Source organism: Asterias amurensis, chromosome 3 (assembly GCF_032118995.1).
Source record: "Asterias amurensis chromosome 3, ASM3211899v1".
Taxonomy (NCBI): Eukaryota; Metazoa; Echinodermata; class Asteroidea; order Forcipulatida; family Asteriidae; genus Asterias; species Asterias amurensis.
Genome location: NC_092650.1, coordinates 10,703,609 through 10,775,697, shown reverse-complemented (window position 1 = coordinate 10,775,697; position 72,089 = coordinate 10,703,609). Strand labels below are relative to the sequence as shown.

At 37.5% G+C, this 72,089-nt stretch overlaps 2 long non-coding RNA genes across 3 annotated transcripts; one reads left to right on the top strand and one right to left on the bottom strand.

Annotated features, from left to right (window-relative positions):
- Positions 1-41,119: 41,119 nt before the first annotated feature.
- On the top strand, positions 41,120-52,292 carry LOC139935270 (uncharacterized). The gene is made up of 4 exons (XR_011785789.1): positions 41,120-41,190; positions 44,438-44,532; positions 45,436-45,508; positions 52,125-52,292. It is a non-coding gene; the product is annotated as an uncharacterized lncRNA (long non-coding RNA).
- Positions 52,293-63,488: 11,196 nt separating this feature from the next.
- On the bottom strand, positions 63,489-69,011 carry LOC139935024 (uncharacterized). 2 transcript variants are annotated; one of them, XR_011785748.1, is made up of 3 exons: positions 68,864-69,011; positions 66,399-66,523; positions 63,489-65,411 (listed from the first exon to the last, which is right to left on the bottom strand). It is a non-coding gene; the product is annotated as an uncharacterized lncRNA (long non-coding RNA). The 2 variants fall into 2 exon arrangements; XR_011785747.1 differs by having other exon boundaries at positions 66,408-66,523.
- Between the last annotated feature and the right edge of the window lie 3,078 nt (positions 69,012-72,089).

The window sequence follows — 72,089 nt, the reverse complement described above, 5'->3', positions numbered from 1 at the left end:
GGCGCTCTACCAACTGCGTTATCTAGCCCTATGTTGGCAGTCTCCTCTTTTTAAAAATATTTTTGTTTGGGGTGAAAGTCAGAAGCCATACAACCAATAACTGCCATGTACCAAGATATCTCACCCAGTGTGTGATGCCTGGCTACACTGCAGCTGTATGGCTGTGACTGACACTCCCCGGCCGAACAAAGAGGTTGACAAAAAAGGGTGACCGCTAACATAGGGCTTGATAACCGAGTTGTTTTTTTATAATGACCCCAAACTGCAAGCAATTAGCATACCGCAAGCTTCAAAAACATTGAGAGGGAACCAGTAGCTCTATCTTGATGCATCGTTATAAAGGGCGCTCTGCATAGTCTTTAACATAGAATGTGTCACTCACAGGATTAATTTAGATATCCAAATACGATCATTCAAAATCACACCTCAAAGGGTTTGTTTTGGCGACTAAATAATTAAATTGAAACTGTTTGAATTCTGGACGCAAAGCTTCAACACAGGAGTTCAGTAACTGTAAAACCTGTTTGTTAGCAGTACTGGAGTTTAGCAAATTTATTTATAGATAAAATAACAAAAGATTGACAACAACTGACCTGGTATGTTGCAGAACGATGACAAAGATTTCAGTGCAGTAAAGTTTCAATCGTACTTTATGGGCTCGGGTCTCTTACAAGAGGCCTAACTGCTGGGGTGCCTGTCCGCAAATCTTCTCGTACATCTCAGAGTGTCATAGTCTCAACAACTCCTACAAGTAAAATAAAGAATGGGGAATTGAGCAAAGAAAAATTTGCCCAGTCTGTTCCCTTTAGGTTTATTGTTTAAAGACAGTTTGACACTTTTGGTACTTGTCAAAAACTAGCCTTCACAGCTGGTGTATCTCAACATTTGCTTAAAATAACAAACCTGTGAAAATTTGAACTCAATTGGTCATCGAAGTTGCGATATATTAATGAAAGAAAAAAAACACCAAGTTGTCACACGAAGCTGTGTGCTTTCAGATGCTTGATTTCGAGACCTCAAGTTCTAAATCTGAGGTCTTGAAATCAAATGACGGGAAAATTACTATTTTTCTGAAAACTACGTCTCTTCAGATGAAGCTGTTTCTAACAATGTTTTATACTATATACCTCTCCTCATTACTCTTAACCAAGAAAGGTTTTTTAATAATAATTAATTATTTTGAGTAATTACCAATAGTGTCCACTGCCTTTAATAAGTGAAACAAAGAAAGAGTACAATACATGATAAATTAACTTATTAACCCAAATCACCTGATGTCTTTACATGTATTTAGCACATTTTACAGTAACCTTCTCAATGCAATTTAGTGCCCTTGGCAAATAACATTTTTTAATCTTTCTCAGCTAATAGCAAAAATAACACCTGGCACGTGATGATGAATTTAGCTGTAAGAACCTGACTCTCGATCATGAATATGTATGAGGTATAGTAACCTGTAATCTTAAACAAAACCACAAACAAAAACTTTAAAGGCACTGGACACTATTTTATGAAGTTGCAAGTTCTCCGGAGTTGATAGGGATGGTAGTTGAATGTGCGACAGACTCCGCAGTGTCGAGATTTGCTGATGGCCTCTCTTGGTCGGCACGCTGTTCTCTTAGAAGATTGTACACAAATGGAATGCTGACCAGTAGTATGGCATTTGACTATGAACATTTATGTATACCAGTAAAAAAAAAAGATTGAGAAGGGAAAGTAGAAGACGATGGAAAAGGAGTGCAGTGAACCTATTCATTGTGCTTCCATTTGGGCCTAACATTATCTGCAGATTTTGTAGTATTAAATAAATAAAATTATTAACAAAATTTCTTTTAGCGCGCATTTAACAACTACAATCTGAATGAGCTTGCATTGATTTCACAACCCACCAAAATACTGGGTCCTACACACTTCAAGATGAATTTTGCTTGGTTCATGAGTAATGAACTTTTGAATTACGAAACTTCCAATTCCGGTTTGGGCTGGAAGTAAAGGTCTTATGGGATCATACTTAAAGCAAGATTTATAACATAGTTATTTATTTGCAAAAGTGCTTTGACATGCAACTACCTTGTAAGCTAACTATTGGTAATTAAGGTTCTCATGTCAAAATAAATAATAAAGTTAATTAACTAGTTTAAGCTAATTTTTACACTTATCATTTCATGACCTTAGTTTTAACATGATATATAATCAGACTCGGTTGCGTGTCTTAGCAACAGGACTTATTAAAAAAGTCCCTTATAAGTTTGTTGACGTCCATGAGCGGATTGAAATTGTGCATAATATTTAAGTAAGTATCAAGAGTAATATCCAGGACACAGTGTTTTAGAGACTAATTTGCTCCATTTCACAGATAAATGAAGACAATACCGATATCAGAGCAACCTGCAGGCAGTTTCTTGGCACAGTTATTCATCATCAGCGTCAGGTCAAGCGTTTTTTGCCTTCCTTGACATGTTTCTTTAGGCACCTTTGTCTGCCATGGATGAGTTTTCAAAGTAGAAAATGTTCACCTAGTTTTTTGACAAGAGTAGTATGCACAATGTCCTTGGGATTGGCACTGCAGAATTTGTCAGAGCAGTATGCACAATGTCCTTGGGATTGGCACTGGACAATTTGTCAGGATTTGACCCGCCTGTCCACACAAGGGATGGCACAACTCTCCAGTTTGAATCCAGATTCAAATACCTTGAAGTTAACAAGCAGGCAACCAATTAAGTAGGAAAACAGAGAAAACAAAGATATTTGAAGGAGAGCAATAGCGAAAGCTGCCACATTGCGCTGCATGAAACACTATAGGCTAAGACCCAAACTGGTATCTGATCTTGCTTTCAACATCTGGAATGGGGTTTCCTGGTAGGTATCTGTAATTATCAGTTAGTGTCTAGGTGGAGGTTAGTGTCTATAAGGGTTGGTCGTAGGCCTAGTTGTGGGTGTCTGTAAGTGTGGTTATGAGTGAGTGGTTAGGGTTATAGGATTAGTGTTATAGAAATCCCAGGTAGAACTATATAGGATTAGGGTTAGGATGAGGGTTTAGGATGACTGGGTTAGATTTGTGTCATGGACAGACACCTACAAGAAACCCCATCCCTGATATTGAATGCAAGATCACATAGCAGCTCTGGTCTCTCTGTTTGTTTCAAGCCATTCGCACGCCAACTAAGCGTAATTTTAAGACCTTTGCATTTCTCTGAGTCCCCTGCCCTCGTTTCCTCAGTTAGTTCAAGACACACAATTCTGATGTTCCCCTCCAGGACATAGTGGTACACAGGGGTTCAACAACCTACCACACGGCCGGACATCTCACCAAGATCCTCCATACATTAGTCTTGCCTCACATCAGCAACTAAAGTTTGACATTAATGTCAGTTTTGTCAGACAACACTTGATCATCAGTTCCTCCAACACTTTAGCAATTAGGATCCACAGATGACATTGACCATTGAACTAAAGGAGACTGATACCATCCCCCTTCCATGATGATTATGTCACCAAAAAAGCGGATAGCAAAAGGAACACAGAGTGTGACCCTATTTGACCTTTACTTCTAGTATAAACACGGAAGTTAAAGCCAACGTCAGTTTTAAACTACATGTATTTGTAACCTATAGAGAAAAAGTGCTGCAGCTTGCTGTTCCGTTCCATTGATCAACAGGTTCAAAGATAGATTGATAGATAAATAGATATATAGATAAATTATATAGATAGATAGATAGATAGATAGATAGATAGATAGATAGATAGATAGATAGATAGATAACAAACCTGGGAAAATTTGGACTCAATTTTCGTCATTTCAATTGCAAGAGAATAGTGGAGCAGTTTCTCCTAATGTTTTCCACCATCAAATGCTCTCCAGCTGCAGATGCATAACAAAGGCTTCTCAGCTGAAGTATTTGACTATTTGAATGAGAAATTACCCCTTTCTAAAAAAATATGTGTCTTGCAAATTGTTTCACTATCAACAGTTCTCCATAGCACGAGTAAGTTGTTCTATTAATAATTGTGTTGAGTAGGGGCCTAATCATCAAAAGTGTCCAGTGCCTTTATTCACCCATTGATACACTCTCTTTATATTTCAGGAAAATTACAGAGAGACCATGGTCTAATACATGTACACTGTGAAAGCTTTCACACAAGCAGTCAGCTTAACAATTAGCCCACTAATAACCAATTTATCACACTACATGAATACAATCTGTTAAAGACAGTGGACACTATTGGTAATTGTAAAAGACCAGTCTACTCACTTTGTGTATCTCGAAGTTGCAAGATCATAATGAAAGTAAACGTCTTGCCACATGAATTTGTGTGCATTGAGACAGTTGATCTTGGGACCATGAATTCTAAATCTGAGGTCTCACATCAAATTCGTGGAAAATTACTTCTCTCTAAAAACTATGGCACTTCAGAGGGTGCCATTTTTCACAATGTTTTAAACTATAAACCTCTCCCCATTACTCGTTACAAAGTTAAGTTTTATGCTGATAAATTTATTTTGAGTAATTACAAATAGTTTCCACTGCCTTTAAAGTTATGTTTACAGGAACATTACAGAATTGGTTTTGCTTACAAAACAGTTACTGGCAGTGTAGGCACTTTATGTAATCCATCATCTACATAAAAAAAAACAGTATTCATTTGAGAGCGATTGACCTTCTGGGTCACATGAAAATAGTGCGACACCAATGACACCTTTGTCATGACATCAATTTTAAGAATGAAACGCTTACTGAGCAACAAACCGAAAACAGGAAATTAGTTTTATATAAACAAATATGACACTTCAGACAGAGATATTTCAAGGGATTTTTTTCTTGAAATTTTGATATAAATCTGTGATCTTGGACATGTTTTTTTCATACAAACTCTGTAATGTTCTTTTAACAAACAAATCAACAACAACGGAATAAAAGTTACTTTGGAATGTTAATGTCAACAATAATATGAACTAATAGCTGTCAGTGTAAAATTAAACCACCAATAGTCTACCAGCTAGTTATTTAAAAAATAAGTTAACTTAATGCGCGGTTTTTTCCAAACATAAACTTTTGGCTGCCAGGATTTTTCAGCCCTTCGTAAAATTACTGAAAATATGCATGCATGGGTAATCTCAGGAGTCTACACTCATTATTGGGAAATCAAAATCAACTAATTTGTTTCATATCCTTTAACTTTTTGTGGAAATAGTTTAGGTCAGAGAATGCTCTCAAGTGTAGATACATAAACTACAGATTTGCACAATTATCTTCTGCTCAGAACTATAAGGTCATTAATGGAAATTTCATATTTCTAGTAATCAAAGAATCAAAAAGTGAAAAAAGCAAACAAATTTGAAAAAGTAAATTGATGAAAATCACCAAATTAATGTTTTATTTTGAAACAAAGGTTTCTCTTTGCCAAATTCAAATCCCAATAAACCTCATTTACCAGGAGCTCAAAAATATGCAAGCATTTTTATGAGACAAATACAACTTGCAATGAAGACTGCATATAGTTCTGAACACTGTATTGACAACTGTTGCTTTGGTAAAATTCAATACGGAATGCTGTCAAACTACAATTCCTATTTTAAAAGATGTTAAACTTTCATTCAGGATAAAGAATGATAGTTTTGGTTTCACCCCGACATCGATGTGTGTTAATACTCTATACTCTCCTGTGTATTTTCCCATGTCCTGTGAAAAGACCACTCAAGATGAATGCCCTAAGTTTTTCAGTTACAGTTAGTTCATGTCATGTTTTAAGAATGGACAATGCAATTACTACCAATAAAATGTAACAAAAATTATTGAGGTATTTTATTTAAGTGTGTGCAACGAAGACTATATAATGAAACCTACTAGAAAACTGTATATCATAGAACTAGTCCCTCAATCAGAAAATTGATAAAGATAAGCAAGAAATGAGAAGAGGGATGTCTTGTTCAAAGCTTGTTGCTGATCTCTTGTTCGGTGGCCAGGATGGAGTTTCTTGGTAAGAGTATGTTAAGTGTTGGCCGACAGAATTTCAGTTTCCTTGGTCAAGTCAGTTGTGTTGACCACATTCGACCTAAACCACAGACCCTAATCCTAACTCAACCCTAACCCTAAACCCTAAGTCCATATCCAGACCCTGCTCACCTTCAAGAACCCTCAAAAACTACCAGGAACCAACTAAAGTAAGCTAAGGAATGTCTAGCTAAGCCCTACATGTACCTCAAGACCAATTCATCCACTTAATGCCAGCCGAAAAGGGTTACACCACTGTTGCCATATCTACCACAAAGTATGACCACGAAGTGGCTTAAGTTCTGTCCTCAAGAATGCCGTCTACCAAGACCAACCAAAGCCAGCAGTAGAATGCTGCCATCTAAGCCCTACCTCAAGACCAATCAATCCACTTCATGCCAGTCGAAAAAAGTAACACCACTGTGGTCATAGCTACCACAAAGTATGACCACAAGGTGACTAAAATGCTGTCAACTGACACCTACAGACGCCTACCAAGGAACCCTATCCTGGCCAATGAATGCAAGATCAACAACAAGCTAGTGTCTACTTCAGTCTCAAGCTATCAGCACACCCACGTACTGTCTCGAACAGCATCGCATCACCAATTTCAGCCAGTACGTTTGAATCCTAGTAAATGTGTTTATTGATCAAGAGTGTTCTTCAAAATTGTTAGGCAAAAAAAAACCTTTCTATTCAAAGTAAAATATTCATTTGTTGATTTGTATTTACGCTTTCAAATTTTGTATGCATTTTTTCAAAGAATGATCTTTTGACTATTAGAAAAACGAAAGCCATTAATGACCTTATAGTTCCGAGCAGCATAACATTTTGCAACTACTGTAAGGAAAATGGATGAGAATGTGTATAAATTAGTAATTGTTGATAGAATGTACCAGCTGAAGGCAAGTACATCTGTAGTTTAAAATGCATCTATAATTCAGAGTCTTTTCTCTGACCTAAACTATTTCCACAAATGCCATTGTATATTAAATAATAATAGTAAAAAAAGATACATCAAAAAAGTGTGGATTCCTGAAGATTTTTGTTACGTTTTTATATGTAGTATTGCATGGTCCTCGAAAAAACATCATGTGGATTATACGTAAACAATTACACAAGGCAATTCATCCTAAATTGACCTACAAGTTGATGCAGCATGAGTTCTACAGAACCACTTCAAAATTTTAACCCTTATTGTAATAACAAAGGAGTGGTAGTTTTACAACAATCATTACTGATTTTTACCTAAGCAATAGTCGGCACTGTGATTGTTAACTAAAGAGTACATTGGCATAGAATAACAGAATTAATGTTTATTGATACAATGGGATCCATTTCTGGATGCATTCTACACTGACCTGATTCCATTCTTCTTCTTGCAAGCTTGAGTGCAGATCCAACTTTGCGTCTAGACACAACTAAAGTAATGCTTGATTTCCCATCAAACAAGAAGCCCATGATTTGCAAGAAGATGATTTTGGGCATCTGCAAATAACGTAAAGTTCCATTAAAAGGGCTACATGTGAATTGTATCATTTTCTGTAATACATGGGAGGCAGCCGGTCATATATCAACCACAGTAATGGATGTACATGAAGTTTAACAAGGCAAATGATCACGAGTAAGCATTTGATAATTTGTCCCCACCCTTTAATGAGATGGTGTCATCCGTTTCACCGAGGATTGATGCCGGCAGCGGGACACAGTGCATATCTAGTTTAGCACCGGTCGAAAACATGGGGGGGGGGGTCATTGATATTGTGTCCCCCTTCCTCCAAAAGTTGAAGGGACATGTAAGATCTACATGCAGATTTGACATTGAATTGTACTGATGCAACAAACTATGATCAAATGTTTTTATATAACACCATAAAAATACCTTCTGTATAGCATACACAAGTCCCGTTTTATCTGCACTCATGTAGGTCTGGAGAAACATGCTGGTTACAAAGACTATGGCCTCTGTTGCTCCATGTCTTGGCTTTTGTGCCCTTCAAAAGACTCCCTTTGACTTTAAGATTTTCAAATGGAAGTGCTCTTTTCTTTGTCCTTTCAACATGTTCAAACATGAAATTCTAGGCCTGCTCATGAGTCTGTCTACACTGCTCTCCCTTTCAATGTTGGTTTTACATGTATCTTTCACACAATGATTTGTTGTCATGATAATTCTTAGCAGTATTACCTGAGCGTCCCTTTGTTCCTAGGCAACATCTTAGCAGAATATGAACAACTGAAGAGGTTTTTCATGCGTATCTTATTTTCTGTTGTGCTTGCTTGTCTGGTCATATGCCTCTTACAGACCTGTGAAGAAAATGATTTGGGGTTGAAAAACAAAAGTGACTAAATTGGGACTCGAACCAAAGACCTCCAGATCAACGAGCTGGCGCTCTACCAACTGCGTTATCTAGCCCTATGTTGGCAGTCTCCTCTTTTTAAAAATATTTTTGTTTGGGGTGAAAGTCAGAAGCCATACAACCAATAACTGCCATGTACCAAGATATCTCACCCAGTGTGTGATGCCTGGCTACACTGCAGCTGTATGGCTGTGACTGACACTCCCCGGCCGAACAAAGAGGTTGACAAAAAAGGGTGACCGCTAACATAGGGCTTGATAGCCGAGTTGTTTTTTTATAATACCCCAAACTGCAAGCAATTAGCATACCGCAAGCTTCAAAAACATTGAGAGGGAACCAGTAGCTCTATCTTGATGCATCGTTATAAAGGGCGCTCTGCATAGTCTTTAACATAGAATGTGTCACTCACAGGATTAATTTAGATATCCAAATACGATCATTCAAAATCACACCTCAAAGGGTTTGTTTTGGCGACTAAATAATTAAATTGAAACTGTTTGAATTCTGGACGCAAAGCTTCAACACAGGAGTTCAGTAACTGTAAAACCTGTTTGTTAGCAGTACTGGAGTTTAGCAAATTTATTTATAGATAAAATAACAAAAGATTGACAACAACTGACCTGGTATGTTGCAGAACGATGACAAAGATTTCACTGCAGTAAAGTTTCAATCGTACTCTATGGGCTCGGGTCTCTTACAAGAGGCCTAACTGCTGGGGTGCCTGTCCGCAAATCTTCTCGTACATCTCAGAGTGTCATAGTCTCAACAACTCCTACAAGTAAAATAAAGAATGGGGAATTGAGCAAAGAAAAATTTGCCCAGTCTGTTCCCTTTAGGTTTATTGTTTAAAGACAGTTTGACACTTTTGGTACTTGTCAAAAACTAGCCTTCACAGCTGGTGTATCTCAACATTTGCTTAAAATAACAAACCTGTGAAAATTTGAACTCAATTGGTCATCGAAGTTGCGATATATTAATGAAAGAAAAAAACACCAAGTTGTCACACGAAGCTGTGTGCTTTCAGATGCTTGATTTCGAGACCTCAAGTTCTAAATCTGAGGTCTTGAAATCAAATGACGGGAAAATTACTATTTTTCCGAAAACTACGTCTCTTCAGATGAAGCTGTTTCTAACAATGTTTTATACTATATACCTCTCCTCATTACTCTTAACCAAGAAAGGTTTTTTAATAATAATTAATTATTTTGAGTAATTACCAATAGTGTCCACTGCCTTTAATAAGTGAAACAAAGAAAGAGTACAATACATGATAAATTAACTTATTAACCCAAATCACCTGATGTCTTTACATGTATTTAGCACATTTTACAGTAACCTTCTCAATGCAATTTAGTGCCCTTGGCAAATAACATTTTTTAATCTTTCTCAGCTAATAGCAAAAATAACACCTGGCACGTGATGATGAATTTAGCTGTAAGAACCTGACTCTCGATCATGAATATGTATGAGGTATAGTAACCTGTAATCTTAAACAAAACCACAAACAAAAACTTTAAAGGCACTGGACACTATTTTATGAAGTTGCAAGTTCTCCGGAGTTGATAGGGATGGTAGTTGAATGTGCGACAGACTCCGCAGTGTCGAGATTTGCTGATGGCCTCTCTTGGTCGGCACGCTGTTCTCTTAGAAGATTGTACACAAATGGAATGCTGACCAGTAGTATGGCATTTGACTATGAACATTTATGTATACCAGTAAAAAAAAAAGATTGAGAAGGGAAAGTAGAAGACGATGGAAAAGGAGTGCAGTGAACCTATTCATTGTGCTTCCATTTGGGCCTAACATTATCTGCAGATTTTGTAGTATTAAATAAATAAAATTATTAACAAAATTTCTCTTAGCGCGCATTTAACAACTACAATCTGAATGAGCTTGCATTGATTTCACAACCCACCAAAATACTGGGTCCTACACACTTCAAGATGAATTTTGCTTGGTTCATGAGTAATGAACTTTTGAATTACTAAACTTCCAATTCCGGTTTGGGCTGGAAGTAAAGGTCTTATGGGATCATACTTAAAGCAAGATTTATAACATAGTTATTTATTTGCAAAAGTGCTTTGACATGCAACTACCTTGTAAGCTAACTATTGGTAATTAAGGTTCTCGTGTCAAAATAAATAATAAAGTTAATTAACTAGTTTAAGCTAATTTTTACACTTATCATTTCATGACCTTAGTTTTAACATGATATATAATCAGACTCGGTTGCGTGTCTTAGCAACAGGACTTATTAAAAAAGTCCCTTATAAGTTTGTTGACGTCCATGAGCGGATTGAAATTGTGCATAATATTTAAGTAAGTATCAAGAGTAATATCCAGGACACAGTGTTTTAGAGACTAATTTGCTCCATTTCACAGATAAATGAAGACAATACCGATATCAGAGCAACCTGCAGGCAGTTTCTTGGCACAGTTATTCATCATCAGCGTCAGGTCAAGCGTTTTTTGCCTTCCTTGACATGTTTCTTTAGGCACCTTTGTCTGCCATGGATGAGTTTTCAAAGTAGAAAGTGTTCACCTAGTTTTTTGACAAGAGTAGTATGCACAATGTCCTTGGGATTGGCACTGCAGAATTTGTCAGAGCAGTATGCACAATGTCCTTGGGATTGGCACTGGACAGTTTGTCAGGATTTGACCCGCCTGTCCACACAAAGGATGGCACAACTCTCCAGTTTGAATCCAGATTCAAATACCTTGAAGTTAACATGCAGGCAACCAATTAAGTAGGAAAACAGAGAAAACAAAGATATTTGAAGGAGAGCAATAGCGAAAGCTGCCACATTGCGCTGCATGAAACACTATAGGCTAAGACCCAAACTGGTATCTGATCTTGCTTTCAACATCTGGAATGGGGTTTCCTGGTAGGTATCTGTAATTATCAGTTAGTGTCTAGGTGGAGGTTAGTGTCTATAAGGGTTGGTCGTAGGCCTAGTTGTGGGTGTCTGTAAGTGTGGTTATGAGTGAGTGGTTAGGGTTATAGGATTAGTGTTATAGAAATCCCAGGTAGAACTATATAGGATTAGGGTTAGGATGAGGGTTTAGGATGACTGGGTTAGATTTGTGTCATGGACAGACACCTACAAGAAACCCCATCCCTGATATTGAATGCAAGATCACATAGCAGCTCTGGTCTCTCTGTTTGTTTCAAGCCATTCGCACGCCAACTAAGCGTAATTTTAAGACCTTTGCATTTCTCTGAGTCCCCTGCCCTCGTTTCCTCAGTTAGTTCAAGACACACAATTCTGATGTTCCCCTCCAGGACATAGTGGTACACAGGGGTTCAACAACCTACCACACGGCCAGACATCTCACCAAGATCCTCCATACATTAGTCTTGCCTCACATCAGCAACTAAAGTTTGACATTAATGTCAGTTTTGTCAGACAACACTTGATCGTCAGTTCCTCCAACACTTTAGCAATTAGGATCCACAGATGACATTGACCATTGAACTAAAGGAGACTGATACCATCCCCCTTCCATGATGATTATGTCACCAAAAAAGCGGATAGCAAAAGGAACACAGAGTGTGACCCTATTTGACCTTTACTTCTAGTATTCACACGGAAGTTAAAGCCAACGTCAGTTTTAAACTACATGTATTTGTAACCTATAGAGAAAAAGTGCTGCAGCTTGCTGTTCCGTTCCATTGATCAACAGGTTCAAAGATAGATTGATAGATAAATAGATATATAGATAAATTATATAGATAGATAGATAGATAGATAAATAGATAACAAACCGGGGAAATTTTGGACTCAATTTTCGTCATTTCAATTGCAAGAGAATAGTGGAGCAGTTTCTCCTAATGTTTTCCACCATCAAACGCTCTCCAGCTGCAGATGCATAACAAAGGCTTCTCAGCTGAAGTATTTGACTATTTGAATGAGAAATTACCTCTTTCTAAAAAAATATGTGTCTTGCAAATTGTTTCACTATCAACAGTTCTCCATAGCACGAGTAAGTTGTTCTATTAATAATTGTGTTGAGTAGGGGCCTAATCATCAAAAGTGTCCAGTGCCTTTATTCACCCATTGATACACTCTCTTTATATTTCAGGAAAATTACAGAAGGACCATGGTCTAATACATGTACACTGTGAAAGCTTTCACACAAGCAGTCAGCTTAACAATTAGCCCACTAATAACCAATTTATCACACTACATGAATACAATCTGTTAAAGACAGTGGACACTATTGGTAATTGTAAAAGACCAGTCTACTCACTTTGTGTATCTCGAAGTTGCAAGATCATAATGAAAGAAAAAACGTCTTGCCACATGAATTTGTGTGCATTTAGAAGGTTGATCTTGGGACCATGAATTCTAAATCTGAGGTCTCACATCAAATTCGTGGAAAATTACTTCTCTCTAAAAACTATGGCACTTCAGAGGGTGCCATTTTTCAAAATGTTTTAAACTATAAACCTCTCCCCATTACTCGTTACCAAGTTAAGTTTTATGCTGATAATTATTTTGAGTAATTACGAATAGTTTCCACTGCCTTTAAAGTTATGTTTACAGGAACATTACAGAATTGGTTTTGCTTACAAAACAGTTACTGGCAGTGTAGGCACTTTATGTAATCCATCATCTACATAAAAAAAAACAGTATTCATTTGAGAGCGATTGACCTTCTGGGTCACATGAAAATAGTGCGACACCAATGACACATTTGTCATGACATCAATTTTAAGAATGAAACGCTTACTGAGCAACAAACTGAAAACAGGAAATTAGTTTTATATAAACAAATATGACACTTCAGACAGAAATACTTCAAGGGATTTTTTTCTTGAAATTTTGATATAAATCTGTGATCTTGGACATGTTTTTTTCATACAAACTCTGTAATGTTCTTTTAACAAACAAATCAACAACAACGGAATAAAAGTTACTTTGGAATGTTAATGTCAACAATAATATGAACTAATAGCTGTCAGTGTAAAATTAAACCACCAATAGTCTACCAGCTAGTTATTTAAAAAATAAGTTAACTTAATGCGCGGTTTTCTCCAAACATAAACTTTTGGCTGCCAGGATTTTTCAGCCCTTCGTAAAATTACTGAAAATATGCATGCATGGGTAATCTCAGGAGTCTACACTCATTATTGGGAAATCAAAATCAACTAATTTGTTTCATATCCTTTAACTTTTTGTGGAAATAGTTTAGGTCAGAGAATGCTCTGAAGTGTAGATACATAAACTACAGATTTGCACAATTATCTTCTGCTCAGAACTATCAGGTCATTAATGGAAATTTCATATTTCTAGTAATCAAAGAATCAAAAAGTGAAAAAAGCAAACAAATTTGAAAAAGTAAATTGATGAAAATCACCAAATTAATGTTTTATTTTGAAACAAAGGTTTCTCTTTGCCAAATTCAAATCCCAATAAACCTCATTTACCAGGAGCTCAAAAATATGCAAGCATTTTTATGAGACAAATACAACTTGCAATGAAGACTGCATATAGTTCTGAACACTGTATTGACAACTGTTGCTTTGGTAAAATTCAATAAGGAATGCTGTCAAACTACAATTCCTATTTTAAAAGATGTTAAACTTTCATTCAGGATAAAGAATGATAGTTTTGGTTTCACCCTGACATCGATGTGTGTTAATACTCTATACTCTCCTGTGTATTTTCCCATGTCCTGTGAAAAGACCACTCAAGATGAATGCCCTAAGTTTTTCAGTTACAGTTAGTTCATGTCATGTTTTAAGAATGGACAATGCAATTACTACCAATAAAATGTAACAAAAATTATTGAGGTATTTTATTTAAGTGTGTGCAACGAAGACTATATAATGAAACCTACTAGAAAATTGTATATCATAGAACTAGTCCCTCAATCAGAAAATTGATAAAGATAAGCAAGAAATGAGAAGAGGGATGTCTTGTTCAAAGCTTGTTGCTGATCTCTTGTTCGGTGGCCAGGATGGAGTTTCTTGGTAAGAGTATGTTAAGTGTTGGCCGACAGAATTTCAGTTTCCTTGGTCAAGTCAGTTGTGTTGACCACATTCGACCTAAACCACAGACCCTAATCCTAACTCAACCCTAACCCTAAACCCTAAGTCCGTATCCAGACCCTGCTCACCTTCAAGAACCCTCAAAAACTACCAGGAACCAACTAAAGTAAGCTAAGGAATGTCTAGCTAAGCCCTACCTCAAGACCAATTCATCCACTTAATGCCAGCCGAAAAGGGTTACACCACTGTTGCCATATCTACCACAAAGTATGACCACGAAGTGGCTTAAGTTCTGTCCTCAAGAATGCCGTCTACCAAGACCAACCAAAGCCAGCAGTAGAATGCTGCCATCTAAGCCCTACCTCAAGACCAATCAATCCACTTCATGCCAGTCGAAAAAAAGTAACACCACTGTGGTCATAGCTACCACAAAGTATGACCACAAGGTGACTAAAATGCTGTCAACTGACACCTACAGACGCCTACCAAGGAACCCTATCCTGGCCAATGAATGCAAGATCAACAACAAGCTAGTGTCTACTTCAGTCTCAAGCTATCAGCACACCCACGTACTGTCTCAAACAGCATCGCATCACCAATTTCAGCCAGTACGTTTGAATCCTAGTAAATGTGTTTATTGATCAAGAGTGTTGTCCAAAATTGTTAGGCAAAAAAAAACCTTTCTATTCAAAGTAAAATATTCATTTGTTGATTTGTATTTACGTTTTCAAATTTTGTATGCATTTTTTCAAAGAATGATCTTTTGACTATTAGAAAAACGAAAGCGATTAATGACCTTATAGTTCCGAGCAGCATAACATTTTGCAACTACTGTAAGGAAAATGGATGAGAATGTGTATAAATTACTAATTGTTGATAGAATGTACCAGCTGAAGGCAAGTACATCTGTAGTTTAAAATGCATCTATAATTCAGAGTCTTTTCTCTGACCTAAACTATTTCCACAAAAGCCATTGTATATTAAATAATAATAGTAAAAAAAGATAGATCAAAAAAGTGTGGATTCCTGAAGATTTTTGTTACGTTTTTATATGTAGTATTGCATGGTCCTCGAAAAAACATCATGTGGATTATACGTAAACAATTACACAAGGCAATTCATCCTAAATTGACCTACAAGTTGATGCAGCATGAGTTCTACAGAACCACTTCAAAATTTTAACCCTTATTGTAATAACAAAGGAGTGGTAGTTTTACAACAATCATTACTGATTTTTACCTAAGCAATAGTCGGCACTGTGATTGTTAACTAAAGAGTACATTTGCATAGAATAACAGAATTAATGTTTATTGATACAATGGGATCCATTTCTGGATGCATTCTACACTGACCTGATTCCATTCTTCTTCTTGCAAGCTTGAGTGCAGATCCAACTTTGCGTCTAGACACAACTAAAGTAATGCTTGATTTCCCATCAAACAAGAAGCCCATGATTTGCAAGAAGATGATTTTGGGCATCTGCAAATAACGTAAAGTTCCATTAAAAGGGCTACATGTGAATTGTATCATTTTCTGTAATACATGGGAGGCAGCCGGTCATATATCAACCACAGTAATGGATGTACATGAAGTTTAACAAGGCAAATGATCACGAGTAAGCATTTGATAATTTGTCCCCACCCTTTAATGAGATGGTGTCATCCGTTTCACCAAGGATTGATGCCGGCAGCGGGACACAGTGCATATCTAGTTGAGCACCGGTCGAAAACATGGGGGGGGGGGTCATTGATATTGTGTCCCCCTTCCTCCAAAAGTTGAAGGGACATGTAAGATCTACATGCAGATTTGACATTGAATTGTACTGATGCAACAAACTATGATCAAATGTTTTTATATAACACCATAAAAATACCTTCTGTATAGCATACACAAGTCCCGTTTTATCTGCACTCATGTAGGTCTGGAGAAACATGCTGGTTACAAAGACTATGGCCTCTGTTGCTCCATGTCTTGGCTTTTGTGCCCTTCAAAAGACTCCCTTTGACTTTAAGATTTTCAAATGGAAGTGCTCTTTTCTTTGTCCTTTCAACATGTTCAAACATGAAATTCTAGGCCTGCTCATGAGTCTGTCTACACTGCTCTCCCTTTCAATGTTGGTTTTACATGTATCTTTCACACAATGATTTGTTGTCATGATAATTCTTAGCAGTATTACCTGAGCGTCCCTTTGTTCCTAGGCAACATCTTAGCAGAATATGAACAACTGAAGAGGTTTTTCATGCGTATCTTATTTTCTTTTGTGCTTGCTTGTCTGGTCATATGCCTCTTACAGACCTGTGAAGAAAATGATTTGGGGTTGAAAAACAAAAGTGACTAAATTGGGACTCGAACCAAAGACCTCCAGATCAACGAGCTGGCGCTCTACCAACTGCGTTATCTAGCCCTATGTTGGCAGTCTCCTCTTTTTAAAAATATTTTTGTTTGGGGTGAAAGTCAGAAGCCATACAACCAATAACTGCCATGTACCAAGATATCTCACCCAGTGTGTGATGCCTGGCTACACTGCAGCTGTATGGCTGTGACTGACACTCCCCGGCCGAACAAAGAGGTTGACAAAAAAGGGTGACCGCTAACATAGGGCTTGATAGCCGAGTTGTTTTTTTATAATGACCCCAAACTGCAAGCAATTAGCATACCGCAAGCTTCAAAAACATTGAGAGGGAACCAGTAGCTCTATCTTGATGCATCGTTATAAAGGGCGCTCTGCATAGTCTTTAACATAGAATGTGTCACTCACAGGATTAATTTAGATATCCAAATACGATCATTCAAAATCACACCTCAAAGGGTTTGTTTTGGCGACTAAATAATTAAATTGAAACTGTTTGAATTCTGGACGCAAAGCTTCAACACAGGAGTTCAGTAACTGTAAAACCTGTTTGTTAGCAGTACTGGAGTTTAGCAAATTTATTTATAGATAAAATAACAAAAGATTGACAACAACTGACCTGGTATGTTGCAGAACGATGACAAAGATTTCACTGCAGTAAAGTTTCAATCGTACTCTATGGGCTCGGGTCTCTTACAAGAGGCCTAACTGCTGGGGTGCCTGTCCGCAAATCTTCTCGTACATCTCAGAGTGTCATAGTCTCAACAACTCCTACAAGTAAAATAAAGAATGGGGAATTGAGCAAAGAAAAATTTGCCCAGTCTGTTCCCTTTAGGTTTATTGTTTAAAGACAGTTTGACACTTTTGGTACTTGTCAAAAACTAGCCTTCACAGCTGGTGTATCTCAACATTTGCTTAAAATAACAAACCTGTGAAAATTTGAACTCAATTGGTCATCGAAGTTGCGATATATTAATGAAAGAAAAAAACACCAAGTTGTCACACGAAGCTGTGTGCTTTCAGATGCTTGATTTCGAGACCTCAAGTTCTAAATCTGAGGTCTTGAAATCAAATGACGGGAAAATTACTATTTTTCCGAAAACTACGTCTCTTCAGATGAAGCTGTTTCTAACAATGTTTTATACTATATACCTCTCCTCATTACTCTTAACCAAGAAAGGTTTTTTAATAATAATTAATTATTTTGAGTAATTACCAATAGTGTCCACTGCCTTTAATAAGTGAAACAAAGAAAGAGTACAATACATGATAAATTAACTTATTAACCCAAATCACCTGATGTCTTTACATGTATTTAGCACATTTTACAGTAACCTTCTCAATGCAATTTAGTGCCCTTGGCAAATAACATTTTTTAATCTTTCTCAGCTAATAGCAAAAATAACACCTGGCACGTGATGATGAATTTAGCTGTAAGAACCTGACTCTCGATCATGAATATGTATGAGGTATAGTAACCTGTAATCTTAAACAAAACCACAAACAAAAACTTTAAAGGCACTGGACACTATTTTATGAAGTTGCAAGTTCTCCGGAGTTGATAGGGATGGTAGTTGAATGTGCGACAGACTCCGCAGTGTCGAGATTTGCTGATGGCCTCTCTTGGTCGGCACGCTGTTCTCTTAGAAGATTGTACACAAATGGAATGCTGACCAGTAGTATGGCATTTGACTATGAACATTTATGTATACCAGTAAAAAAAAAAGATTGAGAAGGGAAAGTAGAAGACGATGGAAAAGGAGTGCAGTGAACCTATTCATTGTGCTTCCATTTGGGCCTAACATTATCTGCAGATTTTGTAGTATTAAATAAATAAAATTATTAACAAAATTTCTCTTAGCGCGCATTTAACAACTACAATCTGAATGAGCTTGCATTGATTTCACAACCCACCAAAATACTGGGTCCTACACACTTCAAGATGAATTTTGCTTGGTTCATGAGTAATGAACTTTTGAATTACTAAACTTCCAATTCCGGTTTGGGCTGGAAGTAAAGGTCTTATGGGATCATACTTAAAGCAAGATTTATAACATAGTTATTTATTTGCAAAAGTGCTTTGACATGCAACTACCTTGTAAGCTAACTATTGGTAATTAAGGTTCTCGTGTCAAAATAAATAATAAAGTTAATTAACTAGTTTAAGCTAATTTTTACACTTATCATTTCATGACCTTAGTTTTAACATGATATATAATCAGACTCGGTTGCGTGTCTTAGCAACAGGACTTATTAAAAAAGTCCCTTATAAGTTTGTTGACGTCCATGAGCGGATTGAAATTGTGCATAATATTTAAGTAAGTATCAAGAGTAATATCCAGGACACAGTGTTTTAGAGACTAATTTGCTCCATTTCACAGATAAATGAAGACAATACCGATATCAGAGCAACCTGCAGGCAGTTTCTTGGCACAGTTATTCATCATCAGCGTCAGGTCAAGCGTTTTTTGCCTTCCTTGACATGTTTCTTTAGGCACCTTTGTCTGCCATGGATGAGTTTTCAAAGTAGAAAATGTTCACCTAGTTTTTTGACAAGAGTAGTATGCACAATGTCCTTGGGATTGGCACTGCAGAATTTGTCAGAGCAGTATGCACAATGTCCTTGGGATTGGCACTGGACAATTTGTCAGGATTTGACCCGCCTGTCCACACAAGGGATGGCACAACTCTCCAGTTTGAATCCAGATTCAAATACCTTGAAGTTAACAAGCAGGCAACCAATTAAGTAGGAAACAGAGAAAACAAAGATATTTGAAGGAGAGCAATAGCGAAAGCTGCCACATTGCGCTGCATGAAACACTATAGGCTAAGACCCAAACTGGTATCTGATCTTGCTTTCAACATCTGGAATGGGGTTTCCTGGTAGGTATCTGTAATTATCAGTTAGTGTCTAGGTGGAGGTTAGTGTCTATAAGGGTTGGTCGTAGGCCTAGTTGTGGGTGTCTGTAAGTGTGGTTATGAGTGAGTGGTTAGGGTTATAGGATTAGTGTTATAGAAATCCCAGGTAGAACTATATAGGATTAGGGTTAGGATGAGGGTTTAGGATGACTGGGTTAGATTTGTGTCATGGACAGACACCTACAAGAAACCCCATCCCTGATATTGAATGCAAGATCACATAGCAGCTCTGGTCTCTCTGTTTGTTTCAAGCCATTCGCACGCCAACTAAGCGTAATTTTAAGACCTTTGCATTTCTCTGAGTCCCCTGCCCTAGTTTCCTCAGTTAGTTCAAGACACACAATTCTGATGTTCCCCTCCAGGACATAGTGGTACACAGGGGTTCAACAACCTACCACACGGCCAGACATCTCACCAAGATCCTCCATACATTAGTCTGGCCTCACATCAGCAACTAAAGTTTGACATTAATGTCAGTTTTGTCAGACAACACTTGATCATCAGTTCCTCCAACACTTTAGCAATTAGGATCCACAGATGACATTGACCATTGAACTAAAGTAGACTGATACCATCCCCCTTCCATGATGATTATGTCACCAAAAAAGCGGATAGCAAAAGGAACACAGAGTGTGACCCTATTTGACCTTTACTTCTAGTATAAACACGGAAGTTAAAGCCACATCAGTTTTAAACTACATGTATTTGTAACCGATAGAGAAAAAGCGCTGCAACTTGCTGTTCCGTTCCATTGATCAACAGGTTCAAAGATAGATTGATAGATAAATAGATAGATAGATAAATTATATAGACAGACAGACAGACAGACAGACAGACAGACAGACAGACAGACAGACAGACAGACAGACAGACAGACAGACAGACAGACAGACAGACAGACAGACAGACAGACAGACAGACAGACAGACAGACAGACAGACAGACAGACAGACAGACAGACAGACAGACAGACAGACAGACAGACAGACAGACAGACAGACAGACAGACAGACAGACAGACAGACAGACAGACAGACAGACAGACAGACAGACAGACAGACAGACAGACAGACAGACAGACAGACAGACAGACAGACAGACAGACAGACAGACAGACAGACAGACAGACAGACAGACAGACAGACAGACAGACAGACAGACAGACAGACAGACAGACAGACAGACAGACAGACAGACAGACAGACAGACAGACAGACAGACAGACAGACAGACAGACAGACAGACAGACAGACAGACAGACAGACAGACAGACAGACAGACAGACAGACAGACAGACAGACAGACAGACAGACAGACAGACAGACAGACAGACAGACAGACAGACAGACAGACAGACAGACAGACAGACAGACAGACAGACAGACAGACAGACAGACAGACAGACACAGACAGACAGACAGACAGACAGACAGACAGACAGACAGACAGACAGACAGACAGACAGACAGACAGACAGACAGACAGACAGACAGACAGACAGACAGACAGACAGACAGACAGACAGACAGACAGACAGACAGACAGACAGACAGACAGACAGACAGACAGACAGACAGACAGACGGACAGACAGTCAGACAGACAGACAGACAGACAGACAGACAGACAGACAGATAGATAGATAGATATACAGATAAAGTTTTGTTCACAATTGTCATCATAGGTATAAACATCACTAGCAAAAAGGGGGAAAATGTTTATTTATTTTTGTTTGAAAGCAAACTGATTATTGATGTGATTTATAAGAATCAGACATAATGCTTACTTTATAAACCATCACACCAAAATAAATTCCTTTTTTTGTGAGTGATGATAAAAATGCCACTGACAAACAAATTTAGCGACACAACTGTAAAGCAATCAATAGTCACCCATGCTTATGAATATTGTGTCATAAAAAACTCAAAGTTATAAAACAAACTTAAAGAATCATTCACACTGTATGGTTAAAGGCACTGGACATAAATGGTAATGGCCAAAGACCAGTATTCTTACTTAGGCATGCATGAAATAACAAACCTGGGAAAATTTGGACTCAATTTTGGTAATTTCAATTGCAAGAGAGTAGTGGAGCAGTTTCTCCAAATGTTTTCCACCATCAAACGCTCTCCAGCTGCAGATGCATAACAAAGGCTTCTCAGCTGAAGTATTTGACTATTTGAATGAGAAATTACCTCTTTCTAAAAAGAAATATGTGTCTTGCAAATTGTTTCACTATCAACAGTTCACCATAGCACGAGTTAGTTGTTCTAGTAGCTGTCAGTGTAAAATTAAACCACCTATAGTCTACCAGCTAATTATTTAAAAAATAAGTTAAATTTATGGGCGGTTTTCTCCAAACATAAATTTTTGGCTGCCAGGATTTTTCAGCCCTTCGAAAAATTACTGAAAATATGCATGCATGGATAATCTCAGGAGTCTACACTCATTATTGGGAAATCAAAATCAACTAATTTGTTTCTTATCCTTTGGCTTTTTGTGGAAATAGTTTAGGTCAGAGAGTGCTCTCAAGTGTAGATACATAAACTACAGATTTGCACAATTATCTTCTGCTCAGAACTATAAGGTCATTAATGGAAATTTCATATTTCTAGTAATCAAAGAATCAAAAAGTGAAAAAAGCAAACAAATTTGAACAAGTAAATTGATGAAAGTCAACAAAGTAATGTTTTACTTTGAAACAAAGTTTTCTCTTTGCCAAATTCAAATCCCAATAAACCTCACTAACAAGGAGCTCAAAAATATGCAAGCATATTTATGAGACCCATACAACTTGCAATGAAGACTGCATATAGTTCTGAACTCTGTATTGACAACTGTTGCTTTGGTAAAATTCAATAAGGAATGCTGTCAAACTACAATTCCTATTTTAAAAGATGTTAAACTTTCATTTAGGATAAAGAATGATAGTTTTGGTTTCACCCTGACATCGATGTGTGTTAATACTCTATATTCTCCTGTGTATTTTCCCATGTCCTGTGAAAAGACCACTCAAGATGATTGCCCTAAGTTTTTCAGTTACAGTTAGTTCATGTCATGTTTTAAGAATGGACAATGCAATTACTACCAATAAAATGTAACAAAAAATATTGAGGTATTTTATTTAAGTGGGTGCAATGAAGACTATATAATGAAACCTACTAGAAATTTGTATATCATAGAACTAGTCCCTCAATCAGAAAATTGATAAAGATAAGCAAGAAATGAGAAGAGCGATGTCTTGTTGAAAGCTGGTTGCTGATCTCTTGTTCGGTGGCCAGGATGGAGTTTCTTGGTAAAAGTATGTTAAGTGTTGGCCGACAGAATTTCAGTTTCCTTGGTCAAGTCAGTTGTGTTGACCACATTCGACCTAAACCACAGACCCTAATCCTAACTCAACCCTAACCCTAAACCCTAAGTCCGTATCCAGACCCTGCTCACCTTCAAGAACCATCAAAAACTACCAGGAACCAACTAAAGTAAGCTAAAGAATGTCTAGCTAAGCCCTACCTCAAGACCAGATCATCCACTTAATGCCAGCCGAAAAGGGTTACACCTATGTTGCCATATCTACCACAAAGTATGACCACCGAATGGCTTAAGTTCTGTCCTCAAGAATGTCGTCTACCAAGACCAACCAAAGCCAGCAGTAGAATGCTGCCATCTAAGCCCTATCTCAAGACCAATCAATCCCACTGTGGTCATAGCTACCACAAAGTATGACCATAAGGTGACTAAAATGCTGTCAACTGACACCTACAGACGCCTTCCAAGGAACCCTATCCTGGCCAATGAATGCAAGATCAACAACAAGCTACGGTGTCTACTTCAGTCTCAAGCTATCAGCACACCCACGTACTGTCTCAAACAGCACCGCATCACCAATTTCAGCCAGTAGGTTTGAATCCTAGTAAATGGGTTTGTTGATCAAGAGTGTTCTTCAAAATTGTTAGGCAAAAAATACCTTTGTATTCAAAGTAAAATATTCATTTGTTGATTTGTATTTACGTTTTCAAATTTTGTATGCAATTTTTCAAAGAATGATCTTTTGACTATTAGAAAAACGAAAGCCATTAATGACCTTATAGTTCCGAGCAGCATAACATTTTGCAACTACTGTACGGAAAATGGATGAGAATGTGTATAAATTACTAATTGTTGATAGAATGTACCAGCTGAAGGCAAGTACATCTGTAGTTTAAAATGCATCTATAATTCAGAGTCTTTTCTCTGACCTAAACTATTTCCACAAAAGCCATTGTATATTAAATAATAATAGTAAAAAAAGATACATCAAAAAAGTGTGGATTCCTGAAGATTTTTGTTACGTTTTTATATGTAGTATTGCATGGTCCTCGAAAAAACATCATGTGGATTATACGTAAACAATTACACAAGGCAATTCATCCTAAATTGACCTACAAGTTGATGCAGCATGAGTTCTACAGAACCACTTCAAAATTTTAACCCTTATTGTAATAACAAAGCAGTGGTAGTTTTACAACAATCATTACTGATTTTTACCTAAGCAATAGTCGGCACTGTGATTGTTAACTAAAGAGTACATTTGCATAGAATAACAGAATTAATGTTTATTGATACAATGGGATCCATTTCTGGATGCATTCTACACTGACCTGATTCCATTCTTCTTCTTGCAAGCTTGAGTGCAGATCCAACTTTGCGTCTAGACACAACTAAAGTAATGCTTGATTTCCCATCAAACAAGAAGCCCATGATTTGCAAGAAGATGATTTTGGGCATCTGCAAATAACGTAAAGTTCCATTAAAAGGGCTACATGTGAATTGTATCATTTTCTGTAATACATGGGAGGCAGCCGGTCATATATCAACCACAGTAATGGATGTACATAAAGTTTAACAAGGCAAATGATCACGAGTAAGCATTTGATAATTTGTCCCCACCCTTTAATGAGATGGTGTCATCCGTTTCACCAAAGATTGATGCCGGCAGCGGGACACAGTGCATATCTAGTTGAGCACCGGTCGAAAACATGGGGGGGGGGTCATTGATATTTTGTCCCCCTTCCTCCAAAAGTTGAAGGGACATGTAAGATCTACATGCAGATTTGACATTGAATTGTACTGATGCAACGAACTATGATCAAATGTTTTTATATAACACCATAAAAATACCTTCTGTATAGCATACACAAGTCCCGTTTTATCTGCACTCATGTAGGTCTGGAGAAACATGCTGGTTACAAAGACTATGGCCTCTGTTGCTCCATGTCTTGGCTTTTGTGCCCTTCAAAAGACTCCCTTTGACTTTAAGATTTTCAAATGGAAGTGCTCTTTTCTTTGTCCTTTCAACATGTTCAAACATGAAATTCTAGGCCTGCTCATGAGTCTGTCTACACTGCTCTCCCTTTCAATGTTGGTTTTACATGTATCTTTCACACAATGATTTGTTGTCATGATAATTCTTAGCAGTATTACCTGAGCGTCCCTTGTTGTTAGGTAACATCTTAGCAGAATATGAACAACTGAAGAGGTTTTTCATGCGGATCTTATTTTCTTTTGTGCTTGCTTGTGTGGTCATATGCCTCTTACAGACCTGTGAAGAAAATGATTTGGGGTTGAAAAACAAAAGTGACAAAGAGTGGGACTCAAACCAAAGACCTCCAGATCAACGAGCTGGAGCTCTACCAACTGTGTCATTTAACCCTATGTTGGCAGTGTCCCTTTTTAAAAAATATTTTTGTTTTGGGTGAAAGTCAGAAGCCATACAACCATTAACAGCGGTGTAGCAAAAGATCACAACCTGGCTACACAGCAGCTTTATGGCTGTGACTGACACCCCCCGGCCAAACAAAAGGGTAACCGCTAAAAATATGACTTGATAGCTCAGTTTGTTTTTTTATAATGATCCCAAACTTGAAGCAATTAGCATACTGCAAGCTTCAAAAACATTGAGAGGGAAACAGTAGCTCTATCTTGATGCATCGTTTTAAAGTGCGCTCTGCATAGTCTTCAACATAGAATGGGTCACTCACAGGATTAATTTAGATATGCAATATAGGATATTTCAAAATCACACATCAAGGGGCTCGTTTTGGTGACAACATAATTCTGATTTTGGGGTTTTCCCTTGTGGTTTCTATTGATATGTTTTAATTCTGGACGCAAAGCTTAAACACAGGAGTTCAGTAAAACATATTTGTCAGCAGTACTGGAGTTTAGCTTATTTATTTATCGATAAAAAACAACAATTTTACTGCAACTGACCTCCTATGTTCTAGGACAATGGCAAAGATTTCACTACAGTAAAGTTTCAATCGTACTTTATGGGCACAGGTCTCTTGCAAGAGGCCCTACTGCTGGGCTGCCTCCCTGCACATCTTCCGGCAAATTTTCCCGTACATCTTAGACTGTCATACGTGTAGTCTCAACAATTCCTACAAGTAAAATAAAACATTGGGAATTGAGCAAAGAAAAAATGACCCAGTCTGTTCCCTTTAGAGTTAATGTTTAAAGACACTGTGATACTAATGGTAATTGTCAAAAACTAGCCTTTAGTGCAGCTGCTAAGGTGAACAATTGTGCACTTTGTGGTAAAAGCATGAAATTTGCTATGATGGTTGGTATTGGGCTAATTAACAATTTAAGACCGAGACCCACCTTGGGTCTCGCCTATTTAGGGGCGGAGCCTCATTTGCATAAAAAGGGGGGTCTTTGATATAAATATTGGGCAAAATCATACTTAGAAATTTTCTTTTTGTTCTTTTGACCAGAAATATAAACTTGAAAATCATAATTGTAAGTGAGAACATAAAATTAGTGGAAAAAATGCCCTTTTGTGGGCGGAGTTTCAATATTTCTAAAAGTAGGCGTTTTTAAAACAAAGTGTTACCTTCAGTGAACTATTACTGTTTTTTAATTGTTTTTTTTTCAGCTGATTTATGTTATTTGAATAGAAATACTATACAAGAATACATTTTTTCCATTAGTTTAAATAGTTTCTTTATTTCCCCCTCTTTTCTGGGCGGGGCCAGAGTAGTAAACGAGGGTTCGCTAAATTACACACGTGTAATGATCACTAAGCTGTAGCATACTTGTCGGAATACTGAAATAGGTAACATGTACAGGGAAAAGGAAAAGTGGTGAGTTGGTATTTGATAAGGCCATTAGAGAGGCCATTGAAATCTACCAGTACGACCCAAGTTAATGGGGGTTTAGGAAATGTGCTGTGGATAGAGGGTCGATATCCATTGGTCAGGAAGAGTAGGAGCCAAATGTCACTTAGCTGGAGGCTAATGTTCTGAAGAAGGGTGTTGTGCTGGTAACTTCTTCTTATCGTGTCCACACACACTATATATTGTGTTTCAGCCAGAACTGGACACAGTTCCTAGCAAGAGCGTTGTACTCTGCAAGGTCCTCAGTTCTGTATTCCTGCTCCGTAGTTTGTGGCTCTGTCTTACATATGTAGGTAACGTCTTCAGAGTCTTGATATCCCCACTTCTTGAGAGACACGTTGCACCGGCCAGTTGATGTTCTTAGTCTGTTGAGGCACTTCTATTCAGCCCAACCTGAGTCAGCATCAGGGGGGAGTTCTTTCGAAGCACTTATGTCCATGGATGTTCTAGGTGGAAGTTTACCAAGTCTCTCATGTCACATGGCAGTTCGAAGAGCCCCGGCTTCTGCACTTGGTTTGACTTTGTTGAGGAAGCTTTTCCTGGACCGAGTCTATTCTTAGCAGGTGTGTGGCTGAATTGAGGGTTTCGCTCGTGGTATGGCTATACCAGAAAGTTTGTACAGACTATCAGTTGGTGTTGGTCTGAGGCATCCAGTGATGAGTCGGCATGTAGCATTGATGGCTAGATCAATTTTCTTAGCGTGGGTAGATCTTTCCCAGACTGGGCACGCATACTCTGCAGATGAATAACAAAGGGCTAAGGCTGTTGATCGAAGAGTGTCTGGACTGGCGCTCCATCTTGTTCCAGTAAGTTTGTTGACAATGTTGTTTCTTGCACAGACTTTGGCTTTGGTCTTCGCAACATGGGTCTTAAAGGAGAGGCAGCGGTCTAGGGTGACACCTAGATACACTGTCTGGTCACAGTTTTCAAGAAGAGCCCCAGACCAGGATTCTTTCAGTTGTTATTTGGCTTCTCGATTACAGAGATAAAAGGCTGAATGAGAGTGATGACTTCTGCAGCACTATAGTCAATTCGGGGGTCGGTAAAAGAATCCCTCGTTTTATGATGAAGTTTCTTGTGAGCGGAAGGTATATTGGCCTTATGCCTGCTTGATGGAACATACACGGAAGAGTGAGTAGTGGTATGTGGTTGACCTTGGGTATGGGAACATATAGTTAAGTTTGGGGTGGCTTGGTGGTGTTAATCTGGTTGAAACTGTAGCTGTCCATACGATTGCGGTGACCCTACAACTGTCTTTAAAACTCCTCTGCAGAAAGTGACTGTCAAAATTGGGGCCAGAAACAATACGATCCACAATCTCACTGGTAAATTCTTGGTAGCAAATGCCGGAACACTTTGCTCATCGGCGCTAGCTGGGGGCTGAGTATTGTGATCAAGTTTAGAGAACCTCTCAAGCCTACTCGATATTCAACTGAACAGCACCATGAGGACCATCGCTGATGCTGTTAGCTGCACAAAGACTGACTGGCTACCAGTCCTGAGTAAGGCAAATTTCCCTATTCAGATGATCCAAAGAGAGTGTGCCATATCAGTGATGGTTCTCTAAAGCTAAAGCAGAAGAGCGGCGCACGCAGTGGCAAGGTCCAGACGGCACAAGTTCCTGATGAAAAAGAATCGCACCATCCAGTTCCCGGGGATAGACCTTCCCAATGGTAAAGTGTACCTCCTGAACCGGTTCCGCACTAGCTCGTCACTCCAACTAGCCAATTCTCTTCACTCTGACTCAATTAATGAACTGCAGAGACAGCAAGGGTCAGTCGCACTACGATCTCCTGTGTCGACGTCCTATAGAGCTTTGTGGTCGATTTCACTAGGCCAGGCAGTTGTTTACCTCAAGATGATCTTGGACAGCCTCTAGATATTTTCCAGCCAGGAGCTGGTGCTAGGCCTCCCCTGGAGTTACTGGCGATGCGAAGAGCCTTTTTAGCTGGGGTGTTGTCAGCCACGCGAGCGACATGACAAAGGAAAGCAGAACGGCGGCATTGAATTACTCAGACTGGCAAACCCACAACTCCAACAGACCAACTCACAACTCCGACAAAGGCTATCCTGTCCTATATATTGAACACCATAGACACAAGTTGTAGGAACCATGAGCAAGATGGTGTGTTTAGATGCTAGGGTAATGAAAGAAGAACTGGTGTACAACGGTCAATGTTGGTTATTTTTCATTGGAAACTGTGGTGGAGGGTGTTGTCTTGTTTCTTTGTGGTGAGGATCAGGCATAGACAGCTATTGCCAGACTGCCCTTGTCCCATGGTGAACACGGTGAACTTGATGCTTGGGTGTTGCTGGTTGAGGTATCTGTATAACATTTTGGGGGCTGATGGGTAGAGTCGGGCCACATCATCAGTTCCAATGAGCTCTTGTGGGAATTTGGAGAGGCAAAAACTGTGTAAGAATATTCAATATTAAGGCATCACTGCTGGTTTAATTTGTTTAGCACCCAATCGTTTACTCTCAAGAGGGAGCAAAGAAGTGCTGTGAGTAAAATGTAAACACTGTTACTGCAACTTAAATTGTAGAAATATTGTAAATAAATGTCTATACATGTATTTACACGGTTTTGCATGTACAGTACAACAACCAAGGGGCTAGAAATGGTTTTACTTTATCCCCACTTTCAAAAAATGTGACTCCCCCACACAAGGGGGGGGGGGGAAGACAGTAATTAATTTTTAAATAACTATTTTACTGTTATTATGTATTTTAGTATAAAAGCTATGAATGAGCAGAGAAAAGCAAATAATTTAGTCAAAATTAACTTATTACATTTTTTCTGCCCCCCCCCCCACTTTCTTACAAATATGACTCCGCCCACTAAAGGGGCAGAAATCAAGACAGTTATTAATTTTTAAATAGTTATTGAACTGTCATCATGTATTTTAGTCTAAAAGAAAGAGCAGAGAAAAGTAAATTTAGTCAAAATTAACATTACATTTTTACCCCCCTTCTTTCTTAAAAATATGACTCCGCCCACAAAATGGGCAGAATTCTAGACAGTTATTAATTTTAAAATAATTATTGAACTGTTATCATGTATTTTAGTCTAAAAAAATTAGCAGAAATGTTTTTCAAATAGTCAAAACTGACATATTAAATTTGTTACCCCCACTTTCTTAAAACGTAGCCCCACCCCTAAAATGGGTGAGATCCAAGATGGGTCCAAGTCTTAAAATGATCTTTAGGGTGTATATAACAACTGTAGGAAGTTTCATGCTTTTACCACAAAGTGCACAATTTGTCCACATATGGGCCTTAGCAGCTGGACTACTTCACAGTTGGTGTATCTCAACATGTGCTTAAAATATCAAACCTGTGAAATTTGATCTCAATCTCAATGGGTTGGTGAATTTGCGAGATATTAAAAAAAAACAAAAAAAAAACAAGTTGTCGCACGAAGCTGTGTGCTTTCAGATGCTTGATTTTGAGACCTCAAGTTCTTAATTTTAGGTCTAAATATCAAACATGGGAAAATAACTTCTTTTTTCGAAAACTATGTCTCATCAGAGGGAGCTGTTTCTAACACTGTTTTATACTAAAGGCACAGGACACTAATGTTAGTTACTCTAAATAATTTTAAGCATAAAAACTTACTTGGTGATAAGCAATGGAGAGCTGTTGATAGTATAAAACAATGTGAGAAACGGCTCACCATTAAGTATGTTGCTTTTGAGGAAGAAGTAATTTCTCACGAAAATATTTAAATTGAACTTGAGACCTAATCTGAGGTCTCAAACTCAAGCATCTGAACGCACAAAATTTGTGCGCCAGGGTGTCTTTTTTTCTTCCATTATTCTACGACCAATTTAGTTCACAGTTGCAAGGTTTTTTTTATTATATATGCATAATACGTTGAGATACACCAAGTGAGAAGGCTGGTCTTGAACAATTAACGAAGGTGTCCAGTGCCTTTAAGTATTGCCATTTGTGGCGTTAGTCATTATAAAAACAGCAATAATAATAATGCATTTATAATGCTATCTATCTAGTGTAAAATGCCTATTCCAAGGCGCAGCACACACAAATAACAAAGTAACAGAGAGAAATATAGAATACATGGACAAGTATATATTAGTAATCTATAATAATGTTATAAGCTGGAGCTTAATAAATAAGTTTTCAGCAAGTTTGTTTAACAATTACCTGCAAGTAAAATCAAAGTAATGGGGTTTGAACAAAGAAAATTCAACATTCAAGTCCTGGTCTAGTCAGTTTTTCTTTGTTCAGTCAAATCTGAATTATTTAAAATCTACTTAAAATCTAGTTAGCATGGAAGTCAGATTCCCTTGTGGTTTTCTTACTTGATAAGTAAAATAAGGAGTACATGAAGTATACAAAGTATTCAAGGAATAATCTAAGACAAGTTACAAGCTGGAGTTAAATAAATGAGTTTTCAGCAAGTTTTTAAACAAGTGAACAACTACAACATCTAATGTTATCAGGTAAAGCGCTCCAAAGTTCTTACAGCACAAGCGGAATTTTACTCCCAAAATGGTGAACATGGTAATCACTAGTAGCCACATGGCATTGATGCAATTGGTAGATACCTTGAACAAATTTGTTATGAGAATTACTTAATTTTAGGAATTCATAACTTAATTTGAACTATACAGAGTTCCCCTTAAAGGCAGTGGACACTCTTGGTAATTACTCAAAATAATTGTAAGCAATAAAATTTTCTTGGTAACTAGCAGTGGAGTAACACAGTATGAAAAAACGGCTCCATCTAAAGAAACCTAATTTTTGAGAAAGAAGTAATTTTTGCACAAATTTGATTTTGAGACCTCAAAACTAGATTTGGAGGTCCCGGCATCTAAAAGCACCCATTTCGTGTGACAAGGTTGATTTTTCTTCCATATATTTTGCAACTTTGACGACCAATTGAGTTCAAATTTTCACAGGTTTGTTATTTTGTTCATACTTTGAGATACACCAAGTGAAAAGACTGGTCTTTAACAAAAACAAAAGTGTCCAGTGTCATTTTGCTGGAGTTTATTCAGGAAGCCAACTTAAATATTGAACTAACAAGTTTTAAAGGCAGTGGACACTATTGTTAATTACTCAAAATAATTATCATCATAAAGGATGTTACACTAAAGGTACCTGAACTTCTGTCAGTTAACGAAATAATAACCTCCACCTCTGAATAAGGCGGGTGGTGGGCTAAGTCCAGAACAAATTCAAGGACAAGTCGACCCATTTATGCAACGACTGAAGCAAAGAATGCCTTGTTTAGACCTGAGCTTGAAGGCTGAAGTCTGTGTTTGTCCTTGGCTGTAGTGTAGTGTAGAGTAGGATAAGGAGGGACATTGTAAACAACCTCAGCTTGGTTGTGAGTTTCAGGCATTTGTTCCGCTAGATCAGCTTGGTTGTGGGTTTCAGGCATTTGTTCCCTAGATATGATTTAGCTGACCAAAGGTAGATAAAGAAAGCCAAAGACATCGACAGATGTTGGAAAAGGAGTAGCTTCAAGAGTGGATGTTACAGCCAAAGTACTTGAATTGCTGTTAGTTTGTGACAGATTTACCCGCAACGCTGACTGAGGGGGTCAAGTACAACAAGTACAGGACTAACTAAGAGTACAAGAGTCGCTAAATACAGAGAGCTACAGGGCTTATATAGATTTCATCAGAGTAGGCTAGAGTGTTAGACACATGAGGTTTCATGAAATAGAGAAAGAACTGAGGAGTGGTGTTGCTTGGCACTATTGGTTATTACTCAAAATAACTGTGAGCATAAAAACTTACTTGGTAACGAGCATAGAGAGCTGTTAAAAGTTTAAAACATTGTGAGAAACGGCTCCCTCCGAAGTACATAGTTTTTGATCAAGAAGTAATTTCTCAGTTAAATATTTGAACTGATCTGGTAGACTCCCTTGGGCCATATATTGTTCTCTTATACGATCAGACACTGCATAAATGATGAGATAGAAACTTGCTTTTGACTATATGAAAACATGAGTAAACTTTACAAATATACATTTATTATTGAAAAAAACAAATTCCTTGAATCTATTCATTTACTTTTATACTACGCTAAGTCATTATAATTTGTGTATATTCGTAGTCACTGTACAGCCCTTTGTAACTTTTGTAAGGCGCTCTATAACAAATATTTACTGTTATTATTACTATTATTACTTCATAATCGATGGCTTTGGGGAATTTAAGTCAGAGAATAGACTCCGAAGTAAATATTCATCATTACAATGTACTCGCCGTTGGTTCATACATTCTATTAAAAAATCTACAATTTCTCCTCAATTCTCCCTTAAGTATTTTGCAATTATCCTCTTCTCAGAACCATGAAGTCATCAACGGCAATTTCGTACTCGTAATGATCAAAAGGACATTAAACTTAGAATGCACACAAATTTCAAAAATAATATTATGAACAAAATATAGAAATTAATTTTGTACTATCAAAATGGAGGTTTCTTTTTAATTCTTGAAGACCATTCTTGATCAGTAAAACACGTATACAAGGAACTCCAAGGAAATTGTACTTGACCCCACAAACTACAATAAAGCCTAATTACATTTCTGAGAAGCCATCATGATTGCATGTCAATATCATGCCTTTTCCCCATATGGTATTGTCAATTAAAGAATGTCAAATTGATTGACGTGATTGTCATTTTATGGTGTTGACTAACTTGCTTGAGTTGGTGGCGTGGTGCTGTGCGAGGCAGACTTGTGGGTGACTGGTTTTGGTGAGATGTCTGCTGCATTGTATGTTGGTAAACCTCTGGCACGATGGGCAGAGGGGAATATCGGGATTGTGTGACTTGCATTGAACAGGAAGCAAGGTCAGGAGGATGCAGAGGGCTGAGATGACGGTAAGTAGGTGTGTCGATGGCTTGAGACTGATGGAGAAACTGGAGAATGGTTCGTAATCTTGCGCCGTTGCCAAAAATGGGGCCTATTGGTAAACGTTTGTAAGTGTTGGTCGACAGAATCTCAGTTACCTTGAGGTCGTAATCAGAGGTGGACATGATCACAGTCAAAAACAACCTTAACACAACCCCTAACCCTAAACCTAACTCTTAACTACAGTCCGTATCCAGATCCTGCAATCACTCAAAAAGGCCAAACTACCAAGGAACAACCAACAAGCCAAGCAGTGTCATCACCTAAGCTCTACCTCATGAACACTAAACCTACTCAAGTTCAAAGGCAAAACAAAAGAATGTCGCAATATTTGTAGGTAAAAGCCAAGGTTCTTACTTAGTTGTGCAACATGATATTCCATTGACATCCTGGCATCAAACAGAACTCTCTTATTACCTACAGATTTGGTAAGTAAAATAGTTGTGTCTTCATGGGCACGTTCTTTAGGGGTTCTGACGTGCATAGAGTCGCTCTCTTCACCAACATACACACAAAAGAAGATTCCATCATCTCCAAACAACGCCTCTCATGATATCTTTGATATTATGTTTTCTGTGGCGATTGCATGGTCCATTTAACCACATTGTGTAAATTACGCGTAAACAATAAAACGACCCATTCTCATTGATACAATGCACTGACCTGAGTCTAATGTCCTGCTTGCAAGCTTGAGTGCAGAACCGACCTTTACACAAATAGTGATGATCAACCATATCTGCAAATAAAGTTTTTGAACATAGATTTAACTGACCTGGACTTTTAACAGATTTTTGTGAAGAGCAAGGATAACAGCCATCAGAACAGTTTTACAACAGTATGAACTGATGCCCCCATAAATGTGCTCTTCCATGTAGTAGGGTAGTATTCGACTTTGCACACAAAACTTGTTGCTGACAGGAGTGTTGCTTTTGTTCTTTTAAGATCAAACCCCTCTGATTTTCAATAAGAATTTTGTTTTTAAAATGTGGTTTGGTGATAACACAAACTGTGCCATTGTGCTCTCATACCCCCTACTTGTATATCATCTTGAAGCTACCTCTTTTTACATTTACACATACAAAACGCATAGGGTCCCAATAAAAAGCAATCTATAGTTTGTAAACGGTTGTTCGTATATTTGTGGAGTAAAAGAAATGTTGTTTTTCAAAAAAGCAGGAAAAAACACAATTTAGGGCCAAGATAAATCTGTGTGGATCATTCTTTAGTAATGTTAAAATTACGCTTTTTGTACATGGACCAATGGTCATTGTGAACCAGTGTTGTCTGCAGATACCATCGATTACCAACCGTAAGGCAACCATTACTGAAATGCAAGGATTTTAAAAGACAGTGAGAATTTGTGCAATTGTATTTCCTGGACGAGAGAGTAACGCTCAGTGAGAGTACAAAGAACAGTGTAGTCATGTAAATGTGAGGGGCAAAACATTTTGAGTACAGTGTTTTGTATTCGCTGTCACTCTATAAGCATATGATACAATTCATGGAGACAATACAGCAGAACACGCTAACCAACACTTAAGTATGTATTCTCCTGTTGCATCTGTACTCATGTCCGTCTAAACTGATGCCTTTTCATAATTTTGTTCTAATATTTCACTAATGGTTAGTTTTCATGATAATTCAAAGCAGTTTTACCTTAACATCCCTTGTGGCCAGACAACATCTGAGCAGAACTCAAACACTATGAGGTCATTCTATTATGAGCTTTTCAGGTCATGTCTCTCGTAGACCTGCAAAGAAAACACCAACATTTCAGGATGTAAGAAAGTACTCAAACAGTATTCCACGTTTATGGAAATATTTTTTTGAAGTTCAGATTGGCTATAATACCTACCTCATTATGTGCTTCATGTGAAATCAAAGACTGTGAGTAATGAAATGCACTGTAACCTACACTTCAGAATCCAGAATTTCAAATGGGCACATAATGCATGAGGTTTTGGTGTTGACGTTCCCCTTGCACAAAACATGGAGGTACCTTGCACTACAGCTGCAAGTAGTCAACAATGGAAAGCAAAATGACTGAAATCAATGCTGCTAAAAAATTTAACCCTTGCAGACAAATGCTGAATACATTTCAGCGGTTTTTCACTATTTTCTCAGGACCCAGATGACCCATTGAACTCAAACTTACGTATATTTTGGATTACACTGCCAGTATAACTGTTTTGTTAGCAAGAAACTTGGATGGACTCATACGTGGTAAGCAGATAGTAAGTTTAACTTTCTAATTATGCAAAGATTGAAGCCAACAATGCCTCGCTGACTATTGAGGTTGAAAGGTTGGAGCCTGCTAGTCAAAGTGTTTCCGAGTCCAGGCATAAAAACTTTAGTGGGATCTTTGAAACTCTAGAGCAGTGTATTACCAACTCGACTACCAAGATTGCCTGGTAGCTCAAGGTAGTTCTAATCCTAAGTTTAGCAGCAAGGTCTGTGATGCTTCAAGATGTTAAATTGGCATCGCCTTAAAATTACAAATTACAAATTTTCGCTGTACACCGTTTACTCAGCACTGTTTACTCAGTATTTTTTCTACGAGTCCTGTAAAAAAATGCGATTGTTTAATATTGTCGTAACACAGGGGCAAACAGTGAAAACATCAAACTTTAGTCCAATCAAATACGATGTAACTTCACACCGGTGTGATTACACGCACCACGCACAGTACAGACGCCGCTGTAAACCAACCGGTATATATACCGGTTGGTTTACAGCGGCGTCTTTTCGGAGCAAATTATGCGACTGCCTTGAGCAAGGCTACAGTTGAGGTATCATACGCGGTTAGTTGACACTGCAACTTGCGTTGCTCTTTGCATTAGGCATACACAAAATGGACCTGCTCCACTCTTTGTGTGGAGGCATTAATTTGAACTATTATTCTAGAGGGGCGGACATGCATGCATCAATCCACTTCATTATTCTTAATATCATTTATTTGATTAAAAATACATAAATCAACTTTAGAAGCTGGGGTGTTGTACTTTATCAGTCCACATGTTTATTATTTCCGTACAACCTATATCCCTGTGAAGCAATGACTCGTTCCATCATGCAGTGTGTGTGTGCCATGTGTGTCAACGTGCTGTAAAACCAATAATTTAGCAGTTTTTAACAAAAGAAAAACACCAAATTATAAACCTCTATGTCAAAACTACAGTTGTCCACCACCTCATTACAGTGTCTTCCTAGACCTGCATGTATCTTCAAGTTCCTTTAAGTTTAGGAAAATCACTGTTTAAATGCCGATAAATCCCAGAATGATATTTTGATCGAATGGGGTGAGTGTTTCTTGGCATTGAGAAAGCACCGTCTCGAGCACTCGTAAACTTGCACTGGCACACACTGGGTTTTTAATTCTGCCCTCCCATGCTACTAATTACTATTTATAGCAATCGTGCATTACATTATTGCAAAAAAGTTGCGTTGCATAATTGGGAAGCGACTTAGTAAAGTTGAATAGTGACAGTCAATGTGAAACTATAGGAAAGTAAACAATGGTTACTCCCCATGAAGAGTAATACTAATACACCTATCAATTGTAAGACGCACCACTTGACCCCGGGAGGATGCGTCACTGTCCACATGCGAGTCGGATTTGTGTGTCCAAGACCCACACTGATTAAAGAAAATGACACACTTGTTGCAGATTTGGACGGTCCTCCAAACTATTTTTTGACTAACCAACCGCGGAAAACAACGCACATTACCGACGCACATAAAGTCTCGTTGAACTACGCAGGCGCAGTGAATACAAAGTAATTCAACCTTACAGCTACAAGAGCGAGTTTCGCTGTTTTGCAAGTGCATGCACCATTTGAGGTGTTCGAGGTGGTACCGCTCGATTTTCGAGACGAGCGGGACCCAGCGCACTAGCTATTAAAACGCACAGAAAACAGAGTGGGGTCCTAATAACCGCAAGTCAAAGCACATCGTGCACGTGTGTACACGATGGTGCACAATCTTCAAATTGCTCGATACACAATTGGAACTGCCTGTTCTGCATAGCGCAAGTTATAAATTGTGCACAAAATTGTTGCGCAAATTTGTTGATTGCGCTCGACCGATGAGCGACAGCGGATGCGTGTTTTGCTGCAAAATAAACGATCGCAATCACGATAGCGGCTAATTAGATCGAGCAAAACACAGGTTGTGGCTTTGAAAGGTTGGAATGTCTGCAAATACCAACATCATACGAAGGCAGGGAGGGAAAGTTGGCTTCATTATTTGATTCTCCATCAAATAAACAAAAAACATCGAAGGAACATGGCGTACCTCGACGCACATCTTAAAGATTTTTTGACTGACGACTAATGGATTTTGATGTACCCACCATCACTTTATTGAGAGTAAAGACGCAGACTTGACGCAACCTCCCCAGGGCTCAAGTTGTGCGTCTTACAATTGATAGGTGTACAATTTAATACACCCAGGGCCCAGGTCGGAATTCATCAACAAACAATTAGGCCTATGAACTGAGAAAATAATAGTCCTATTTTTATAAGTAATAACTCAAAAAGAATGTTTGGAATAAATGGTTTAGAATGTTCAATTAGGATCGTAATTATTAGATCTCACTTACTCTGAAGTCGATCGTGGCTCGTTTTAGGGACTACTGCTAAAATACCGGTAACATGTACATTGTCCATGTACATACATACATGTATATGTAAACCACAACGTGAGAGGAGACCATGGGAAGCTTCGCTTGACTACATTGTAATACTAATGTCATAGTCTGGCCCGTCAATGTGTCATGACCGTAGTTTGGAGGCAGCTTAAAAAGTATACGTATCATGAAAACAGTTCAAGGAAGTGCCAAATGGTTTTACGGAAGTGTTTTTTGACAGGGATATTAAAAAACCAAAGATATACCTTTTCTCTGTAGAATTTCGAACTGTATCATGCAGACGGTTTTCCTTGCAGCTGACACTTGCGGTTTTACGAAGACGGCTTATTTTTAAATCCCGATTAAGGTTTTCAGCCCAACTGCCGTTACCCAGTGGTGGGAAACATTAGCCAATCACCAAGAGAGGGCGCTCTCCACCACGTAATGTCAGAGCCGTAAAAAATGTCAACAACTTAGGAAAAGAAGAAGCATGAGTGACGGCCACTGACAGCAAATACCTTGTGTTTTGCGTGTTTTTGATTTTGTATTTGATTTAGCCAAATTGTATTTTGTTTCTCATAACACAATTATGTCAGCGATATTTGTTGCCCTAAAAATAATTATCAAAACGTGGGATTAAAACCGGCCCTTGTGATGTTTTAATTGTTTTGTGTTTTATTTGTTTTGTCCCTTATGGATGTACATGCTTTTTACGGTGAATTATGATGGGTTTTTTTTTGTGAATTTCAGCCACCCGCCCTTATGTTTAACCAACTAATTTTATCAAAATGCTGGATGGGATTTTTTCGCCATTAAACACGCTGGACTGTTTTGCGCATTACAGCCTATGATCTAAGTGTTGAAACTCTCCCTAAAACAGGCATACCTGGTCCAAATAGACCCAAAACACAATACTGGGCCCGTTGTTCTTGTTTATGTTAATCTCCTCTTGTTTTCTACTTATGACATCCGACGCATTTTTGGGCCAAAACTAGATCGTACAAAATGTTTAGATGCCGTTGTCGCATGCATTTATATGTCTTCTATGCAATACTATCCGGAGGACATATTGCGTGAAGAGGTTTGTTCCTAGAGCAGCGTGAACATGAACGCGGTCACAAATTGTGTCGTTTGTCGTTAAAATTTCGCGAGATGCAATAAGCCCAAAGTGACAATAAACAAAACACTTTTTTGACGTTCACGTTTAGTGCCCCCGTAGTGCGCAGCCTACTGACCAGAAAGTTTACAAGACCAATTCAGATGAGAATAAGCAAAAAAGAGACCTACGCTCTTACCGCCCCCCCCCCCCCCCCGAAAAAAACCCCAAAACAGTCTTAAGATTTGTGGCACACAGCATGTTCCGAAAACTCGCTTTACTTATAGTGCTGTAGCAATGCTATGTATATCGTGGGACGTGACAATGTCATTTTTGACGATGTTTTTTAAAAAGGAAATGCAAGCATTATGAATGTATATTGAGTGTGTGGGGAAAGTTTTGGTAGTGTAGTACAAAAGAAACTTTAGTTATTGGTGGCTAACGGTCAGTTCCACCTATCAACGCTGATTTGAAAAACGTGTAGCGTTAAGGAGGCCCAAACTGTTAGACCCCTATAAGGCTCACGGGGGAGCCTTGTAGTTTCTAGAAGTATGCATAAGGTACGTCGTCTAACCCAAAACGAGGTGGGCGCAGCCACTGCAAGTAGTGGCGGACGTGCGAAATAGCTCCATTTTGGGTTAGAATTATGACGCCATGCATAAATATTGAGAGAGGCGTATAACACCCTCCCCCACATTACATTTCGAAATATCTGTGTAAAGCGGCATCCCGCTAGTTACCGTTAATTCTGTTCATCTATGCAAAGTTAACAATCACAGTGCCAACTGTTGCTTTGGTAAAAATTGGTAAAGATTGATGTAAAACTACCACTCCTTTGTTATCACAATAAGGGTTAAAATTTGGAAGTGGTTCTGTAGAACTAAGCGCATCAACTTGTCAGTCAATTTAGGATGAATTGCCTATATTCATGTTTTTAGGAAAGGACCATGCAATACTACATTTAAAATAGTAATACAAATCTTCAGGAATCCACACTTTTTGTGTGAGAAAAGACTCTGAATTGTAGATTCATTTTAAACTACAGATGTACTAGTCTTCAGCTCGTACATTCTATTCAATTATTAATAAATACCTTTGACGGTTTCAAGTCTCTGATTGGTCAAAACCCGGTCACGTGTGGGAGTGTTAACGGTGGTATAAAGACCGGCTTTGGAAATAGCAAAATAGTGGCCACTAAATCAGTGGCCACTGTATCGCACGCTTGTTTATATCTCTATAAGTTTCATTGCAACTTTGCGCAATTCACGTTCGCGCGCTAAAAATGTATACATTTTGAGTGCGCGCGTGTAACATGTGCGCGTGTATACACTGACACCCATTGATCTCCATTATACTGACTGGATAGGGCATTGTGTTATGAGAAACAAAATACAATTTGGCTAAATCTAAATACAAAATCAAAAAACACGCAAAACACAAGGTATTTGCTGCCAGTGGCCGTCACTCATGCTTCTCCTTTTCCTAAGTTGTTGACATTTATTTTTACGGCTCTGACATTACGAGGTGGAGAGCGCCCTCTCTTGGTGATTGGCAGATAGTCTAAAGTTTCCCACGTTGAACAACAGTGAAGCTTCGGCGCAGCGGCGGGAAACAAGGTAGTCGGATCCCAGTCTCCATTCATGTATTTACTTCGTGTGCGCATGATGGTTACACCACTGGGTAACGGCAGTTGGGCTGAAAACCTTAATCGGGATTTAAAAATAAGCTGTCTTCGTAAAACCGCAAGTGTCAGCTGCAAGGAAAACCGTCTGCATGATGCAGTTCGAAATTCTACAGAGAAAAGGTATATCTTTGGTTTTTAATATCCCTGTCAAAATACACTTCCGTAAAACCATTTGGCACTTCCTTGAACTGTTTTCATGATACGTGTACTTTTTAAGCTGCCTCCAAACTACGGTCATGACACATTGACGGGCCAGACTATGACATTAGTATTACAATGTAGTCAAGCGAAGCTTCCCACGGTCTCCTCTCACGTTGTGGTTTACATATACATGTATGTATATACATGGACAATGTACATGTTACCGGTATTTTAGCAGTAGTCCCGGATAACTTTCCGTATGGCGCCACCACCTTTTCACTCATTTTTACAAAAAGGGATATATCAATCAGGTAAATTAGATACTATATTATTTTATTTCGAATGAAAAAGTGGTGGCGCCATACGGAAACTTTTCCGTAGTCCCTAAAACGAGCCACGATCGACTTCAGAGTAAGTGAGATCTAATAATTACGATCCTAATTGAACATTCTAAACCATTTATTCCAAACATTCTTTTTGAGTTATTACTTATAAAAATAGGACTATTACTTTCTCAGTTCATAGGCCTAATTGTTTGTTGATGAATTCCGACCTGGGCCCTGGGTGTATCAAAATGTACACCTATCAATTGTAAGACGCACAACTTGACCCCTGGGGAGGGTGCGTCAAGTCTGCGTCTTTACTCTCAATAAAGTGATGGTGGGTACATCAAAATCCAATAGTCGTCAGTCAAACAATTTTTAACATGTGCGTCGAGGTACGCCATGTTCCGTCAATGTTTTTTGTTTATTTGGTGAAGAATCAAATAATGAAGCCAACTTTCCAGCTCCCTGTCTTCTTATGATGTTGGTATTTGCAGACATTCCAACCTTTCAATGCCACAACCTGTATTTTGCTCGATCTAATTAGCCGCTATCGTGATTGCGATCGTTTATTTTGCAGCAAAACACGCATCCGCTGTCGCTCATCGGTCGAGCACAATCAACAAATTTGGGCAACAATTTTTTGCGCAGTTTATAACTTGCGCTATGCAGAACAGGCAGTTCCAATTGTGTATCGAGCAATTTGAAGATTGTGCACCATCGTGTACACATGTGCACGGTGTGCTTTGAATTGCGGTTATTAGGACCCCACTCTGTTTTCTGTGCATTTTAATATCTAGTGCGCTGGGTCCAGTTCGTCTCGAAAATCGAGCGGTACCATCTCGAACACCTCAAATGGTGCATGCACTTGCAAAACGGCGAAAGTCGCTCTCGTAGCTGTAAGGTTGAATTACTTTGTATTCACTGCGCCTGCGTTGGTCATAGAGACTTTATGTGCGTCGGTAATGTGCGTTGTTTTCCGCGGTTGGTTAGTCAAAAAATCGTTCGGAGGACCGTCCAAATCTGCAACAAGTGTGTCATTTTCTTTAATCAGTGTGGGTCTTTGGACTCACAAATCCGACTCGCATGTGGACAGTGACGCATCCTCCCCGGGGTCAAGTGGTGCGTCTTACAATTGATAGGTGTATTAGTATTACTCTTCATGAGGAGTAAACATTGTTTACTTTCTTATAGTTTCACATTGACTGTCACTATTCAACTTTACTCTTCCCAATTATGCAACGCGACTTTTTTGCAATAATGTAATGCACGATTGCTATAAATAGTAATTAGTAGCATGGGAGGGCAGAGTTAAAAACCCAGTGTGTGCCAGTGCAAGTTTACGAGTGCTCGAGACGGTGCTTTCTCAATGCCAAAAAACACTCACCACATTTGATCAAAATATCATCCTGGGATTTATAGGCATTTAAACAGTGATTTTCCTAAAATTAAAGGAACTTGAAGATACATGCAGGTCTAGGACGACAATGTAATGAGGTGGTGGACAACTGTAGTTTTGGTATAGAGGTTTATAACTTGGTGTTTTTCTTTTGTTAAAAACTGCTAAATTGTTGGTTTTACAGCACGTTGACACACACGGTACACACACACTGCATGATGGAACGAGCCATTGCTTCACAGGGATATAGGTTGTACAGAAATAATAAACATGTGGACTGATAAAGTACAACACCTCAGCTTCTAAATTTGATTTATATATTTTTAATCAAAAATTTGATATTAAGAATAATGAAGTGGATTGATGCATGCATGTCCGCCCCTCTAGAATAATATTTCAAATTAATGCCTCCACACGAAGAGTGGAGCAGGTCCATTTTGTGTACGCCTAATGCAAAGCGAAACGCAAGTTGCAGTGTCAACTAACCGCGTATGATACCTCAACTGTAGCCTTGCTCAAGGCAGTCGCATAATTCGCTCCGAAAAGACGCCGCTGTAAACCTACCGGTATATATACCGGTTGGTTTACAGCGGCGTCTGTACTGTGCGTGGTGCGTGTAATCACACCGGTGTGAAGTTACATCGTATTTGATTGGACTAAAGTTTTGAAGTTTTCACTATTTGCCCCTGTGTTACGACAATATTAAACAATTACACTTTTTTACAGGACTCGTAGGGAAAATACTGAGTAAACAGTGCTGAGTAAACGGTGTACAGCTAAAAACGAAAATTTGTAATTTGTAATTTTTAAGGCGATGCAAATTTAAAATCTTAAAGCATCACAGACCTTGCTGCTAAACTTATGATTAGAACTACCTTGAGCTACCAGGCAATCTTGGTAGTCGAGTTGGAGTTTCAAAGGCTCCAACCTTTCAACCTCAATAGTCAGCGAGGCATTGTTGGCTTCAATCTTTGCATAATTAGAAAGTTAAAATTACTAGCTGCTTACCATGTATGACTCCAACCAAACTTCTTGCTAACAAAACAGTTACTGGCAGTGTAATCCACAATTTACGTAAGTTTGAGATCAATGGGTCATCTGGGTCCTGAGAAAATAGTGAAAAACCGATGACACACTTTATAAGCGCTTAAATGTTTTCAGCATTCGTGCCTGCAAGGGTTAAATTTTTTAGCAGCATTGATTTCAGTCATTTTGCTTTCCATTGTTGACTACTTGCAGCTGCAGTGCAAGTTGCCTCCATGTTTTGTGCAAGGGGAACGTCAACACCAAAACCTCATGCAATATGTGCCCATTTGAAATTCTGGATGTAGAGAAGAAGTGTAGGTTACAGTGCATTTCATTACTCACAGTCTTTGATTTCACATGTAGCGCATAATGAGGTAGGTATTATAGCCAATCTGAACTTCAAAAAAATATTTCCATAAATGTGGAATACTGTTTGAGTAATTTCTTACATTCTGAAATGTTCGTGTTTTCTTTGCAGGTCTACGAGAAATATGACCTGAAAAGCTCATAGTAGAATGAGCTCATAGTGTTTGAGTTCTGCTCAGATGTTGTCTGGCCACAAGGGATGTTAAGGTAAAACTGCTTTGAATTATCATGAAAACTAACCATTAGTGAAATATTAGAACAAAATTATGAAAAGGCATCAGTTTAAACGAACATGAGTACAGATGCAACAGGAGAATACATATTTAAGTGTTGGTTAGCTTGTTCTGCTGTATTGTCTCCATGAATTGTATCATATGCTTATAGAGTGACAGCAAAACAAAACACTGTACTCAAAATGTTTTGCCCCTCACGTTTACATGACTACACTGTTCTTTGTACTCTCACTGAGGGTTACCCTATCGTCCAGGAAATACAATTGCACAAATTTATAAGTCTCACTGTCTTTTAGAATCCTTGCATTTCAGTAATGGTTGCCTTACGGTTGGTAATCGATGGTATCTGCAGACAACACTGGTTCACAATGACCATTGGTCCATGTACAAAAAGCGTGGTTTTAACACTACTGAAGAATGATCCACACAGATTTATCTTGGCCCTAAATTGTGTTTTTTCGTGCTTTTTTGAAAACAACATTTTGTTTACTCAACAAATATACGAACAACCGTTTACAAACTATAGATAGCATTTTATTGGGACCCTATGTGTTTTGTATATGTGTAAATGTAAAAAGAGGTAGCTTCAAGATGATATACAAGTAGGGGGTATGAGAGCACAATGGCACAGTTTGTGTTATCACCAAGCCACATTTTAAAAACAAAAATCTTATTGAAAAACAGAGGGGTTTGATCTTAAAAGAACAAAAGCAACACTCCTGTCAACAACAAGTTGTTGTGGAAAGTCAAATACTACCCTACTACATGGAAGAGCACATATATGGGGGCATCAGTTCATGCTGTTATCCTTGCTCTTCACAAAAATCTGTTAAAAATCCAGGTCAGTTAAATCTATGTTCAAAATCTTTGTTTGCAGATATGGTTGATCATCATTATTTGTGTCAAGGTCGGTTCTGCACTCAAGCTTGCAAGAAGAAGATTAGACTCGGGTCAGTGCATTGTATCAATGAGAATATGTGGTTTTATTGTTTACGCGTAATTTACACAATGTGGTTAAATGGACCATGCAATCGCCACAGAAAACATAATATCAAAGATCTCATGAGAGGCGTTGTTTGGAGATGATGGAGTCTTTTGTGTGTATGTTGGTGAAGAGAGCAATTCTATGCACGTCAGCACCCCTAAAGAGCGTGCCTATGAAGACACAACTATTTTACTTGCCAAATCTGTAGGTAATAAGGGAGTTCATGCTTTTGTGGAGAGCTCATTAAGCCGAAAAATGTGCAAGGTTGTTTTGGTGTAATTTTAAGAACAAATTTGAAGCTAGGCTCACTCGATTAACATCGTCGATGATGTTCGCGTCGGTTTGTGTTTTTTTACTGATAGGCATGACCATGAGTCCACAAAATTCATCCATCGAACAACTTTAGTATAAAATCACGATAGGTCAGACAACTCGTCTCTCGGACAACTAGACAGACTGACAACTCGATAGGTAAGACAACCCAACCTCGAACAACTTGACACTCTGACAACTCGCCGCTTGTATTGTACGCACGGTAAATTTTTTGAGCAAAAAGTTATTCAAAATTTCACCAAAACGAGTGGGCAAACTTGTCGTGGTAAGTACTCCCCACAAAAGAGCTACTGTAAGTGACATCGGGGGAAAGTTTTGTCATAAAAATGTGGGTTTTTATTGGGAAAACAGTTTCCACGCCTTGGACTAAAAAAAAGGCTCTACTGGGGCTATTTTGGGTAATTTGAAACAGTGATAATTTCAGAAGGCAAAATGTTTACTGTCTTTGTGATAACAAAAAAATGTGATGTACATGTATGTCTATGTTTTCCCTGCTGCCCGCTCAGCTGTTTTGGCAAGAAAATCTGTAATCCAAGTTACTAAGAAAAGCTGGCCTCACATATAAAAATAAAAATTGTGTTTAGAAACTTTATAATTATATATAGTTACATGAAAAATAACAAATTTAGATACATGTACTTGAATAACTGAAAAATCAACAGGTTGTTTCTTGAATAATAACAAACTACTGAACACAAGACAAAGTTTACACAAGTAATATGGCGAGAAAGAGTGTTTCTTAAGCTTTAAATTGATACATAACTTGTTCTAACATGCGACGGTCGACAACAAAGTGTTTCATAAATTTCAAAATTTTCTTTGTCCAAACGTCAAAAATTCACATGAAAACATCAAACCCATGTGCTGTGGAAGCACTTACCTCTTCCTTTGGAAAGTTTAGACTGCTATAGATGTGATTTCTCAGCCAAGTCAAAATTGTCATGAAACTCAGGGAAATGTGTGTGTGACTGTAGCACAGGGATGTGGGATACATTTTTAGTATGTAGACGGCCAAAGGGGATAAGCTTTGAAGAACAAAAAAGGCAAAAAAACCTCCTACAGGACATCCTCTAGGTCCGCATTTGTAGTGGGTTCTCTACGCTCTTCCTCAGAGAACCTCTTGGCCAAATATTGCACTGTCTTTAAGCTGGTTCACTACTCGTTTTCTGCTGCTCCTTAAAATGTATGGAACTCATTACCATCACATTTTCGCCATGTAACTATACTCAGACAGTTCCCAAGAAAGTACCGGAGACTCATTTTTACCAAAATGCTTGACTGGTGTCTCATATGAAAGAATTTGTGAAAACAATCACTTTCAAATGGTAAAAAAACAATGAGACCGAACGTTGAATTTAATTGGTGTTTTAACTTGCTGCCCTGAAAAGCTCATAAGAGATAACGCCATTAAATTTGATGTTTTATGAAAATTAAGTTATTTACCATGGGGTTTTCTTGGTCGACAGAATCTCAGTCACCTTGTGATCATAGTCAAGGGAGGATATGACCACAGTGTTGTTACTCTTGTCGGCTTACAATGTACGTGATGTGGTTGGTTTTGGTTCATGAGGTTGGAGCTCAGATGGTGACATATTGTTGCCTGTGGTTGTCTTTTGGTAGGGACTTCTTGAGGATCACAAGATCTGGATTTTGTTTGTGGTTTCTCGGTACTGTAGTCTGGCCTTTTTGACGAGTTTAAGGATCTGCATACAGACTTGATAGGTTGAAGGTTAGGGTTTGCTTTAGGGCTTAGGTATAGGTAGGGTTGTGATCATGTCCACATCTGATCACGACCTGAAGGTAATTGAAATTCTGTCGACCTACACTTTCAGACGTTTACCAATAAACCCCACTGCGGCCATGGATCATTCTTCAACACCAATTCAAGCAACAACTTAGTCACTATCAAAAAGGACATTCACGTCAGTCAATCTGACATTCTTGTTTTTACAATAGCAAATGGGAGAAGGCAAGATTGATATGGACAGAAATTACGATGAATACCAGTTCAGTGCAATTTAGATGAGGAAACAAACAAAGCCTCAAGTTGTGTACATGCTTTGTTGCAATTTGTTTGGGTCGCATACAATTTCTTGGGAGCTCCTGGTATATGGGGTTTATTTATCAAGAATAGGTCTTCTATTTTTTCGTTTTGCAAAAAGTAACAAAAGTAAAAATTCATTTGTTGATTTTTATTTATTCATTTTTTTTCTTCAAATTTGTATGCATTCTCAAATGCTTGCACTTCAGGTATCACAACTTACATATATAAAATAACAAACCTGTGAAAATTAGGCTCAGTCACTCATTGGTGTCGGGAGACAATAACAGGTAATTCCACCCTTGTTTCCGCACGTTTCAGATTTTCATGACATAGGTTTTTCATGGAATTATATTTCAAAGGGACTCTTTCACCATTAACTTCTGTAAGCCTTATAAGTTATCTGTAAATCTGTGAACTTTAAATTTCTGTTCTGTGTAGAAAGTGTCCAATGGCTTTAAAGACATTGGACACTATTGGTAATTGTCAAAGACCAGTTTTCTCACTTGGTGTATCTCAACATATGCATAAAAAACAAACCTGTAATAATGTGAGCTTGACACGGTTGTCAGAGTGGCGAGAAAGAAAAAGAACCCTAGTCACACAGTAATCTGCTTTCAGATGCTTGATTTCGAGGCCTTATACTCTAAATCTGAGGTCTCGAAATCAAATTCCGTTTCTCACAATGTTTTATACTATCAATGTCTCCCCATGACTCGTTACCAAGTGAGGTTTTATGAGAATAATTATTTTGAGTAATTATCAATAGTGTCAAAAACTTCAAATGCGTTCAGCACAGTACTCAAAGTAAATCGTGGGGGGCCTCTTGTATGTTTGTACGCGCTAAAAAAAAAGAGGAGTTTTTAACCTCTTTCCCTTTGTTTCAGTTAATCATACCACTTTGTGTTTCTCCTTGTACATTATTTGAACTAACGGTTCTATGAACATGGCCCTTCAAAGTAGTAAAGCATAGCTTATGCTCTTTTCAGATGTATAAAAAAATGCCAAGTGTAAAAAAAAAAACTACTCATTTTGCTTGAACACATCACATGATGGCATAGGGAGACCACCAGCAAAGATCGCAGTACTGAAAATTTACAAATTGTGAAAATACAATGCAGGGTGATTAGGGTGGATCCACTCTCAGCCCCTTTCTGTCCCGATAAATGCGACCCTACTCGGCCTGAGTCATCGTCAATACTATTCCACATTAATTAAATCCCTACCAACCGAACCTTCCCAAATTCACCACACCTACATTCCTACATACCATGTTCTCAATGTGCCCATTCACAATACCCAAACCAAACCAAATATCAAGTCCAAATAAGGAACTCTCTGAACCTAGACATATTTTTACTGCTGGTGCCAAAATACAACTTAAAAAGAACTGGGCTGCTTGACCAACTCTCCGCAAACTAAAAAGAGACTATAGAATTTGGCGCTACCAAAAACTAAACAAGTTACACCAAATGGTAACACTTTTACACGCAGGCTCCAAGCTTTGATCCTCGGCAGTCAGCGAGGCATTTTTGGCTTCAGACTATGCATAAATAACTCACTATCTGCTTACCACTGCTGAGTCCATCCAATCGACTTTAAAGTGTCCTTTTGGTTAAAAATCTTTGTTCTGACACCTGGTTAAAGTGTTTGGTCAAGGTCTTGGTTTAAGTGGTAAGGCTAGGTTTAGTGTTAGGGTGGGGTGAGGGTTAGGGTAGGGTATGGGAGGGTATGGGTTTGGGCTAGGGTTAGGTTGGGCTAGGGTACGTAGGTTAGATCATTGGGGTGTCAGATCATTGATGTGCTAACTGATTGATTTGGATACACTAAAAAGGTCATGAATTGCAGCATGGACTCGCACTTATATCGACGAACCAATCCCTTTGCAGGTAATAATTGTTTTTCAATATTTAGCATGCGAATCCACACAACACAATCAACATAAGCAAATCTGAGAAGGTATGTTCATCATCAAGGACCAAATTTGGTCATTGCTTAGCAAACAGCAAGCAACTAAATTTTCCAGCAAACATTGTTACGATCCTGGACAGTCAAGTTAGAGCATGCCAACAGCACTGGAATACATTTAATCTGATAATCATTGAAAAGCGCAATACCTACATGTAGACCACTGTCCAATACATCTGGCTTTCGCGCAGACACATGCAAAACAGCAGCAAATGATCAGTTCCCTGTTGCCAATAACGGTACATAGCTACAACGCGTCATGGGCTTGGTAAATCACATGGGTAAAATAGGTTTAACTCTAACCCGAATTCAAAAACCACGAACAATTGAATATATTCTTTGTGTTGACATAACGTCTGTTTGATCTTTACTTTTAGTCATTAAAGTGCGCGTCCCGGTTGACCTTTGTCATGCCCGTGTGCCACACAGACATCTTTGTCACTCCAAGCTAGTCAATGTTTTGCCCTCTAGCAGCAAATCACACAAAAACTGGCGCTACAACCAAAAAGCTATTTTCATAGTATATTACCACAAAAATTAGTATGTTAGTGACCTATTTTATAAACCTTGCTTATATTTTAGAACTGGGCTGTTATCGTGACTTATTTTTGTGAAAAATTAAAGGAAATTACAGAATTGGTTTTGCTAGCTAAAAAGTTGTTGTCAGTGTCAGCACTTTATGTATCTACCACAAACATAAACTGACAAACCTGTAGAAGTTTGAGATCGGTCCGCCATCGGAGTCACATGAAAATAGTGACAAAAATGACTAAAAATTTTGCATTGCATCTTATGCAAAACAAAAATGAATAAAACTCTCACTGAATGATGAACTCCAAACGCGAAATTAGATTATTTATTACTCATCAAATATGACACTTCAGACAGAAATATTTTAAGGTATGTTTTCTACCATCATCATCATTAGATCATGTAAGTTTTATGTAAATCTGTGATCTTCAGGAATTGTTAGAAATTGTGATGCAAGTTAAACAATAAAATAGCAACACATTGTTTTAATTAATCTTTAATGTTTAACACTTTATTTTGTAGAAAACAAAAATTCTATTTCTACTTTTCGTTGCATTTATTTTAAATAAATAAGACTTTTTTTAATACTTGTTTAGGTTTCACTGGGTTTTCAATGTTTAAAGGCACTGGACACCTTTGGTAATTTTGTTCTCACTAGTTGTATTCTGACACATGCCTTTATAGCAAATCTGTAACAATTTTGACTGAATTGGTCAGCAAAGCAAAGGGAATTATGACAAAAATCCTTGTTTGAACACATTTGTGTGTTTAAGAAATAAAATTCTCAAGGCCTGAAGTCTTTGAACATTTGAAAAATACATCGGAGGTAACCTATTCTCACAATGTTTGATACTATCAACAGCTCTCATTGGTTTATGTTAAGTAAGGTTTTATGCTTACTGTTATTTTGAGTAATAATAAACAGTGTCCAGTGCCTTCAGGCTACCCTAAAAAGCTTTATTTGGTTGAGCTGTTTTAATTCTGCTTCAAGATTGTTTGTTTCAGTAGTTGGCTTTCTGAATAAACTCCAGCAACTTAAAGAATCATTACAGAACTTGGTTTTACTAACAAAACCTTTGCTGGCAATGTATTATACCACAACTGACTCTTTGTAGAAGTTTGAGGTCAATCTGCCATCTGGGTCGAGATAAAATTGTGAAAAACCAATGACACACTCTGCATGATATCGACTACCAACCAAAACTTCATAAAATGCTCACTTTGCGGAAATTGTTTTTAAATTAAATTTACTCATCAATATGACGCTTCAGACAGGAGCACTCTGTATAGCATAAGTTGCAAGTTCCTTAAATGCAATAAGTCTCATTCGACTTTCATGATAATTTTGTTTATGTTTTCTGCCATTGCATCAATGCCACAATGCCACTGATTACCTAATGTACCATTTTGTGGGTAAAAATCCATGTCAATATCAGTTACGGTAGCCTTGTCCTTTTTGTCTTGCCTAAAAGGGCGCACGATACTGCACAATCTTTGAGGTATCCATGGTACCACATTGATTCCCAAAATTGCACAAAAATTTTTCATCATGTACTCTTTATTTTACTTATCAAGTAAGAAAACCTGAAGGGAAACTGACTTGGTAGATCTTAAACAACTTGGGTTTGAACAAGGAAAAGTTTACTGGAGCGGCCCGCTTCAGTACATTTTTCTTTGTTCAAGCCCCATTGCTTTATGTTACTTACAGGAATCATTGACAGTTAGACAATCAAAGATGCGCGAGAAGATTTGCGAAAAGATGGGCAGGGAGGCAGCCCAGCAAGGCCTAGTGCACAGGATGCTCAAGTGCCTTCTAGTGCCTTCTGATGAAGCTTTTCTGTAGTGAAACCCTTTCCATCATCACGCAAGACACACATGGCAAGGTACACTCAAGTTTTTTGTTCTTCTAGATTTAATTAAGTTGAACCGTTTTCATTAAAATGACCTAGTTGTGGCACATTGAAGCCAACTTTGTGCGTCTGCCTTCTACACAAGTTTGGCAAGTCATTGGTGTCTTTAGGTATGCATGAATTTAATCTGCATTATGGAAAAAGCTTATTGCCTTCATGGAAGAAGTCGTTCCCAGTGGTGTATATTTTCACTGTGCAACTATTTCCCAGAATACCTAATTCTTGGTCTTAACCCCTGGAACTTTGAGTTTGAAACATCCTATAATGGATAGCTGGCGTGCTAGGCTTAAATTTTTTAGCAGCACTGATTTCAGTCCTTTTTGCTTTCCATTGTTGACAACTTGAAGCCGCAATGCAAGCTGCCTCAATGTTTTGTGCAAGGGGAACGTCAACACCAAAACCTCATGTATTATGTGCCCATTTGTACTCTTGGATGTAGAGAAGAAGTGTATGTAACAGTGCATGTCATCTCACAGTCTTTGATTTCACATGTAGTGCATAATGAGAAAGGTATTAAAGCCAATCTGAATTTCATAACATATTTCTATCAATGTTGAAATCGGTTTGAGTAATTTTCTAAATTCTGAATGTTGGTGTTTTCTTTGCAGGTCTACAAGAGACATGACCTGAAAAGCTCATAGTAGAATGAGAAGATGGAAAACCTCTTCAAATGTTAAGGTTCTGCTCAGATTTTGTTTGGCGATGAGGGATGTTCAGGTAATACTGATTTGAATTATCATGACAACAATGACCAATGGTCCATGTATAAAACAATACATTTATAACAGGACTGAAGAATGATCCATACCGATATATAGTCGATATAAATTGTGTTTTTTCCTTCTTTTTTGGAGAACAATATATTTTACTCCACAAATAATACGAACAACAGTTACATATTATAGATAGCCTTTGATTTGGACCCTTTGCGTTTTGTATGTGTAAATGTAGACTGAGGTAGCTTCAAGATGATATACAAGTAGGGGGTATGAGAAAACAATGGCACATGTGCAATTACCAAACCACATAATAAATGAAAATCTTTTTGAAAAACAGAGGGGTTTGATCTTAATAGAACAAAAGCCACACTCCTGTCAGCAAAAAAATAAAAATAAAAAATTCCACTCTCTACATGGAAGAGCGTATTTAACAGTTCATACTGTTGTAAATCTGTTCTGGTGACTGTTATCCTTGTTCATCACAAAAATCTGTTAAAAGTCCAGGTCAGTTAAATCTATGTTCAAAAACTTTATTTGCAGATATGGTTGATCATCACTATTTGTGTCAAGGTCGGTTCTGCACTTAAGCTTGCAAGAAGAAGATTGGAATCAGGTCCGTTCATTGTATCAATGAGAATGGGTCATTGTTATTGTTTATGCATAATTTACATGATGTTGTTAAATGGACAATGCAATCACCACAGAAAACATAATATCAAAGATATCATGAGAGGCGTTATTTGGAGATGATGGAATCTCCTTTTGTGTGTATGTTGGTGAAGATAGAGACTATACATTCGTCAGAACCCCTAAAGAATGTGCCTATGAATATCATGAGAGGCGTTGTTTGCCAATATTAGTTATGGTAGCCTTGTTCTTTTTGTCTTGCCTTAAAAGGCGCACAATATGGCACAATCTTTAGGGAATCCATGTACCACATTGATTCCCAAAATTGCAACAAAGATTTTTCATCATGTACTCCTTACTTAACTTATCAAGTAGGAAAACCTGAAGGGAAACTGACTTGGTAGATCTTAAACAACTTAGGTTTGAACAAGGAAAAGTTTACTAGAGCGGCCCACCTCAGAACAATTTTCTCTGTTCAAACCCCATTACTTTACTTTAATTGCAGCAATCAATGAGAATGAGACATTTATAAGATGTGCGAGAAGATTTGCGACAAGATGTGCAGGGAGGCAGCCCAGCAGGCCTGATGGAAACACTGTTGAAGAGATTTCAAGCCCTTAAAGAACCTTTTGATGCCAAGAAGCTTTTTTGTAGACACACAAGTTGCAGTCCTTCAAAAATTTAGGTTAACACAATTTAAGTTTTCTTTTACGTTCCAGGTTGTGTATGATTTTACTGTCCTTGTTTTTTAGAGTACTAAGGCCTTGTGTGCTATCAAATTTTGCCTAAAATGTTTGAAAGGGTAAACTGTAAAACTTTGCTCTTAAAAATTACAGTAATTTACTGTCAGCTGAGTTGCCAGTAAGTAACTGTGATTTTTATCGGCATTAGGGGCGAATTCAAAATTAAACAATCGGTAACTCGGGTAAATCTTCATTTTCCCCCGGGGTATTACGAGGCAAAAGGAAGTCGGACCATAATGAGCTAATTATCTACAGGTCAATGAACTCTTGGGGCCACAGGGAGCCAAGTTTACTTCTCTGATATCGCCGCCGGCAACCCTTTGGTTTGGCAGAGGCTCATTTAATTCGTAATTGATACTGTTCAACAATAGATAAGTGGAGTTTGCGGTCCATTGGTTTCTTTAGAACCAATGAGTACCTGAATAGATCAGCAGACCATTTATTGGAGCAGCCAGGCAGCTGTCACTAATCCGATCATCCCTTGCTGAAGTAATCCCACACAAAAATCTTGCCTTTTGTTAAGTTGTTAGGATACAAAATCCGCGGTCACCCAACCATGCCCAAGTTGACCCAGCATGTGCAGATGGATATTCATGACTCTATTGTTCGTATGCAAGCCTGTAAATACCCTGTATTACCTCGGGTGATTCTTAAAAAGCCCCCGAGTTACCGCTTGTTTAATTTTGAATTTGTCCCTTACTGTAAATAAACTTTAAAACAAACAAGTAAAAACCGATTTTGGAGTTTGAACACATTTCTATTATAGCACAACTAGCCAACTTGACGTAAAGTGACTTGTGTGCAAACGGATTTTGTACAGTATGCAGTTCATTTAATTAGGCATATTGAAGAATATTGATGTAAACACACTGCTTACTGCATGGATGTTTTGTTCAAGCTAAATCACCCAGCAGGTGAACTATTTTACAAAGATGTAACAGAAATGAGACAAACTCAGCTTCTTTGTGTTACCTGTGATCATCACTTGTCTAATCCATACAACAAAATTAGTAAAGGATCTTTTTCAAGTACAAAAGATTTTGAAATTTTGAAAAGCTTTGTGTGTTGGGCGCAAAAGCTAATGTACGCCAAATTGAATTATGTGGAACACAATTGGCATAGCTATTATTAACAGCGCGTATTACACACTGACCGATGCGAACAAAACACAAATGAAACAGTGTCACACTGTCTATACCTGGTAAATTAAGTTGCTTTAAACATAAGGGCATTTGTGAACGGGAATAAAAGAGTAGTGACTCGATATCTAAAGCGGACGTTTAAATCCTGGCAGGGTCGTTACGGTGCGATAAAGGCCCTCGCCTTCAGCTCAAGCCTTTATCACATGGCCACAACCCTGCCAGTTTTAAACGTCCGTTTAAGAACTCGTCGCCTACTCTTTGATTCCCTTCTTAATTTCATTGTGTATTCCAAATGTAGGGCAACAGATCATTGTTGTCCCAGTGCTAACTAAATTAACCATAATAATAACGTGGCCTTTGTGTACTTATCAAATTTGTACAAAGCTATTGGGTTAGTTACTAAAATTTGTACTTACCAAGGTTTGCCTGAAATTGTGTATTAGGTCTTGTGTACTGATAAGATTTTGCATGAAATTATTAAATTTGCCAGAAATTGTGTACAAGGCTATTGTACCTCAGCCTCCTTTACTAAAATTTTAACTTTGCCGAAAATGTTTGTACAGTGCTTTATATAGCCTTGTGTACTTATAAAACTTTGCCTGTAAAAGTGTTCAAATGTGCTACTTGTATAGCATTTGCTACAAAATGTGTACAAGGCTTGTGTGTTTGGAAATGTGTTTAAAGCCATTATACACTTTCCGTACAGAAAAAACACTTTGCTTGAAAATGTAAGAGCTAGTACTTACTAGACTGGTGCATATGCCTTGTGTAGTTGTTAAATGTTGCTTGAAAATGTTTACAAGGCCTCATGTACTTTTTCTCTTAAAATTATCAAATTCTGCCTGAAACTGTATCTCAGGCCTATATAATAATAATAATATAGCCTTGTACAGTTGCCATATTTTGCCTGAACGTTATCAAACCTTGCCTGAAACTGACAAGGCTTAGGAAATGTGTGTTATCAAGTTTGGTTGACAATGTTTGTGTTGAAAACTATAGCCTTGTGTACAAATTCTGAACTATCACATTTTGCCTGAAAAGATGTACTGGACTTGCGTACTTACAAAAGTGTGGTTCTTAAACTAAAACTATTGAACTATTGTGTACAAGACTGTAGCCTTGTGTAATAATTAAATTTTGCCTGAAATTATCAAATTTTGCCTGAAATTATCAAATTGTGGTTCTTAAACTAAAACTGTTGAACTATTGTGTACAAGACTGTAGCCTTGTGTAATAATTAAATTTTGCCTGAAATTATCAAATTTTGCCAGAAATTATCAAATTTTGCCTGGAAATAAGTACAAGACTATACGGTACACAAGGCTTGTGTACTTCCCTGTAGCATGTCAGTTACAATCTTGTCTGACTTAGAATAACTTTTACTCATTGATGCAGTCTGCTTACCGCAAATTCCATAGTACCGAAACTGCTCTGTTGAAAATTCAAAACGATTTGTTAATGGCTATGAATAGAAAACATGTTACCCTGTTGGTTTTATTACATTTAAGTGCTGCATTTGATACACTGGATCATGGTATTTTACTGAGTACACTTAAGTCTCGCTTTGGAATTGATGGTACAGCCCTTAACTGGTTTTGCTCATACCTTGATGGCAGATCACAAAGGGTTTCGATTAATGGTAAACTGTCTCATAATTATAATTATTTGCATGTAATGGTTTGTATCTAAATGACAATAAAACTGAATTCTTGATCATAGGTACCCGTCAGCAACTATCTAAGGTTACACTGGATGGTATTCAGGTTGGGCAGTCAATTGTGTCACCTGTTTCCCTTGCCCGAAGTCTAGGTGCATGGTTTGATGCCAATATGTCAATGAAAACTCGCATTTCTAAAGTTTGTGGTAGTGCATTTTATTATTTGCATAACATTAGGCGCATAATAATTTTTTTTGTCTAAGGAATGTACTGAAACACTCATTCATGCGTTTGTCTCTAATAAACTATATTACTGTAATAGTCTTTTTTTATGGCTTACCCAACACTAAGATTAAACAACTCCAGAGAGTGCAAAATGCTTGTGCCAGGCTGGTCTGTAATGCTTTCAAATATTGCCATATTTCTCCACTACTTATGGATTTACATTGGCTCCCTGTTCGGTTTAGAATTGAATTTAAAATTTGAATGATCACTTACAAAATACTTCATATTTTAGCTCCTCAGTATTTAATTAGGCTTGTTTTGATCAAACCCCTATCTCGCTAAGGCCTTCGCAGTTCTGATAATGGTATTTTTCTTAGTCACCCTGTTGGTTGTAGTAAGGCCGCTCTTGGGGACAAGGCCTTTGAATGTAAGTGCTCCCCACCTCTGGAACAAACTCCCCCTCATACTAGGATCGCTGGCAGCCTCAATATTTTTTAAGACTTATCTTTTTAAAGAAGCTTTTTACTGATTGTGCATATAAATATATTGTTCCTTTACTAGTTTGTTTTTGGTCTATCTTATGTTTTGCAATTTGAACTCTTCGGATTGTCCTGTAAGGTTCTTGTATTTTCAGTTTGTTTGGATTGCTGTATATTTTCCTGTTGTTAAAAGTTATGTTATTATAATTACTTTGTTATGCGCTTGTGTACATTTTTTGGAATGGGCGCAATATAAATTAATAAATTATTATTAAAATTAGTATCAAATTTTGTTTGAAACTGTGTTCTTGTGTACTCCTTAAATTCTGCCTAAAAACAAGTACAAGACTATAACCTTGTGTACTTATAAAATTTTGCCTGAAATGATCAAATTTTGCCTGAAATTATATAATTTTGCCTGAAATAGTGTAATCATAAATTTTTGTCTGAAATTATCAAATTTTGTCTGAAATTATCAAATTTTGTCTGAAATAGTGTACAAGACTGTAGTCTTGTGTAATCATCAAATTTTGCATGAAATGATCAAATTTTGCCTGCAAATAAGAAACAAGACTCTATGGTACACAAGCCTTGTGTACTTATCAAGTTGTGCCTGAATAATTATATAAATTTTTTCCTGAAATTGTGTACTTGTGCACAAGACTATAGCCATGTGTACTCCCTAAAATCTGCCTTAAAACAAATACAAGACTATAACCTTGTGTACTGATCAAATTTTGCCTGAAATAATAACATTTTACCTGAATTATTAAAAGTTTGCCTGAAATAGTGTAATCATCAAATTTTGTCTGAAATTATCAAATTCTGCCTGAAAAAGTGTACAACACTGTAGCCTTGTGTAATCATCAAACTTTGCCTGAAATGATCAAATTTTGCCTGAAAATAAGTACAAGACTATGGCCTTGGGTAATCATCAAATTTTGCCTGAAATTGTGTACTTGTGTACAAGACTATAGCCTTGTGTACTCCCTAAATTCTGCCCTAAAACAAGTACAAGACTATAACCTTGTGTACTTATAAAATTTTGCCTGAAATGATCAAATTTTGCCTGAAATTATATAATTTTGCCTGAAATAGTGTAATCATCAAATTTTGTCTGAAATTATAAAATTTTGTCTGAAATTATCAAATTTTGTCTGAAATAGTGTACAAGACTGTAGCCTTGTGTAATCATCAAATTTTGCCTGAAATTGTGTTCTTGTGTACAAGACTATAGCCTTGTGTACTCATAAAATTTTGCCTGAAATGTCATAATTTTGCCTGAAATGTCATAATTTTGCCTGAAATAGTGTAATCATAAATTTTTGTCTGAAATTATAAAATTTTGTCTGAAACTATCAAATTTTGTCTGAAATAGTATACAAGACTGTAGCCTTGTGTAATCATCAAATTTGGCCTGAAATTATCAAATTTTGCCTGAAAATAAGAAACAATACTCTATTGTACACAAGCCTTGTGTACTTAACAAATTGTGCCTGAATAAATATATAAATTTTTTCCTGAAATTGTGTAATTGTGCACAAGACTAAAGCCATGTCTAATCCATAAATTCTGCCTTAAAACAAGTACAAGACTGTAACCTTGTGTACTGATCAAATTTTGCCTGAAATGATAACATTTTATCTAACATGATAAAAGTTTGCCTGAAATAGTGTAATTATCAAATTTTGTCTGAAATTATCAAATTCTGCCTGAAAATAAGTACAGGACTATAGCCTTGTGTAATCATCAAATCTTGCCTGAAATTATCAAACTTATCCTGAAATAGTGTACAAGACTGTAGCCTTGTGTAATCATCACATTTTGCCTCAAATGATCAAATTTTGCCTGAAAATAAGTACAAGACTATAGCCTTGTGTACTCCCTAGGTTCTGCCTAAAAACAAGTCCATACTATAACCTTGTGTACTCATCAAATTTTGTCTGAAAGAGTTTACAAGACAGTAGCCTTGTGTAATCATCACCTGTTTAATCATCAAATTTTGCCTGAAATGATCAAATTTTGCCTGAAATTATCAAACTTATCCTGAAATAGTGTACAGAACTATAGCCTTGTGTAATCTTCAAACTTTGCCTCAATTGATCAAATTTGGCCTGAAAATAAGTACAAGCCTTGTGTAATCATCAAATTTTGCCTGAAATAGTGTAATCATCAAATTTTGTCTGAAATTATCAAAATTTTTCTGAAATTATCAAATTTTGCCTGAAATAGTGTACAAGACCTTAGCCTTGTGTAATCATCAAATGTTGTCTGAAATCATCAAATTTTGCCTGAAATTATCAAATTTTGCCTGAAAATAAGTACAAGACTATACGGTACACAAGCCTTGTGCACTTATCAAATTTTGCCTGAATATATCAAATTTTGCCTGAAATTGTGTACTTGTGTACAAGACTTGTGTACTCCCTAAATTCTGCCTTCAAACAAGTACAAGACTTATAACCTTGTGTACTGATCAAATTTTGCCTGAAATGATCAAATTTTGCCTGAAATAATGTTATCATCAAATTTTGTCTGAAATTATCAAATTTTGCCTGAAATTATCAAATTTTGCCTGAAATAGTGTAGGCCTACAAGACTGTAGCGTTGTGTAATCATCAAATTTTGCTTGAAATGATCAAATTTGCCTGAAAATAAGAACTATACAGTAAACAAGCTTTGTGTACTTTCCCTGGAATTATCGCATTTGACCTGAAATTGTGTACAGACTAAAGCAATGTGTATATTTCAAATTGTGCACAGACTTATTGTGTACAAGACTAAAGCCTTGTGTACTTTCAATTTTAGCCTGAGACTATCAATTGTTGCCTGAAAATGTGTTAAAATTTTAAGCCTTTCATATTTGCATGAAACTTTCAAGTTTTGCCTAAAATTGTCTACTTAACCAGCCTTTTCTACTATTTTTTGTTTATTTTGACTGAAAAGTAGCAAATTTTGCCTGAAATAGTGTAAGACTTGTGTTATCAACTTTTGGCCTGAAATTATAAAATGGTTGCTGAAAATGTGTTCAAGGCTAATGTGTACCCTACTCAAGCCATTTTTACTTACCAGGTTTTGCCTGAAAGTGTGTATAAAGCCTTGTGTGCCTGAAATTATCAAACTTTGCCTTAATATATCAAACTTTGTCTAATATTGTGTACTTGTGGACCCCCTAAATTCTGCCTACTGATCAAATTTTGTCTGAAGTTATCAAACTTTGCCTGAATTTGGCCTTGTGTGCTTTCAAAATTTGCCTGAAGCGATCAAATTTTGCCTGAAATTGTATACAATTGTGTACTAAACAAGATCACCTGGCCTTGTGTATGCACCAAAGTTTGCATGAAATGGTCAAATTACACGAAATATCCTTATTTATCATCAACATTTGGCCTGAAATTATCAAATTTTGCCTAAAAATCTATTCAAGGCTAATGTGTACACTACTATAGCCATTTGGTTTTACCAGGTTGCCAGATGTGTACTTGTGTAATCATCAAATTTTGCCTGAAATGTTCAAATTTTGCCTGAAATTGTGTACAAGACTGTAGCCTTGTCTATATATCACATTTTGCCTGGAATAGTGTACAAGACTGTAGCCTTGTGTAATCATCAAATTTGCCTGAAATTATCAAATTTTGCCTGAAATAGTGTACAAGACTGTAGCCTTGTGTACTCCCTAAATTCTGCCTAAAAACAAGTACAAGAGTATAATAGCCTTGTCTATATATCACATTTTGCCTGGAATAGTGTACAAGACTGTAGCCTTGTGTAATCATCAAATTTGCCTGAAATTATCAAATTTTGCCTGAAAATAAGTACAAGACTATACTGTACACAAGCCTTGTGTACAAATTTTGCCTAAATATATCAAATTTTTCCTGAACTTGTGTCCTTGTTACTCCCTAAATTCTGCCCCATAACAATTTTGCCTGAAATTAACAATTTTTGCCTGAAAAAGTGTAGGCCTACATGCTACACCAATTTTGGCTTGAAATAATCAAATTTTGCCTGAAATTGTATACAGTCTTGTGTACTTAACTAGGACACCTGTCCTTGTGTACTATAGCCTTGTGTTTTCACCAAAGTTTGCCTAAAATTATTAAGGTTTGCCTGAAATACTGTACAAGACTGTAGCCTTGTGTATCATCAATTTTGCTGGAATTATCAAATTTTGCCTGAATATATCAACATGAAATTGTCTACTTGTGTGCAAGACTTGTGTACTCCCTAAATTCTGCCTAAAATCAAGTACAAGGGTGTACTAGCCTTGTATACTTAAAACATTTTGCCTTAAATAGTGTACAAGACTGTAGTCTTGTGTAATCATCAAAATTTGCCTGAAATTATCAAATTTTGCCTGAATATATCAAAACTTTTCCTGAAATTGTGTACTTGTGTACAAGACTATAGCCATGTGTACTCTCAAAATTCTGCCTAAAAACAAGTAACTTGTGCACTTATCAAATTTCGCCTGAACATGTCAAAATTATGTCTGAAACATCCCTAAACTCTGCCTAAAACAAGTACAACGGTGTAATACCCTTGTGTACTTTGCCACATTTTGCCTTAAAATAGTGTACAAGCCTTGTGTAATCATCAAATTTTGCCTGTATATATCAACAATTTTCTTGAAATTGTATTTGTCCACTCCCAAAATTCTGCCTAAATTGTGTATAAGGCCTTGTGTGCCTGAAATTATCAAACTTTGCCAGGAGTTGTGTACTTTATCAAATTGCAAGACTATAAATAGCCTTGTGTACTGATTAAATTTTGCCTGAAATTGTGTACGCAGCTATTGTGTACAATATAGCCTTGCGTACTTATGCCTAAACATGTGTACAAGGTAAAAGTCTTGTGTTCTTATCAAATTTTGTCAGACAATTAGCAAATTCTGCCTGGCAATTAGCAAGATTTGCGTGAAAATGTGAACAAGGCTATTGTGTACAAGCGATAGCGTTGTGTACTTGTGAAATTTCTCCTTAAATTGTGTACGCAGCTATTGTGTACAATAGCCTTGCCTACTTATCAAATTTTACCTGCAATTATCAAATAATGCCTGGAAATTGTGTATAAAGCCATGAGGACATGTACTTATTAAATTCACAATAATCAAATTCTGCATGAAATTATCCAGTTTTGTCTAAAATGGTGTACAAGGCTATCGTGTTCAAGCCTTGTGTTCTTATCAAACTTTACCTTGTGTATACTAATCAAACTTTGCCTGAAATGATCAAATTTTAGCCTTTTTAACGTATGAAATTGTGCCTGAAATTATCAAAGTTTGCCTGAAATTGTGTACAAGCCTATTGTGTACAAGTACTTGTACAGAGTAGCTAGGGTAGAGCAGATGAAAACACAAGTTGGTTTAAACCAGCAGCCTCAAGCATGTTCAGAAAAACCTTGGATTCTTTGTTGTTGGGATCAAAAACATGAATGTTGAACTCTCTGACCAGAGCGGTTTTACAGTCCAAAACAGTGGTAGATTTGGTGACAGTCGAAAAATGAGCGTGTCAAACCTCAGGTTGTTTCTTGAAGAAAGAAGTTGATAAAAGGCACAGAGGCTATTCAATTCAATTAAAAAAACTTTAATAATCTTCAATAGTCAATTAATTCAGTTGGCTTGCTTCATATAAAACATTTACAGTTACGACTGGAAGTAGACAAAATACAATTAGTTAAAAATATATAGATTACTTGACACAATGACAAGAAGCAGGTAAGTAAGAGTTGTGTGAAACCACAGCAATTACAGACAACTGAATAAATATAAAACACATTAATTGAATATACATTAATAAGAACCACAAAACAATTTATAAATACAGTGTAAACAGATAAACGGTGGTGAACCAGACCTCCAAATAGCTGACACCCAGCATACAAAAACGGTTGAAAACAAGTGCAAAACAAAAACCACTCAGAACAGGTCTGAATGTAACAAAACAGAAATTTCCATCTATTTGGGGGGGGGGGGTGGTCTAGATCATTGTTAAACAATTGCCTAAGTACATAATTATCTCTTAAGTATCTGTCGCTCACTGACCTTGGTTAAGTCTCTCTGTGGCTCTCTGATAATTTTGAGACCCAAGTCTAACAATCCTTTTCAAACTGTTTTTGTTCTTGACACTTAAGTTACAAAATACAAGGAAATAAATGAAAAACATAACACACTTAAACAACTGATAAACAACTGATAAACAACTGATAAAACAGACTGTTCAACTGTTGAACAGAACAGGGCCAAATTTCAAAAAGCTGCTTAACGGTTAGCAATTTTTTTTGCTTAACGTAGCAAAAATAATCGCTTAAACCATGGAGGATGTACACATATTTCACGAGTATAAGCACGTAAACAAACGGCACACACAAGATTGTAAAACATTTGCTGCAGCAAAATAGAAGAAGGTAGGCCCCCTACTGACAAAATGGCGGGCGATATAAATGCAGAGTGGCAATAAAACAAAAGTTAACGCCTTCTCTGTCTTCCATGTACTATTTGTAATGGTTCAAAGCGCCACTTGAAAGGTTTACACAACTTGAGAGAAAATAAGAAGATAATATTTTGTACATCATTCCTTAAACATTTCAGACGCGTTTACTTCGCTACACCTACCATACAAACACACGTCAAATACACACCCAAATCAATGCTGCACGCCACACCAATAACATATTGCAATTATGTTGCACTGTGTGTGTGTGAAGGGCCCAATGGCATAGGGCTGTTTAACAGTAAGAAAATTTGTTTGCTTAACATAGCAACAAATATTGCTTAAGCGTAAACCTGATTCACGAGCGGTTGCTAGCTTAGGCACGTAAAATTTTAGATGTTTGCTTCAGCAAAAAGCAAGGTGATGACAAATTGGCGTGCGAAATAACTGCGGAGTGGCAAGAAAAAAAGTCATCACCTTCTGTGGTCTGATACGTGTTATTGTTTAATGTTTAAAAGTGCCCCTCGAAAGGTTTACACACTAACTTGAAAGTACACAAGAAGATAGTACATTGTACGATCATTTGTGAAGCTTTTTAGACACTCGTTTGGGTCACTACACCTACCCTCAAACACACATACAGTATACACCGCTGCGCCGGCACAATACAACATTTGCAATAATGTTGCACTATGCGCTGTGTGAATGGGGTGCAAATGCATAATAGAGGCTTGAAGGACCTTTAGAGCCTCTATTATGAAAGGTTTTTTGATAATAATTAATTATTTTGAGTAATTACCAATATTGTCCACTGCCTATAATAAGTGAAACAAAGAAAGAGTACAATACATAATAACACAACTTATTAACCCAAATCACCTGATGTCTTCAAATGTATATAGCCTATTTCACAGCAACCGTCTCAATGTGTTTTAGTGCCCTTGGCAAAAAACATTCTTTAATCTTTCTCAGCTAATAGCAAAACTAACACCTGGCACGTGATGATGAATTGAGCTGTAAGAACCTGACTCTCGATCATGAATATGTATGAGGTATAGTAACCTGTAATAATAAACAAAACCACAAACAAAAACTTTAAAGGCACTGGACACTATTTTTTGAAGTTGCAAGTTCTCCGGAGTTGATAGGGATGGTATTTGAATGTGCAACAGACTCTGCGACAGAGATTTGCTGATGGCCTCTCTTGGTCGGCACGCTGTTCTCTTAGAAGATTGTACACGAATTGAGTGCTGACCAGTAGTATGGCATTTGACTATGAACATTTATGGATACCAGTAAAAAAAAAAAGATTGAGAAGGGGAAGTAGAAGATGATGGAAAAGGAGTGCAGTGAACCTATTCAAAAACATTGTTGTGCTTCCATTTGGGCCTCACATATCTGCAGATTTTGTAGTATTACATAAATAAAATTAATAATAAATTTCTTTAAGCGCGCATTTAACAATTACCATCTGAATGAGCTTGCATTGATTTAACGTCCCACTAAAATACTGGGTCCTACACACTTCAAGATGAATTTTGCTTGGTTCATGAGTAAGGAACTTTTGAATTACGAAATTTGAAGTTGTAAAGGTCACATGGGGTCATACTTCAAGCAAGACTTATAACATAATTATTTATTTGCAAAAGTGCTTTGATATGCAACTACCTTGTAAGCTAACTATTAGTAATTAGTGTTCTCATGTCAAAATAAATAAGAAAGTTAATTAATTAGTTTCAGCTAATGATAACACTTATTATTTCATGACCTTAGTTTAAATATGATATAGAATCAGACTCAGTTGTGTGTCTTAGCAACAGGACTTATTAAAAAAGTCCCTCATAAGTTTGTTGACATCCATGAGAGGATTGAAACTGTGCATAATATTTATGTAAGTATCAAATGGAAGTGCTCTTTTCTTTGTCCTTTCAACAAGTTCAAACATGAAATTCTAGGCCTGCTCATGAGTCTGTCTACACTGCTCTCCCTTTCAATGTTGGTTTTACATGTATCTTTCACACAATGATTTGTTGTCATGATAATTCTTACCAGTATTACCTGAGCGTCCCTTGTTGCTAGGCAACATCTTAGCAGAATACGAACAACTGAAGAGATTTTCATGCTATCTTATTTTCTTTTGTGCTTGCTTGTCTGGTCATATGCCTCTTACAGACCTGTGAAGAAAATGATTTGGGGTGGAAAAACAAAAGTGACTAGATTGGGACTCGAACCAAAGACCTCCAGATCAACGAGCTGGCGCTCTACCAACTGTGTCATCTAGCCCTATGTTGGCAGTCTCCTCTTTTTAAAATATTTTTGTTTGGGATGAAAGTCAGAAGCCATACAACCAATAACTGTCATGTAGCAAGAGATCACACCCAGTGTATGATCCCTGGCTACACTGCAGCTGTATGCCTGTGACTGACACTCCCCGGCCGAACAAAGAGGTTGACAAAAAAGGGTGACCGCTAACATAGGGCTTGATAGCCGAGTTGTTTTTTTATAATGACCCCAAACTGCAAGCAATTAGCATACCGCAAGCTTCAAAAAAATTGAGAGGGAACCAGCAGCTCTATCCTGATGCATTGTTATAAAGGGCGCTCTGCATAGTCTTCAACATAGAATGGGTCACTCACAGGATTAATTTAGATATCCAAATAGGGTCATTCAAAATCACACCTCAAGGGGTTTGTTTTGGCGACTAAACAATTAAATTGAAACTGTTTGAATTCTGGACGCAAAGCTTAAACACAGGAGTGCAGTAACTGTAAAACCTATTTGTTAGAAGTACTGGGGCCTTATTCATGAAGCCTTCTTAGGCCTTAGTAAGCACTTACCAGTTACTAGTTCGTTCTTAGCAAGTTGCGTCATATTCACGAAGCACTCGTAACTTCAATTGAGTACGTAAGTCCTTACTAGTGCTACGTGGGGTGTTTTCGTCTTCGTAGGGTTTTCTTAAGCCCTTTTCAAACATTCCTGGCCAACATTTTCGGGCAAATTGAGCTTTATGTCAATTACAACAACTTTTAATATGTTCTACAATCCTTGCGACATTTTCTCAAACTTTCTCAACATTTTTGAGCATTTACTAACCTATTTTTTCTCACTTTTTAGTAAATTTTTCGTGATTTTGTTATTTTATTTCATTGTTAAATAATTATTTATGTTTATTTATTTAGTTAATAGTAATAATAATACTGGGAATTTATAATGCGCGGGTATCCATCTAAATATGCTCATGGCGCAGTGACACAATAAACGGGAAAAAGTTATGAATTCCTCATTAGATGAGGCTTGAGGGAAGTTTTGAACAAAGCTATTGATGGAGAAAGTTTAACATGATCCGGCAAGTCGTTCCTTAAAGAAGGAGCAGCAGAAGTAATTGATCTTTCACCCCATGATGTTTTGGTCAGGGGTTTTTAAAAGATGTTTGTTATTAGATCGCATATAGACTGGCGGTTTGAAGTATGGGGTTGGAGTCCTTCTGAGAGATATGGTGATAAAGTGCCTTTTGATATGAGCGATAGACATACACAACGATCTTGAAGATGATTCTATCCTTAATGGGTAGCCAATGTAGATCTTGTAGGATAGGTGTGATGTGACTCTAGTGTTGGACCGGGTTACAAATCTGACGGCAATATTTTGAAGGCGAGACACTGGTAAATTTGATTATTATGCAGTCCATAGAGGAGAGAGTTTCCCATGTCAAGTCGGGAGGTTACAAAGGTGCGAACGAGTTGCTCTGTAGTATTTACTTCATTTACTTTATTTACTTCGTTTATTTACTTCGTTTATTTATTTATTTTATATTTTTAGTATAGGGGTAACCAACTACATTTTGTACTCTCATTGTATGTTTGCGTCGTGTGAAAGCTTGCGAAATCTCTGAATGTCATACCATTTGTAATGAACCACTTTGGTAATTCTGAGGACTTTTCCAACACAGTTGATTCTTCGCGATTTGCCCAGGTGTCGGCCTTTCTCTTAAGCGTTACAACATCTGAAAATTTGTTGTTAAGTACCTACCAATTCAATGCAAAAAGGTCAACTAACTTCACTATCTCAGCAGGCGAGAAACTTCGCCTTCCAATGATTCCCCTTTGCCTCATCCTCGCGTTGCTGGACAACGGTCTTCCTCCCTGCTTTAGTCTGGCTCTCCATGTTTGCAGGGTGACAAATATCTTCTAAATGATTGTAGCCAGTCCAGTCACTGTATATATACTCGTTCTGGACAATGAGATCACGCTCCAGTGAATTACATAACAAATCCGTGACTGTTCATCTCAAGCGCGTTCCCGCTTAAGAAGGCGTTACGAGAGGTTTAGTAAGTAACGTGGTAGTAAAGCGGTAAGAAGGCTTCGTGAATAACACCTAAGGGCTTACTAAAGTCTTACTAAAGTCTTACTTAGAGCCACGTAAGTGACCGATTTACGAGGGCTTCATGAATAAGGCCCCTGGAGTTTAGCAAATTTATTTATAGATAAAATAACAAAAGATTGACAACAACTAACCTGGTATGTTGCAGGATGATGGCAAAGATTTCACTGCAGTAAAGTTTCAATCGTACTTTATGGGCTCGGGTCTCTTACAAGAGGCCTAACTGCTGGGGTGCCTGTCCGCAAATCTTCTCGTACATCTCAGAGTGTCATAGTCTCAACAACTCCTACAAGTAAAATAAAGAATGGGGAATTGAGCAAAGAAAAATTTGCCCAGTCTGTTCCCTTTAGGTTTATTGTTTAAAGACAGTTTGACACTTTTGGTACTTGTCAAAAACTAGCCTTCACAGCTGGTGTATCTCAACATTTGCTTAAAATAACAAACCTGTGAAAATTTGAACTCAATTGGTCATCGAAGTTGCGATATATTAATGAAAGAAAAAAACACCAAGTTGTCACACGAAGCTGTGTGCTTTCAGATGCTTGATTTCGAGACCTCAAGTTCTAAATCTGAGGTCTTGAAATCAAATGACGGGAAAATTACTATTTTTCCGAAAACTACGTCTCTTCAGATGAAGCTGTTTCTAACAATGTTTTATACTATATACCTCTCCTCATTACTCTTAACCAAGAAAGGTTTTTTAATAATAATTAATTATTTTGAGTAATTACCAATAGTTTACACTGCCTTTAATAAGTGAAACAAAGAAAGAGTACAATACATGATAAATTAACTTATTAACCCAAATCACCTGATGTCTTTACATGTATTTAGCACATTTTACAGTAACCTTCTCAATGCAATTTAGTGCCCTTGGCAAATAACATTTTTTAATCTTTCTCAGCTAATAGCAAAATCAACACCTGGCACGTGATGATGAATTTAGCTGTAAGAACCTGACTCTCGATCATGAATATGTATGAGGTATAGTAACCTGTAATCTTAAACAAAACCACAAACAAAAACTTTAAAGGCACTGGACACTATTTTATGAAGTTGCAAGTTCTCCGGAGTTGATAGGGATGGTAGTTGAATGTGCGACAGACTCCGCAGTGTCGAGATTTGCTGATGGCCTCTCTTGGTCGGCACGCTGTTCTCTTAGAAGATTGTACACAAATGGAATGCTGACCAGTAGTATGGCATTTGACTATGAACATTTATGTATACCAGTAAAAAAAAAAAGATTGAGAAGGGAAAGTAGAAGACGATGGAAAAGGAGTGCAGTGAACCTATTCATTGTGCTTCCATTTGGGCCTAACATTATCTGCAGATTTTGTAGTATTAAATAAATAAAATTATTAACAAAATTTCTTTTAGCGCGCATTTAACAACTACAATCTGAATGAGCTTGCATTGATTTCACAACCCACCAAAATACTGGGTCCTACACACTTCAAGATGAATTTTGCTTGGTTCATGAGTAATGAACTTTTGAATTACGAAACTTCCAATTCCGGTTTGGGCTGGAAGTAAAGGTCTTATGGGATCATACTTAAAGCAAGATTTATAACATAGTTATTTATTTGCAAAAGTGCTTTGACATGCAACTACCTTGTAAGCTAACTATTGGTAATTAAGGTTCTCATGTCAAAATAAATAATAAAGTTAATTAACTAGTTTAAGCTAATTTTTACACTTATCATTTCATGACCTTAGTTTTAACATGATATATAATCAGACTCGGTTGCGTGTCTTAGCAACAGGACTTATTAAAAAAGTCCCTTATAAGTTTGTTGACGTCCATGAGCGGATTGAAATTGTGCATAATATTTAAGTAAGTATCAAGAGTAATATCCAGGACACAGTGTTTTAGAGACTAATTTGCTCCATTTCACAGATAAATGAAGACAATACCGATATCAGAGCAACCTGCAGGCAGTTTCTTGGCACAGTTATTCATCATCAGCGTCAGGTCAAGCGTTTTTTGCCTTCCTTGACATGTTTCTTTAGGCACCTTTGTCTGCCATGGATGAGTTTTCAAAATAGAAAATGTTCACCTAGTTTTTTGACAAGAGTAGTATGCACAATGTCCTTGGGATTGGCACTGGACAATTTGTCAGGATTTGACCCGCCTGTCCACACAAGGGATGGCACAACTCTCCAGTTTGAATCCAGATTCAAATACCTTGAAGTTAACAAGCAGGCAACCAATTAAGTAGGAAAACAGAGAAAACAAAGATATTTGAAGGAGAGCAATAGCGAAAGCTGCCACATTGCGCTGCATGAAACACTATAGGCTAAGACCCAAACTGGTATCTGATCTTGCTTTCAACATCTGGAATGGGGTTTCCTGGTAGGTATCTGTAATTATCAGTCAGTGTCTAGGTGGAGGTTAGTGTCTATAAGGGTTGGTCGTAGGCCTAGTTGTGGGTGTCTGTAAGTGTGGTTATGAGTGAGTGGTTAGGGTTATAGGATTAGTGTTATAGAAATCCCAGGTAGAACTATATAGGATTAGGGTTAGGATGAGGGTTTAGGATGACTGGGTTAGATTTGTGTCATGGACAGACACCTACAAGAAACCCCATCCCTGATATTGAATGCAAGATCACATAGCAGCTCTGGTCTCTCTGTTTGTTTCAAGCCATTCGCACGCCAACTAAGCGTAATTTTAAGACCTTTGCATTTCTCTGAGTCCCCTGCCCTCGTTTCCTCAGTTAGTTCAAGACACACAATTCTGATGTTCCCCTCCAGGACATAGTGGTACACAGGGGTTCAACAACCTACCACACGGCCAGACATCTCACCAAGATCCTCCATACATTAGTCTTGCCTCACATCAGCAACTAAAGTTTGACATTAATGTCAGTTTTGTCAGACAACACTTGATCATAGTTCCTCCAACACTTTAGCAATTAGGATCCACAGATGACATTGACCATTGAACTAAAGGAGACTGATACCATCCCCCTTCCATGATGATTATGTCACCAAAAAAGCGGATAGCAAAAGGAACACAGAGTGTGACCCTATTTGACCTTTACTTCTAGTATTAACACGGAAGTTAAAGCCAACGTCAGTTTTAAACTACATGTATTTGTAACCTATAGAGAAAAAGTGCTGCAGCTTGCTGTTCCGTTCCATTGATCAACAGGTTCAAAGATAGATTGATAGATAAATAGATATATAGATAAATTATATAGATAGATAGATAGATAGATAGATAGATAGATAGATAGATAGATAGATAGATAGATAGATAGATAGATATATAGATAGATAGATAGATAGATAACAAACCTGGGAAAATTTGGACTCAATTTTCGTCATTTCAATTGCAAGAGAATAGTGGAGCAGTTTCTC